At 50.9% G+C, this 60,948-nt stretch overlaps 2 protein-coding genes across 2 annotated transcripts; both read right to left on the bottom strand.

Annotated features, from left to right (window-relative positions):
- Nucleotides 1-226: 226 nt before the first annotated feature.
- DNAJB14 (DnaJ heat shock protein family (Hsp40) member B14) lies at nt 227-36,988 on the bottom strand. The gene is made up of 8 exons (XM_056114124.1): nt 36,844-36,988; nt 20,755-20,926; nt 12,611-12,756; nt 6,578-6,760; nt 5,701-5,795; nt 5,132-5,241; nt 3,598-3,770; nt 227-1,135 (listed from the first exon to the last, which is right to left on the bottom strand). Exons 1-8 carry the CDS (start codon nt 36,974-36,976, stop codon nt 1,011-1,013), a joined length of 1,137 nt encoding a protein of 378 aa, XP_055970099.1. The 5' UTR covers nt 36,977-36,988; the 3' UTR covers nt 227-1,010.
- Nucleotides 36,989-37,579: 591 nt separating this feature from the next.
- LOC130023599 (histone H2A.Z) lies at nt 37,580-38,930 on the bottom strand. The gene is made up of 5 exons (XM_056114162.1): nt 38,774-38,930; nt 38,613-38,690; nt 38,419-38,532; nt 38,221-38,350; nt 37,580-37,974 (listed from the first exon to the last, which is right to left on the bottom strand). The coding sequence occupies exons 1-5, from the start codon at nt 38,774-38,776 to the stop codon at nt 37,913-37,915; spliced, it is 387 nt and encodes a 128-aa protein (XP_055970137.1). The 5' UTR covers nt 38,777-38,930; the 3' UTR covers nt 37,580-37,912.
- Between the last annotated feature and the right edge of the window lie 22,018 nt (nt 38,931-60,948).

The following is a 60,948-nucleotide window of genomic DNA, read 5'->3' as shown; positions in this document are numbered from 1 at the left end:
CGGGGAGGGCCGGGGCAGAAACCACCCCCCACCCCCTGCGCTGCCCCAGGGCTGTGCCCCTCTCTGCTCAGGGGCTGACCTGGGGAGCAGGCTAAAGGCACGAGCTTCGTGGAGGAGCACTTTTCACCGTTTGGTGGAGAAAGCCCATTCACACCGCTGACCTCAGCCTTGACGAAAGCTACACATTTCTGTGGGGAGTGGAGGCAAGGAGACCACGGCAGCCTTCTAAGACAATACACAGTCCATTTGGGGGTCTCTCAGGCCCAGAACTGCACATGACGCTGATGGGATTCAGTGCTGAGGACCCTCAGGTCACTACCAAGACAGCCCTCTCCTCCGGGTCATTCAAGCCAGCACTTCATTTCTCTGCACGGATTAGCAATTCATAAAAACTAAATAAATAGCAAACTGATCGCATACACCAGTTCTTTTATCTCAATATATATTCTGGAATATAATGGCAATATTAAAAATATCGATTCCCTCTAAGTTGATAATGCTACAAGATTTTACACAGTTAAACAGCTTTTGTTTTCCATTTTCTTGTTGGAAAAGGTTCGTGTTTAAACGCCACACACTCAACAGCTGACGAGAAAAAAGCACTTTTGTCATCGTACATTTATTCCATTAATCGAAACTTAAAGCGTCTCCAATCTCTAAACACTAAAAGAATCTAAATTTTAAAAAATGAGAACCTATATGTACACAAAATGATCATTCCGTGAGTATTTACAGGACAGGGGAAGAGATGGAAGGTCCCTACACGGGAACAGCTGCGGGTCCTCGCTGAGGCAGTTTAGACCGTTAATCAGAGAAGCTTTTAGAGTGGAAAGTAATAGCGGAGGCATCACTAAAATATTGATTTCACTTCCAGTTTCTTACTAATTAAAGGAGTCAGTAGGTCAGACACGTCCGAGGCCCGGGGGCCTGCTGGGTGCGGGTGTGCAGAGCTGGTCTCTCCTGCTGGCGCTCGCGATGCGGCTCGACGCGGAGCACGGACGGGCCTGCCCTCAGCCTCCCTTGTAGATGCTGGTCAGCCGCTCTAGCTCCTTGCAGTTCTCCATGCTCAGGGCGTCTGCCTTCCTCCGGAGCCGGTCATCCCGGTACACCTTCGCTGCGTACTGCATGTCCGTTTCTGGGAGAGAGCACAGGCCGCCGAGTCAGGCGTGGCTTGGGTGGCCGGGCGAGTTTAGATCCCCAGGCCACGTGGCACCTGGTCCCCCACCTCCAACAGCGCAGGTGGTGCTGCCCCCGACCCTCCAGAAAAAGCAGCCTGGAGACAAAGTACAGGGGATAAGGGACGACCTTGCATGCACGTGACCCTAGTTCAACTCCTGGCACCACACCGTCTCCCGAGCCAGGTGTGGCCCAAACACCCCCCCGCCCCCACAGCACATACAAATAAATAGAAATTAGGGTGCACTTAGTGGGAGGTACAGAGAGGGAAGAGGGAGCTCCTTTCCAGGAAGGTGTTCCGAGTGCAGGACACCAGTGAGACTCACATGCAGTTTCCCACCCAGGAGAGCTTTAGAACTACCTCAGGCCGTAAGCATGACATCCCCACGTGGAACGAGATGATTCTGTCCTAATCAGCAAGTGAACAACCAGCGGCTAAAGCGACTTTGGGAGCTTCTCCGGCCACAAGCAGTCCAAACCCCAACCGACAGATGTGCTGAGTTTGCTGAGTCTTACTTACGAAGCCCCGTATTTCCAACAGTGCCCTGACCGCTGGACCCTCCCTGCGAGGGATCAATAGCCACAAGCTGTGCTCTAGTGCCCTGTACAACGAAAGTGGCGTCACTTACTCTCACCAGCACCCTGACCTTCGACCCCAAGTCCGGCAACAAGCGCCTTCTTCGATACAACCAGAACATGACTTTCAGAATCCGAAACTCAAACGTGCTGCAACACTATCTCAGAATCCACATGCAAATCCCACCAGCTACTCGTTGTCCTGAGGGGAGAAGGGATCGGACCCTTCCCTCTGGACATCCCCTAGTCCTGGGTAGCCCTTTCCACATGGAGAAACCAGCCGCAGTCACAGTCTGGGCACTCTCAAACACGGAGGTCATGTCTGCCAACCCGTCTTGCACAGGTCAGCAAGCCCACAGCAGAGAAAAGGTCACGTTTCCTCCGGTTCTCCTGAAGGATGAAAGCCAGGAACCATGGCGGATGCCATTAGCATGCAAGCAAAACCGTCCGTGCCTGGTCCCATTTCCACGGCAGGTGCTACTGAGAACGCAGAGAGCGCCTCGGCCCTGGCTAAGCCAGCTCCCTTTGACGTGGAACGGGGCTGTCACCAAGATCAAAAGTGTTGATCTGTGCAAAGCCCGCGACACAAGGACTGAAACCACCAGCATTATAGGAAGGGAAGTTTTCCCTCCTCACCATCCTTCTCATCCTTATGCATGAGGGAACAAATTTACAGGTTAGAGCATCTAGTCTTACATATTCAGCTGAAAACTTCCAAGCAGGGCTTCAATTTTAGTGTTCCATACAGTTCCAAAATGATACACTATGTTATTTGTTAGAGCCAGAAAAAAACAGTAGCCCTGACAATAGCTCACATGTATTAATATAAGTATCAATAGCTCTCAGCAGATTCTGAAGGTCAATTTCTTTAGGAAGCTTCATAAAGTAAGGAGCTGGAAAAGGCCAAACAAATTAAGCGTTCCCAAGGTCTGCTCTACGTACAGAAAAAATAAAGGAAAATGCAGCATCAACAAAACTCATTGTACAGGGGCTGGAGCAATAGCACAGTGGGTAGGGTGTTTGCCTCGCATGCGGTCAACCCGGGTTTGATTCCCAGCATCCCATTTGGTCCCCTGAGCACCGCCAGGACTAATTCCTGAGTGCAGAGCCAAGAGTAACCCCTGTGCATCGCTGGGTGTGACCCCAAAAAAAGCCAAAAAAAAAAAAACCCTCATTGTACATTAAATGCTAAACGTTCAGGCTAAGTTAACAAAGAGTTTCTATAACAGGAAACGTATATGAAAACTGATGACATAGTTTATGTGTTGGGATTTTTTTACTCTATTAGTGGTCCTTAAAATAATGATGCATATTATGACTGACATGATTGTATTGGGGGCTTCAAAGCCAGAGGTGCTCAGGATCTACTCCGAGGTCTGTGCTCAGGGAGCGGAGACCAGTGCCGGGATCAGACCAGACCTCCTCCTTTGAGCCATCTCCACAGCCCCAACTGACAACATCTTAAATACATATTTGCTAATGCTTATCCAAACAAATATGTATCAATAACAATAACACAATACCACTTAAGTCTTTGTTCTATGTCAAATACGGCGTTAGGTCACAAGTATCTTAAAATATACAGTCAAAGTACTGAGTTAAGGTGGCAGGAATTCTAGAATAGTCACTGAAGCAGGGAAATCTGCACCTATCAATTTTGACGCCTTTGTTCTTCTTCTCATTGGTTGGTTTGGTGGGAAGGGGCACACTCAGTGCTTGGGCGAGTGTGGAACCAGGCTCCCCGGGTGCCCACAAGCAAAGCCCCTCCAGCCCTCCACACCTTCTCCCTGGGCCCATTCCAAAAACAGAGTAGCCCTTCGAAGGATGACCACTTGAGAAACTTACTCTGCTGTCTCTCTTTCCAGCAATTATTTCGAATATTGGTCACATAATCTTCTTCCACGTTCTTCTCTATCTTTTGTAATAACACTCCTTTATATTCACTTTTAAAGTCCTTGTTGACATAATAAACAACACCCAAGTTTTCTGTTTGCATTTTAATAGTTTGCCCTGATCCACTGCAAAAAAAAAAAAAAAAGTTTGATGTTATTCTGAACCCATGCTGAAATTGCCTAAAACTACAAGCCATGTCATTGTCACTGTCACTGTCCTCCCATTGTCCATTGATTTGCTTGAGTGGGAACCAGTAATGTCTCCATCGTGAGACTTTGTTGTTACTGTTTCTGGCATATCAAATACGTCACAGGTAGCTTGCCAGGCTTTGCTGTGCGGGTGGAATACTCTCGGTAGCTTGCCAGGCTCTCCAAGAGGAGCGAAGGAATCGAACCCGGGTTGGCTGCGTGCAAGGCAAATGCCCTACCCACTATGCTATTGCTCCATGTCATTATCATATATTCATATGTAATGTTTTTATAAAGATCTATATAGTTTTTATTTTTTATTTATTTACTTATTTATTTTTTGCTTTTTGGGTCACACCAGGCAATGTACAGGGATTACTCCTGGCTCATGCACTTACTCCTGGTGGTGCTCAGGGGACCATATGGGATGCTGGGAATCGAACCTGGGTCAGCCGTGTGCTAGGCAAATGCCCTACCCGCTGTGCTATTGTCCAGCCCCAAGATCTCTCTATTTTTCAATCAATAAAATTTCTATTTGGAAGAAAAGTTAATTATTTCTTATTTTTAGACCAATCTATCTTAAATACTAGAAAATTATTGATTTTTATATTTCCACTGTTTTACACTGAAGTTCTTAGGTCTTGGGGTTTCTGGTTTTTTGGATTTGAGCCACACCGAATGGGGTGCTCAGAGGTCACAGCGGCAAGCTCAGGAGACCCTGTATGGAGCAGGAAGTCACCGGGGTCACGTGCACGTGAGCCCAGTGTAGCTGCTGTGCTTCCTCTCACCCGCCAGCCCTGAATTCTCGAGGTTGGTGCTGTTTTAAATTTCCTTATGTCCTGATCTCTTATATATAAGATATACTGTGGAAAGTACTTCCTATAACCAAAAAAAAAAAAAAAAAGCATTTGCTTTAATCTAAACGATGTTTTATAAAAGAGTGAAGTTACACTGATGAAACAAGTGTGTGTAAAATCCTGCTTATGCTTTTTATCTTTCTTTTTCTTTCCTCCCGCTTTTATCTTTCGAGTGCTCTGTGCCTTCACTGCCGACAAGTACCTCCCGCACTAAATCGCTATCCGATAAAAGGCTGATCGCAGTGAGGCAGACATGAGCGAGCAACTCCAGGCTCAATAAACCGCTCGGGTAATTCCTTTCTGAAAGATTCAGATTTCTGGAGAAGCTGCTCGAATACAAGTTTGGGCATGTATGATTTTAAAAAGCACACACAGTCTTCAAGGGAAAAGCCAGCCAGAAGCAGCAGGGATCACGGCCTGAGGAAGCCACTGGCGACTTACGGTCTGGGGTAGAGGGAGTACGGAGGGTTGGAGACCATCAACTGGCTCAGCAGGGACACGAGGATCAGCACGATGATGGGCATCAACTGGATGAACACAGAGAAGCCCCCCTGGGGAACAAACAGAGGCGCCCGATAGCGAGCCGTGCCAGACATGCCACTGCCTCACCAGCTCTGGGCGGGCAGACGGGCCCGGGCACCTGCTTCCCTGAGGCTGGGCCGGCTGGGAGCGTGGCCGCGCCTCACTTTCCCCTCGGGGACCTGCAGGACAGAGCCTGGCCGAGCACTCGCCGTGGGCCCGCACCCCATCTCTGCTGGCGGCTGCTCCCCAGGCTCCATCCAACGCATCCTGCATTAGCGCCAGTCCCCCAGGTCAACCGAATGTGGGTCCACCCCGCCCCACCCCACCCGGCCTCTGCCCAAGACCCCAGTGTGCCCGGAAAAGGGACTTTCCTCATTCCTGGCGCCACAACCCCTGGCCTCCTTCTCGACCCCCTACTCTGCGTAGCCCCCACACAGCTGGGCGGGGATGGGTGTGAGGGGAGGGGTTCTGAACTCAGTGAGACGTACATCTCCTCTTTCTTCTTCCCGCTCGTGGCCACTGTGTCGGTGCTGATGTTGGTGGCTAAACCCAGCTCGCCCGTTGGAAAACGAGTGTACGCTCCCTGGAAAACCAAAGCAGGGCCAGGTCAGAGGAAGTCACTGTGATGGCCGGGTGTTGCTTCCGAGGGTCCCCGGTGGCCCCCGCCCTCCCTTTGCCATTCACTGCTGCTGCTGTGGCACCAGGGTCCCTCTCCCAGTCTGTGGGGCTCCCGGAACTGCAGCTGGATGGCGCTGGGAACCGCGGCCAGCAGGGCTGCAGGGGCCGTGCGGGCACAGATGGTGCCTGAGCCCAGGACACATGCGTGTGGTGTGTTCCAGGCCGCTGAGCGGCTCCCCGGGTCCCCACCTGGCCTCCTGGTCACTGAAGCAGCCCTTGTCTCTCAGGGTGGCGGGCAGGGCAGGGACAGGGGCCCAGGCTGTATGGAAGAAGCAGAAGCCCTTTCGCTCTGTTCTGTTTCGCTGTGCAGCTCAGGGGCTCTGTGCACTGGGGTCACTTCTGGGGGTGACTCGGGGCCTGTGGCCGCCAAGACCAGTGCCTGGTCAACTGGACGCCCTCCCCGGCCTCTCTCCTATGTGACTGACACACTCAAGGAAGAGGGAGAACCTGGAAGCCTGAGGCCACATCCATCCCTGGCCCCACCCTAGCCTCTGCCAACGGGGCTGGGCCAGCATGATCCCCTCGGGGCAGAGACAGTGGGTGCCCACCTCAGCCAGGGCGGGATGAGCAAGCACAGCGGTCCAGCCACTGGGCAAGGGCAAGGCCAAGTTCGCCACACAAGGGAGGAGAGGAGACCAGGGGCCAGCGGGGGGCTGACCTGGCCATCTGCCTCTCGCCCGTACGTACCCGAGGGGAAGCCGCCCCCGAAGAAGATGTTGAACAGGTCCTCGGGGGTGATGTCGGCCTCGCAGCCTCGGTGGAAGTCGAACCTGCCGTTGCTCTGGCCACAGGCCTGCTCCTCGCCACCCGTGAGGTCATACTGTTTCCGCTTCTCGGGGTTGCTCAGCACAGCATACGCGTTCCCGATCTCTGGAAGGGGAGCGACTCACAGGCTGCGGGCAGGGCCCCGCCAGGCAGTGACCCCCACAAGGCTATCCCCCCGCCAGGCCGCCCCCCCGAAAGGCAGCATTGCGTGGCCGCCCAGCACAGGGCTGCTCGGGGAAGCAGAGGCCGCCTCCCGGGACCCACGGACCCCCGGGTCGCCTGCCCCTGTGCCTCTTCTCAGACAGGCTGGGGAGGAGGGCAGCCCTGCGGTCACGCCCGGAGAGGACCGGCCCCTCACGCACAGCCACGCAGACCCTTGGGGTCACTTCTGCCAGGACTCTGGCCTCTCTGGTGACTGCCGTCCTCCCCTATTACTTGTGGGACTGCCCTGTGCGTGTAGGACAGGTGCCCCCCCACTGCCCCTCTCTGCCCCACAGCGATGGCCGCTCATCCCATTGACCTCACTCTGCCCCCTTTTAGTCCTGGACACGCAGGCGTTGCTCAGGGACCAGCCCTGGAGGTGCCCAGGAGCCACACAGTGGAGAGGCGGCATGGCACGTCTCAGCCCCGACGCTCTCTCCAGCCCTCCACACGTCTAATTATTCTGTTTTTTTTTTTCTTTTACCAACGGGCGAGTGCTCGGGGGCTTCCCCGGAGGTGGTCAGGGGGACCCGTGGAGCTGGGGGTGACCCTGGGGTGACCTGCACGGAGGCCTCAGCTCACCCCTGCGGTTCCCTCTGGCCCTTGAGTTTGGTTTGGGGGTTGGTGTTTTGTTTGGATTCCTTCTTATTCTGCCACTTTCAAAGTATTCTTTTATTTTTTGTTTTGGGTCACACCCGGCGGTGCTCTGGGCTTCCTCCTGGCTCTGCACTCAGAGATCTCTCTTGACGGGATTAGGGGACCACATGGGGTGCCGGGGACCAAACCCGGGTCAGCCATGTGCAAGGTAAGTGACCTACCAACGGTACTGCTGGCCCCTCAAAAAAAAAAAACTGCATTTTTCAAATGTTTAGGGGATCGACTATGGTGCCAGGGACCCAAACCGGCACTGGTCTTCAGTGAAAGTGGCGCTGTGATGTCTATAGGGTCACACCTGCACCATCTCTTTCAAAACTCCCATTTCCCATCTCATGATCCCGTGTCCTAGAAGGGCCTTAGAATCCAGCTGCCAAAATATATTGCTGAGGAAATTTACAAAAGCTGAGCTGTTTGAACTAAAGGCAGGAAGAACCCTGCTCTCTTTCCGACACCTCAAATAATTCATCACCACATAAAGGGAACACGCTTCTTCAACAGAGTCTAAGGCTCCTGCAACTCGGAATTTTTTTTTTTTTTTTTTTTTGCTTTTGGGGTCATACCCAGCAATGTTCAGTTACTCCTGGCTCTGCACTCAGGAATCTCTCCTGGCAATGCTCGGGGGACCATACGGGATGCCGGGGATCGAACCCAAGTTGGCTGCATGCAAGGCAAATGCCCTCCCTGCTGAGCTATCGCCCCAGTTCCAACACGGGATATTTTAAAAATGCAACTGAGGCGCCCGTGAGGTTGCCACAAGCTACTGTGCAAGCAAACAGATGCTCAGTAGGTGTTTGCTTCTGGATGATTCTGAGTCCCACTGAATCAATTACAGCCAGGTAACCACCATGGCTCTCCACCCAGGGCTCCTCCCCGGGGACAGAGCGTACTCAACTGCCCCAGCCTTCCTCGGGTGCCCAGGGGCCCAGGCACAGGGGTGCGGCCGCCTTGTACAATGCTGCCCAGAAATGAAACTGTCTGGGAACACGCCACTGCAGAGGGGAGCTGTCACCTGTCCCACCCACGGTGCCAGCATGAGGACCCAATCGGTCAGGCCCTTCATAACCCGCCACCCTCTGGGCTGTGACGGGCAGAGACTCTGACTATAATGAAGGCTGGCTTTGCATCTAGGGGGTTGTTGTGGCCATAGCCGGCCGTGCTCAGGGGTTACTCCTGGGGGAAGTCAGGGCCTGCTGGGGACAGAAGCTGAGTCGGCCACATGCAAGGCGAGTGCCCTGCCTGCTGTCCATCTCCTGGGCTGGGTCCCTCATGTCCTGGGTTCCATACAGACGAACACGCCATAGCCTTCCTCTGCAGAGCAGCAATCCATCCGTCCCCCTGGCTGTGGCCCCATTTCCCCAAATGACATCTGGATTGTTTCTCATCTGAGGACTATTAGAAATTAAACTGCTGTACATGTTCATGCTCCGGTTTGAAGTATAAACATCGGCTTTCGTCTCTCTACAGTTAACAGCTGGGCTGCAGCTACGCTGCTCCAGAAAGACTTCACGGGTGGAACTGTCTCCGCATCCCAGGAACCATCCAGTGGTGTCAGGTGGCAAGGCGAAGTGAGGCTCTGTTTAGTGGTGGTGTGTAAATCTGTGTTCTTGCTGATCTACTATTCAGCTCTCTGTCTTTTGTTAGAGGAAGGTATGAGTCTTCAACGTTCCAAGCAGAAAGCTGTCTCTTTTCCTAGTGTTTGGAACTCCTATATTTTGCAATCCTGCCTTTGGCATAGGCACGTCCTCTCGTTCTGTCTTTTTGAAATGACTGACCTGTGTGTCATAATCTCTCTGGCTGGAGCCGAGGAGACAAAACAGCAAGCAGGACACTTGCCTTGCATGTGTCAAGCCCGGTTCCCTCTCCAGCACCCTATAAGGGCCCTGAGCCCAGCCAGGAATGATCCCTGAGCACAGAGGCAGAAGCAAGTCCCAAGAACATCTGGGCGTGGCCCCAAACCAAAGCCGAAACTCCGCCATCACCTGGCAACGAAGCCAACTGCATCACTGATGCAGCCATGCGCCCTCACGTGACCCAGGTCTGCAAGTTTCCCTCCATCCCTTACTCCCCGCCCATCTCTCTCTGCACCAGTGAAGTAAGTCTGTGGGTCAGCTGTGATGGGGGCCCAGGGCAAGTCCAGGGTGTGCCCAGATGCTGACCACTGAGCTTCCTCCCTGGCCCTCCATCAATCTTGTTCAGGGTGTTTTGTTGTTATGTTTTATTTTTTGCTTTTCTAAGGGCCACACACTGTGGTGCTGGGACAGGAAGAAGCCGTGCGGTGCCAGGGACAGAACTCGGGGCTTCACACAGGCTGGGCACAAGTCCCAAGGCCGCCGGGCTCTTCCTCAGGACTGTCTGGGCCCATTGTTGACTCTGAGTCACCCACCTCTGCCAGCCGGTCTAAGATACAAGGGGCACAAAGAGCCTCTTTGCTCGTCTGAAAAGCAGCTCAGGGCCGAGCTGCACTGTGGGCCTGGGCACCCAGCTGGCCACATCCTCTGCCCTCTTGTCCACCTCACGCACGCCCCACGCTGGCCATGTCCTCTGCCTTCCTGCCCACCTCATGCACGCCCTGCGCTCTGTCATGTCTGACTCGGGTGTGCGGCCCCTCAGAGCGTGAGGAGTGAGGGAAAGACATTGGCTGTGTCCTCCCGGGTGGAAGGAGACGGACAATCTTGGGGTCTCCCGCACAAATCACAGGCTCACTTTTGCCCTGAGGAGGTGCTTCTCCTTCCCGGCCTCCGAGGCTTGCCGGTTACAAGAGCATAAAGACACTCTTCCTCCTTCTGCTTGTCTTGGGCATCTCTGTTCCATTCGGACCCTGGGAGACCCTGGGAGACCAGCTCACCTCTCCTCAGAGCCTCTGTTTCCCTGTCTGTGCACAGAGGTGACCAGTCTCCCAGCCAGCTAGCAATAATTCTGATGCCTAATTAATGATGCATTTAATGCCTTATACGCAAACTACTGCCCATCAGGCATTGGGAATGACCATCGCCCAGAGTCCTCGGGAAATCTGTTGGTCCTTTGTGAGCCACAAACTACTGGTCTGAATGGGTGTCCTGCCATCCTTGACTTTATTTCCCCACCAGGACAAGTCCAGGGGGTAGAACCAGCTTCTCTGTCCTGAGTAAGTTGCTGGGCAATTAAAAGCATCAAGTGACCAACCCCCAGCAGGCACCGGCTCAGGGGTCCTCACAGACACACAAGCGTGTGAGCCCAGAGACTACACTCCGCCAAAGCTCAGGGTAAGGGCACTGTTCACTAACTGAAAAGCTTGATGTGTTTCAAGACCAGGCGGACGGGGGTGTTCTGGAAGCTCCTACGTCAGACCTGAGGAGGGGGACCCGCCTCATCTCAACATTCCTCTCTGCCAGGGACCCATCCCGGGAGCACACCCAGAGCACTGCCGATTCCAGGCTTGTGAGCTACCCCTGCACCGCCTCCACAAGTCCTCAGGCAGAAAAAAAAAAAGGTTTTAAACATATTCATGTAAACTGCAGGACACATTCAAGACGCAAATCATCCTCTCGCCTGCATGGAGAAACCTCCATCCCTCACTGTGAGGACAGAGGGGTAAACCTCGGGGGTCACTGTGCCTGAGCCCCTCAACCAGAGCCTCCTCCTCCTCCTCTGAAAGCTCACAAAACACACATGACTTCTCTTCTCTCTCATTTAATTCCCTAAACCACTTACGTCCTCCTTTTTAATTCTTGGAGAAAACAAAAAGCACTGATTGTCAATATCTGTAAGAAAAAGGAAAAGAGGCTCAGGAAGACGCCCGTATGTACCTTTTCTACAACAGACAAAACTAGTCTCTGCACAGAAGGAACGGGTTGGTTGGCCGTCCAAATTTAGAAGCTAAGACTAATAATCGGTTCAAAACTAAAGCAGGGTGACCTCAAAGAGAAACATGTGCTGTGTGAGTGGGCCTCCAGCACCCAGGCTGACCTGGCCGGAGGTTCTGACAGCCCCGGGGTGTGCGTCACGGCCCGGGCTCCCCTGGATCCCCCGAGGGAGTGGCCCGTCCACCAAGCCCGGCTCAGGCCCTGCTGACTCAGGGAGTCTCCTGGCTCTGCCACTGGAGCCAGGCCCTCGGAGAGAGGAAACGCCCTGTAAATGTGGAGAGACCTAAATGTCCAGTTTTGCAAAGAAGAAGACCCCAGAGGGACACAGAGAGTACAACCCTTCTTGCCACGCCGTGGGGGTGTCGGCAGGTGGCACGCAGGCTGGGCCAGGCTGACACACGGCAGTTACAGAGCGAGGAAGGGGTGGGCCGACCCTACCCTCCCGAATCACTTGGGAGGTGACAGCAGGTGAGATCTCGCGGCCACACGCTTCTCAGCACTGTCGGCCACTCCCCAAAACTCAGTGTCAGTTCTATCTGCAAGTGTCTGTTCACATGAGCTGGAGGTCATTTGAGAGTCTGGGGATACTCAAACTTTTTTCCACATAAGCTGACAGTAATACTGTTCTGTTCCCAGACCTTCAAAGTCACAACCAAAATCAAACCAAACAGAGAACCCTGTAAGCTTTCCACTTCAATTTAAAAAAAAAAAAAAATTGGTGGGACATGTACTACATTGAGTGCTTTTGGGTAAAGAAGTGCTTCTGATATTAAAAGTCATGCTTTTAATTCAAGGTGATGCTCAGGGCAGGGAGATTTTAAATAAATAAACAAACAAACCCACGAGTTGAAACTACATACAAAATGGCAATAATTGGCCAGAGTTGACAGAAATAGAGCAGAGAGCAACTTCAGGTAATGCCCCAATTCTAAATACATCAGTATCTCAAAATTCCACAAGAATGGTATTTTCTTCTAGATGACGCAGGTGACATGGTGGAGGACAGCCCCATCACCACACCTGGGTGAGGTAGGTGAGAAAGCACGCACGGGGATCGCCCCAACAGTTGCTGGTTCAGAGAAGCCGCTTTGGCTCGTCTCATTATGAGTTAACAGCCGAGTCTTAAGGCCGTAGAGGGCAGTGCTCAGACAGGGCTTGAACACACCAACTCCAGGTAGAACTTAATACTCTAAGACACTGCAAAAAGGCTTCTGGAAAGAGCCTAGTAATATTGCTTTTAAAAAGCGGACTTTACTTTTAAAGGCATCCGTTGCTCCAGGCGCGTGGTTTTTGTCGGGATGAAACTTCAGAGCCAGCTTCCTATACGCTCTCTTCAAGTCCTCCTCGCCGGCATCTTTCGTGACTCCCAGGACTTCGTAGTAATTTCTACATTTGTTTATGCTGTGAACAAGAGAGTGTGTGAGAGTGCAAATTTCACAGAAGAAATTCATGTAATATTTCTAGTTTTTAATACAGCCAGAAACATCTCGATCATTTTCTCGGTACCCAATGACAGTTCTCCCATTCAAGACTCTTCTCTTTGTTCCCTGCTCAGCTGTAAGTTCATCCCTCTGCCCTCTGCCCGGCATGAGGAGAGGTGGCCACAAGACTGTCCCAGGGAAGGACGGCCGGGCCCGGTGTGGAGAAAGGAGGTGGTCACTAAGGCGGCAGGCGGAGGGAGAAGTCACAGGCGGAGGCCCCAGCCAGCACGTGCGGCCAGTTCTTCCCCTTTCCTCCCCCAAGAACAACCAAGAACGAGAGGAGGGTGCTGTGCTGGGCCTCTCTGGGCCTGAGTCTTCTTCGCTCGCCTACAAGCCCAGCTCACTGGCCTGGTCAGAGACAGGTGCTCCCCCGGGAGTGTCCTTTGGGCCTTTGCTCTCCCGCTTCTAGAGTTTCTGGGAGGGCTTTGTGTTCAGAATGGCGGCCCCCTCCCCCACCCGGGACACTAGACAATGTGTGGTCCTTCTTGTAGACCGGGGGCATTCCAGCTGCAGGACAGCAATCCTGGACAGGCGAGGTCCCCGGGGGCAGCTGTCCGGCCTCGAGGGAGCGATCCTCCTGGCCTCATCTCGGGGCGTGCCGGGGAGGATGGCCTCTAGGGCTGGCACAGATTCAAGTGCCCGTGCCCCGAGGACACGTGGGACAGCAGCTCTGAGAGGAAAGCCCGGATAGCACATGCCCACCTCTCCCTCTCCCCACCACGAGCCACGGACAGGGGAGCACGGTTGACCGGTGGCACTAGGTATGACCTACTCAAGGTCATGAGGGGAGGAGGGGCAGGTGACCTGCACGGCCCCACCTACGGCCCTGCCTGCTGAGCTCGGGAGACAGACGCGTCTAACTGCCTGCAAAACCGCCGCACATGGGGCTGTCGGCAGAGTCCGGAATGAGGCAGAGTCTGGAACGAATGACCCTGTGGCCCCTTTCCTAATTTGGTACATGAACGAGGGAAAAGAGAAGAAGGGGTTGGAGCAGGGAAGGCGTTTGCCCGGCACAGAGCCCACCCAGGTTCCATCCCCAGCATCCCACAGGGTCCCCTGAGCACCACCAGGAATGATTCCTGAGTGCGGAACCAGGAGTCAGCCCTGAGCATCGCCGGGTGTGACCCAAAAACAAAAAGAGGAGGAGATATTGTTTAAGATTACAGGCAATTTTGTATGACCACATCAACAAAAATCTGTTACAGTCTTTCTCTGGTAATTAAAGTTAAAATCAGGTTTTTCCTTTTGAGAGACCTGAAAAAATGATGACCACCACCAGCCAATCTGACTTCCTGAGTATGACAAGCTCCATACTGAGTCGACACTGCTCCTTGAGCACAGACCAGGCCAGGTGCTCTGAAGTCCTCAGGTGGGCCCGGAGGAGTTCCTGCGACGCCCCCATCACGGGGAAGTTGAGATGGGGGGACAGTCCCAGAGCACTGCTGCAGGGAGTCCGCTGTCACTCCTCTGATGGGGGCAGCGGGCCTGGAACTGGGTGAGGCAGGACGTGCCGGGTGGAGGGCGCTCCTGCACTATCTTCTGGAGCCACTGAGGACCCTCGGCGCTGCCGCAGAAAGCAGCACAGCCTGTGGGGCATGCAGGAGCAGGACGTGCCCTCATCATCTCTGGCAAGGAGGAACGATTCTGAATTCCAAACCCCGCCTCTTCCTCAAGGACCTCACGCAGGGAAATACAGCATTTTATTATGTGGATCATTTTACACATGTTACTTCATCTAATGTCTTTGCTTTTTAACTAAGGAGGAAAAATCAAGATTCTGAATGGCTAAATAAATTTCCAGAAGTCACATAACCCAGTAAGAGATGGGAACTGAGGTTTATTTCTACAACAAAAAATTTACTGAACATCTACTTTATGCCATATATTGTTTCGGAAACCAGAGGTGAATAAAATAGTCACCGAAGTACAACCCACGCTGAGAATAAATTTGCAGTGGGACAGAAGCGTGCAATGAACAAACACCCAGGGGAAGCATTAAGTACTTCAAATGGAAATAAATGTTTGGATAAAAATAAAAAAGCAGGGGGGCTGGAGAGATAGCACAGCAGGTAGGGCGTTTGCCTTGCACGCGGCTGACCCAGGTTTGATTCCCAGCATCCCATATGGTCCCCTGAGCACCGCCAGGAGTAATTCCTGAGTGCAGAGCCAGGAGTAACCCCTGTGCATAGCCAGGTGTGATCCCAAAAGCAAAAAAAAAAAATTAAAAAATTAAAAATTAAAAAAATTAAAAAGCAAAGGAGAACAGAGGGTGGAAGTGGACTGCAGTGTGCACGGGTGACAGGAAAACTCAGGAAAGAAGAGACAAACGTTCCTGTCAAAACCCTGCTGTGTCAGAACCAGAAAAAAAGAGAAGGGTTCCCTTTAGACTCGGCCACTTCCTTCCTTTCTTTTTCTTTACTTGGTTTTGGGGTTATGCCCAGCTGTGCAGGGCTCAGTCCTGGTGGTGCTCAGGGGACCATACGGCGCGGGGTCGGGGGTGGAACCAGGCCTGGCTTTGTGCAAGGCAAGGGCGTACCCACTGCGCTATCTCCAGGCGCACTTCCTTCTCTCTGCCCTTCAGGCTAGTGTCTTCACGAATCACTCCCCTCCCGGACGGCGCCCAGTGCTTAGCTCCCACAACCTAACTTCATTTCTTCCTTTTCTCAAAATCTTCGATTCCAAGGGTCAAGGCTTGCTGGTTCTCTGAAATAAGTCACAGCCACAGGTGGCGCAGGACCCCAGGCTGGCACTCCTGCCACCAGGTGTGCATCCCACAGCTGCTGACAGACCCGAGACCCCGGGGGCTCCAACTAGGGCTGCAATCCTGTGCTGTCACCATGTGTGCTGAGTGACAGATGGACAGACAGACAAGCAAAGGTGGCTAGACGGATGTGGAATGGGTTGTCGGTGGATGGTATACAGAGGAGGACTGGCTGATGGATAAGTAATTGGATGGATGGTTGGATCAAGGGGTAGATAGGTGGGTCAATTAATGGACTGATGGATAAAGGGTGGAAGGATGGATGATAAATAAATATATGGATGGGGGCTGAATAAATGGATGGTTGGGCAGATGGGTGGGTGGAGGGTGGATGATTGGATGGAGAGATTTGAGAAAATCTAGTAAAAGTTGAGGCAGGGAGAGTGAGAATCTGAAAGTCGTTTCCATACCAAAGACAGTGCTAGAATGGGAATGTAGCTGGCACCACATCAGCTGAGGAATGCAGAACAGACGTGGGAGAATGCAGCTACGATGGGCTTCATCCGACTGCAAGAGAGCAAAGCAGCAGCTCTCCACACACGACTCCGATCTGATCGCACAAGACGCTGCATCAGGCAGCAGCAGAGGCCCTGAGATTGTTCTGGAGCTCTTTCCCGAGCCCAGGAAGCAGCAGATCAGGGCGGCTCAGGAGAGGAGGCCAAGAGTGTGGGGAGACTAGACTGGGATCTGGGATCCTCCGGAGTGAGCTCTAGAGCTGACGTGCCACAGAAAGAAAAGAGGAGGAAGAGCAACTTCTGCACTAATTCACTGCTGTGAAAGCTCTACAAGACTCTTCACCAACTCTAAAGAAGTTTGTGGAGCAGCCGGCAGGAAGAGTGACCCCTGCAGCAGGCTGGCCAGGCAGACCACATCCTTCAACGAGCTTCAGAGGGACTCGATCTCCCAATGTTGTAGGCCACACCCAGCACCACTCAGGTGCTTGGGGACAGCTCCCGGGGGCGCCAGGCCACCACAGGGGTTTCTGCACACAGAGCATGTGCTCCGCCCATGGAGCTGCCTCTGCGGTCAACTGCACCACATGCAAAACTGTACATTTATTTCGGCCTGGGGGCCACAGCCGTTGTTCCCAGGACTGCCCCTGCCCCTGCAGTTAGGGCTCACACCAGCGGGGCTCAGGGGCCGTGCTCGGGGCTGGGGATGGTGTCTGGGTCAGCCACGTCCAGGCGAGCCCCTGACCGCTGTCCTGAGGCTCTGCCCCGTGCTGGGCCTCCTCATGCTGACGTCTACTCTCTGCTCTCAGCCGCCGCCACATCCCTGAGATTCATACCTTCTCCCTCCTTGACAAAGACTTCAAAAGAAAAGAAATGACAAGCTGTAAGAATTCCCGGTCCGCAGGGAATTCTGTGCAGAAGGTCCAGCCACAGCAGGGCAGCCGGGCCTCTTGAGGCGGGTCAGAAGCCAGAGGACCCACCACTTCCTTTTTCTTACATTGCAGTTGGCCACAAAAAGAGACTCCAGATTTCAACTGATGCTTAGGTAAAAACTTATTTAATTGTCTGAATTTGACAAAGTAACTTTTTCACTAAAAGGACCATGGCTTAAATCGAATCCTATGTTCAAACCCTCATAAGTCAAATTATTTATTGAGCTATGCAGAATTGCCTAAAATTTAATGGCAGTTCAGTTAGTGACTTCATACCAATCTTTTAAATAAAAGAGTTTTCCAGGGCTGGAGCAATAGCACAGCAGGTAGGGCATTTGCCTTGCACATGGCCAACCTGCGTTCGAGTCCCGGGATCCAATATGGTCCCCCAAGCACCGCCAAGAGTAATTCCTGAGTGCAGAGCCAGGAGTAACTCAGTGCATCATCGGGTGTGACCCAAAAATTAAAAAAAAAAAAAAGTTTTCCAATGGGATAGTGGGGCCAAAGAGATCGTACAGTGGGTAGGGCACTTGCCTTACACATACAGGCTCAATTCCTGGCACATATGGTCCCGAGTACCTCCAAGAATGATCCTGAACACAGAGCCACAAGTAAGCCTGAGCAGTACTGGGTATGGCCTAAAAACCATAAATAAATAAGTAAATGCAATTAAAAAAAAAATGAGATAGGACTGGGAATAAGCCCAGCACTGCGTGATCCTCTGAGCACCTCTGGGAGTAGTCCCCAAGGGTACAGCCCCAAGACAACAAGCACATGAGTAATAATTTCACTGAAATACCAGGGCCGGGGCTTGGCTGCACGTGGGAGACCAGGTCCCATCCCCAGCACCACACGGTCCCTTCCCCGAACCCCAGCACCTTAAGGGGGACCAGGAGTGGCCTGGGCACCATCAGGTGTGGCCCCCAAACAAACAAAAGCAACGACAAAGTCCAGCCAACAAAAAGGACACTGAACACCACTTAGAAACCCAAGTTTGATGCCTTCTTGTTAATGGTTTTCCCATAAATTCTGCGTGAAGGAGCACAGGTGTGAGCGCACGCTTACGCAACGCTCACTGCAGGATTGCACGCTGCTCCCCGCAGGGTGCTGGCTGGCATCTGAGCGAGCGACAGGCCAGCCCAGCTCCCTGCAACAGGTCCCGCTGGGCGGGCCCGGGGAAAACAGAGCACGCAGGTCCCCGCCACACCCGGCAGCACCCAGGAGGCCAGCAGCCTGTGAGCCTTGTGCAGAGACAGGGCCAGGCTGTACATCACCCAGGAGTTCTGTCCAGGCCTCTCCATCCACCTGGTCCCTGGAAGCGGGCGCTACCTTTACTCAGCTTCAAAGTCATAGTGAAAAGACTCAAGAATCAGCCTTCCAGGGCTGGGGCAATAGCACAGCGGGTAAGGCATTTGCCTTGCACGCGGCGGACCCGGGTTCAATTCCTAGCATCCCATATGATGCTGAGTGATTCCTGAGTGCAAAAGGGTTGAGCGATAGCACAGCAGGGAGGGTGCTCCCGGCATCCCATATGGTCCTCTGAGCACTGCCAGGAGTAATTCCTGAGTGCGGAGCCAGGAGTAACCCCAGTGATGCTCAGATGTGACCCCCAAAAAAGAAAAAGAATCAGCCTTCCAGCACAAGTGACCACCCAGCAAGGGGCCGGGCTCAGGCTGGCAGGAACTCGGAGCCACCAGCATGCACCAGCCCAGACTCGGAATCCACCAGCATGCGCCAGCCCGCAGCCTCCTGGGCAAATACAGCCTGCTCTCACCCCCCCAACCCCCAGCTCCCAGTCTCCTCAGTGCTCCTGGACCCCAGGAGTAACCTCTGACTCCTGGAGAACAGGGCCACACATGGTCGCCCTCCGCATGCTGCTGCCCCCTCAAACCCATTCGCAGGGGGTCCCCTCCTCCTCCTCCCATCCCGGGCTCCTGACCTGGACACAGAAGCAAAGCAGCAAAGTGGCCACTGCCCTTCCACATGCCTGGGTGGCAGTCGACTGCTCACTGGGCCACAGGAGTGAAATACGGACAAATGATCAGCAAAACAACCAGATCTGGGGAGTTCTATTCACCAAGACTCTCCACTGATTTCCTGGAGATGTTTTCAAAAGTGACAGGAGATTCCATGGACTTTGTTCTGTTGGGGGCTGCCCGGTGGGTGCGGGGGGTCACCCCAGAGTCCTGACTGTGGGGTGACACCCGGGCCCCTGCTCGAGCCCAGCACCTCCCTGGCAGGCGCTCGGAACCTTTGCTTAGTTCAGTTCGTTGGGGGCCGCGCCTCGCAGTGCTGGGGGGCGATCCCCGGGGGCTGAGAGGACCCTGCAGTGTGGGGGTGCACGGGGCCTACTGAACCACCTTGACGGCCCGTTTCATTTTGGGTTTTGGGGTGCTGGGAACAAACCCAGCCTCACCCATGCAATGGGGCTTTCGAGCACCCTCAGTCCCACCTCGGCGCAAACGGGGGGAGCCGAGCATGTGTGTCTGTGGGCCGTCTCCCAGCACCCCTGGGTCCCTCTGTACAGCCAGGAGTGACCCCAACCACATCACACATGGCCAGATCAAATAAAAACAGAGCAAACTTATTTTGGAATAGATGTGGCTTCGTGGAAGGCAACTAAGCCCCGTGTCCTCTGAGCCCTTTCTTCCAGGAATTCGGAGGCGACGTCTCAACGACACAAGTGCTCAGCACGCTCGGTGTTCCCAGCGCCCGGCACAGCTACTCACGGGCCCCCGAGAGCAGGGTCTTCCTCCTCCTGCCTGACACCCACACGAAGCTTTAGCATTTACACAGAACAAGGCAAAAGCAAAACATAAACACACAGATGCTGAACTTACAATGATCACAAATCACAATAAAAGAGGGAGAAAAAAACAGCAAGAGCGGAGGGGAGAGGAGGTCGGGGCTGAGGGAGGCAGTGCGAAGGGCGGGGAGGGGCGAGGGGGACCCCCAACTCCGACCTGCCCCCTCCCCGGCCAGCTCACGCCCACACTCCCGAGAGCACATGCAGCAGCCCGGGCCTTAGGGGAGCCATGCGGACCAGAACCTTCCCATCACCTCATGGGAAAGCCAGAGCCAACGCCTGCCCCCGAGCATTCAGCCCTCCCAGACTCCCCGCTGCAGGCGAGCTCTCAGCCCTCCCAGACTCTCCCCAGATTCCCCCTGCATGCGGGCAGGGAGTGAGCGGCACTACAGGGCAAGGAGCGTCTTCCGGGGGAGACACTGCGAGTCTGCATTTACATTAGAGCTTGAAAGGTTAGAAATAGAAAAAACTAACCATCCTTCAAGCAGAAAACTGAAGCCGCTGTTGTTTTTCACTCTCCGTACTCTGCTCCCACCATTCTGCTCTCACACATATAGAAGAACCAAAATTTTTCTCCAAAATATTTTCTCTGCAAATTTTTCTCAAAAAAAAAAATTTCGGGGCCGGAGCGATAGCACAGCGGGGTGGGCGTTTGCCTTGCATGCAGCCAACCTGGGTTCAATCCCAAGCATCCCATATGGTCCCCCGAGCACCGCCAGGAGTAATTCCTGAGTACAGAGCCAGGAGCAACCCCTTGAGCATTGCTGGGTGTGATCCCAAAAGTAAAAAAAAGAAAAGAAAATTTCTTAGAAGCCCCCCTGTGGCTGAGAGTCACCGTGAAAAACGGCCACTCTCAAAGACTGGCATTTTGCAGAACGATTTTCCAGACACAAAGCAGAGGAGATCCCACGTTCGACTCCTGGCCATCAGCAGCCAGACCCCTGCTCTCCTCTTGCCCGGTTCCTACCTGAGAACCCCGTCGACCTGGTCTTTGGTGTAGCCTTTCCCGCCTTCTGCCCCGCTGGGGCCACTGTCCTCGGCACCCCTGGGCCTGCTGGGGTCTCCGCTGCCTGCTGGTCTCCGGCAATGAGGGCCGCTTCCCGCCGTGCTTCCATTTTTCATAATTATGTCCAAGAGCGCTGCAGAGCAACATAGAAAACAGATTATGAGTGGATACAGAGAGGCACAGGCGTGACTGCAGGAGCGGAGACCACCGAGGCACGGGGACAGCAGGAGACCGGCTGCTCGGGGCAGCCTCCCCGGGCTCTGGCATCATGGGAAAGCTGCGGAACCTCGAGGAAACCAGGATGCTTTCTGGTAGGCGATGCGACATGTGAAGAAAGGTACAGAGGTCAAAGATCCCATTCCTCCCTTGGTCACAGCGACGACAGCTCAAAGCCACGGGAACATCCTTCGAAACGCCGAGACAGGAACTCTGAACCTGCCCTGCCCTGACAGACCTGCCAGGAAGTACATGAGGTCAAAATCACTTCGGACGGAACCCAGAACATTCACCCCGAAGACTCTGCTGGCAGACACCATATCACGGTTTCCGAAGGGAAATGCTCCCAGACAGATGAGACGCAGCAGGGAGAGAAACAACAGTCTCAGCGTCCCTGGAAGCCTCTAAACACAATGGTGGGAGGGCAGAAGGGGCTCAGTGGGGAGAGCTGTAAGCATGGGTGGGGAGTTCAGGCCCTTAGTGTGAGACCCCGGGGCTGTGGGCAGGCCCAGGACCACATATGTGCTTCCCAGGAAGCACAAAGCACAACCACTGAAGAAGCAAACACCACCGCCAGAGAGCTCCCCATGAGCACTGTGTGCATCACCACTAGAGAGCCTCTCTGAGAGCACTGTGTGCATCACCGCTAGAAAGCGCCCCATCAGCACGTGTGCAGGTGCCTTCCTGGCCAGCACTCAGTCGAGTGTGTTCACAGCCCCCAGCACGAACAGAACGGGGAGGGATCTGTATGAAACGGGGCCCAAGCAACCTAGAGACGAAGAGAGCAGCGGTCTTCCTCGAGGAGTTTGAAATGGCCAATGATGGGGAAACCAATGGAGCTAAGAGAGCTGTGTCCTCTCTGCTCGTTTATGTTTGAAAACTCCACAGGAAGTTAAAATTGAACAGAAATGGGCTGGAGAGATAGCACAGCGGGTAGGGCATTTGCCGTGCACGCGGCCAACCCGAGTTCGATCCCCAGCATCCTATATGGTCCCCCCGAGTACCGCCAGGAGTAACTCCTTAGTGCAGAGCCAGGAGTAACCCCTGTGCATCACCGGGTGTGACCCCAAAAAAAAGCAAAAAAAAAGAAAGAAAGAAAATTGAACAGAAGTAAGGGTGCCGGGGTGGAGGGGGGAAATCATCAAAGCAGGAGAGTTTAAGACAGTTCATTCAACAATCAACATGAGCTTTTTTTAAAGCCCAGCTCAGGGCCGGAGTGGTAATACTGCAGGTGAGATGCTCGCCTGCCCGGGGCTGACCTGGGTTCAGCCCTTTAGTCCCCCAAGCCCACCAGGATGATATCCCTGAATGCAGAGCTACGAGGACCCCCCCAAACCACTAGATATGGCCCCAAAACAAAACAAACAAACAAAGTACAAATTTTCTGGATATCTAATTCACCAAGCGTGATCTAAGAGACACGTTGTCCAATAATTGGCAGTCATTCTTCACAGGCTTGCAAGGCAGGAAAACGGACTAACTTAGCATTAGACCATACTTTGTCCCCTCCAGGTCCCTAAGAATCAGCCTGATATACCCCACAGCTATGAGCACAATGCATTCGAGAGATCACTGTGGGTGAGAAGTCAAAGGGCTGGGCGCACACACTGCACAGGGAGGCCGCATCCCCCAGCACCGCGTGGTCCCCACCCACCATCAGGAAAGTCGATGACAAGCATGACTCGGAAAGTCACCCACGGCTTGGGAAGGGGAGATCTGAAAGGCCAGCAGGCAGAGCAAGAGAGCGGAAGAGACACGCGCACACGACGCCTTGGAACTCCTGGGTGAGAACAGGTCTGGACCTTCACCTCACCCACACGTGAACATCAGCGCACACCCACATGTTAAGGGATGAAACTACGACATTCTTGGAAGAAATCAGAGATGAGAATCTCTCTGATCTGGAAGTGGAGCGCTATTGGCTACAACGACAAAAAAACACGTGGCAGAGAACAAGCAGAGGAAGTAGAATGGGGAAGCGAGAACTCAGGCCAGAGAATGCCGGAGGGAAGGCACCCACTAGCTCACGGCGACCCTGGGCCATCCCTGGCATCACAAGGGGTTCCCTGGCTCCATCAGGGTCACTCGACAGCCCAGAGTCGAAAGCACTACCCTAAATGTTGCCAGGGGGGCCCAAGACCCCAAACCAAGGAAAACTTGTTTTTAAAACCTGACCCTTTGGGGCTGGAGCGATAGCACAGCAGGTAAGGTGTTGGCCTTGCACGTGGCCAACCTGGGTTCGATTCCCAGCATCCCATATGGTCCCCTGAGCACTGCCAGGAGTAATTCCTGAGTGCAGAACCAGGAGTAACCCCTGAGCATTGCAGGGTGTGACCCCCCCCAAAGAAAAAAAAAACTGACCCTTTAACACACTGACACTGGTACCTAGCTTGGTTCCTGCCACCCGGGGACTCCCCCCAGTGTTCTGCTTCGGCAAATGGTGCCAAACTGAAGCGTGATATAAAATTCTGCCAATAACACCCATTTCTGTTGGGTCAGTCTGCCAGCGAGACATCCGGAGTGTGCCGCGGGTGGTGGGACGCACACCGTCCACTGGGACCTCTACATGGGAGCCAGAGTGACGTGCTCTGACAACAACTGCGAAGAAAATTAAAGATGATCCGCAGAATTGAGAAAATATTTGTAAGTCACAGATGTGAAAGAAACATGCATAACAAATTCTTACAACTGCATCTTTTTTTTTTTTTTTTGCTTTTTGGGTCACACCTGGTGATGCACAGGGGTTACTCCTGGTTCATGCACTCAGGAATTCCTCCTGGTGGTGCTTAGGGGACTATATGGGATGCTGAGAATCGAAGTCAAGTAAGCCGTGTGCAAGGCAAACGCTCTGCCCGCTGTGCTTTGGCTCCAGCCCCCATCATTTTTGTAAAAGCTCAAGTTTTTGAAGTGGGGAAAGTTGTTAGGAGCGTGGTTCAGAGCTAGAGCTTATATATCACATGTGCAAGGCTCTGGGTTCAGCTTCCGACACCCCCACCCCCAAACGGGCAATGGCTTTAAATAGACACCACAAATTAAGAGCACAAAGGAGCAACAGGACCCTGGAGATGCTCAAACTCATAAAGTCTCACTTCCCAGCCGTGGGAAAACTCAACCAAAGACAGAGAGGCGGGTGAGAGTGGAGGGTATGGAGCAACTCGAACCCCAAACCCCCACGGCCAGAATTTCACATGGGGTATGACTGCTGAGGAACCCTCAGCGGGGACTAGAGGCCTAAACACACAGCTCCCGTCTGCCCCAGTCATTCCATCTGGGTGTAGAGACACGGGAAGTGCAAATGTACATCTACACAAAAACCGTTCTTACAGATCTTCCCAACAACACTGTAGCAGAGAATAAGCTGGACCCAGGGAAAGCCCGAGCACCAGCAGGTGGACACAGAAGCTACCCACAGAGGCAACCAGGGGACAATCACGACACGTGCCACACTAAGGGTGGACCTTAGCAGCACCAAGACGGAAAAGTCCAGTCCCAAAAGTCCATGAGAGTATGACAGTTTGCGACACGAAGCAGATGGCCAAGGGGGGCCAGAGAGAGACCCGGGAGCCTGGCTGAGGCACCAGCCTGCAGCGCTGGTCAGGGAGCCCGAGACAGCGGCACCCAGGATGCCCAAGTCCCGTCAGGCAGCACCGGGACCACTGGCACCAGAGCAGACATGCCCAGCCCCCAACACTCCGTGACCCCAGACCCCGGGACTCATCTGAGAAGGCAGGAAAGTGGGGCCACGTGGCAGTGCGCGGTGGTGAACAGCTGCTCCACGTGAAAAACTCTCCGAGAGACTCGGGAGACAGCGGCGGAAGAGGCGCTTCACTTCTCATGTCCCTCATGAAATCCCCGCGGTCAGAGACAAAGGCCCAACCCTGAGGCCGGAAACCCAGACCCGCCAGGGTTGACCACTCTCACACGCGTGCTCACGACGCGGCATCCACACACCACTGCAAGAATTCCAGTCATTGAGAGAGATTATTGTTATGGGGTTTTGTGTCATCTTTCTGTAAGGGTCTGTTGTGCTTGTAGGGTTTGCCTTGTCTTATAGTAGCCCCTTCAGCCCTTCTTTTAGCTTTGGTTTTGAGTCTATGAAGTTCCTGAGCTGCTGTTTACCCAAAAAATAGTGTGCCGTTCCTTCGAGTTTGAGTGAGAGTTTAGCCAGATATTCTTGGTGAAGCATTCATTTCAGTGGGTTTTTTCACTATATCCCACCATTGCCTTCGGGCTTGGAGGGTTTCCCCTGATAGGTCTGCTGTGAATCTAAGGGGTGTTCCTTTGTATGTGATTTCCTTCTTTGACCTTGCTGCTTGCAGTATTGTGTCTCAATCCGCAACATCGATCATTCTAACTACGATGTGCCTTGGAGTGTTTTTGTTAGGGTCTCTTTTAGCTGGCACCCTTCGGGCTCCTTGAATCTGAATGGCTGCATTGTCGAGCTCTGGGAATTTTTCAGCAATGATTTGTTTACTGTGGCTTTTTCATTGGGATTGTTTCCCTGAGCTTCTGGTACTCCAATGATTCTAATGTTGTTCCTCTTGGAATCATCTCCTAGGACTCTAATGCGCTCTAGAGCTATTTTGAGGTCTCTTGCCTTTGTTTGTTGTTGCCTGTTGGCTTGGTGCAGCTGATCTTCCAGCTCACTGATTCTGTCTTCAGCTGTGGTCATTCTACTATTGAGGGCAAAGACTGAGTTTTTTATTTCATCTACGGAATCTTTTATTTGTAACATTTCTGTGCATAGCTTTCCAATTTCTTCTCTCATTTCTTCCTGAATTTTCTCGATTGTCCGATCCATTGTTTCTTTCATGTCCTCCTTCAATTTACTGGATATCTGTCTCACTGTTTCAATGAGTTCATTGAACATCTTCATTAGCTCAGATAGAAAAGGGAACACCAAATAAAGGGTGTTGGGAGGATCCGCCCAGGATGGGAGATGTATGCTGAAAGTAGACTATAGACCGAACATGACTGCCACTCAATTCCTCTTTTGCAAACCACAGCACCCAAAAGGAGAGAGAGAACAAGAGGGAATGCCCTGCCACAGATGCAGGGTGGGATTGGGAGGATGGGGAATGGGAGGGATACTGGGATTAGTAGTGGTAGAGAATGGGCACTGGTGGAGGGATGGGTACTGGATCATTGTATAACTGAAACCCAAGCACAAAAATTTGTAAGTCTACAACTGTACCTCATAGTGTTTCACTAATAAAAATTAAAAAAAAAAAAAAGTCCAGTCAAAGAGCAAATCCTCAGGGAAAGCAAAAGGTGAGCCTGGAAACGACTTATGGCAGGAAGTAAGGAAGCCTGAAGAGGGACGGGTGTGCCGAAGGGCACCAGCAGCTCGCAGAGTTCCAGATGATGCAAGATGAGGCCACCTGGCCGTCAGGAGAAACAACATAGGGCCTGACCCACACCCACAGCTGGGCTGACACAGAGCCGCGCCAGGCAACCGTCAGCCTCTGCTGGGGAAGAATATGGACGGACGCGGTGAGGCGCGGGTGCGAGTCCAGTGACATGTCTCCAGGTGCTTCCCACACAGAATTCACTCATGACAAAGGGGGAAGAATGGAGAAACCCAGCCATCAACATCAAAGCCACATGGTCCAACGGGCAGAAATGCATCCGGTCCCTGCAGTAGGTTACTGGCCCTGGGCCACCCCAGGTGGGAATAGGTTTCATGCCTTGGCCTGTTTCCCCTGGCGGCTCAATGGCTGCCATCCTCCAGAGGTCATTGGACAGCCAGGTTTGGGCCTGCAATGACGAGACAGGCAGGGCCTCACGGGATGGGGGTAGAACCGGCCCTTTCCTCCCACCCCAATGAGACACCGAGTCTCCACCCACAAACGGACTCTCTGGTTCCTGATCATGCTGCTTAAAGGCCATGATCCCAGAGACTCAGGAACAAATCTAGGAACTTAACAGGTTTTGGCAGAAATCCCTCTAGATTTAAATGTTAAAATTTCAGAATTCCAAAATCGTGCGGCCACTATTGCGGCCGCACAACATCATAATGTTATTCATAACCAGCAATAGAAAACAAATTGTCTATGGTTGCCTTTTCAGCAGATGAGTGTTGGGGTAAAATCCCAAATAATAATGGTGGGTCTGATGTCAAAATACTGACTGTAATCAAAGTAGAGAGAAAGTAATGTGGTAATTATCTGCCCCACAGGTAGGGGGAGGGTGTGGGATGGGGGTATACTGGGGTTTTTGGTGGTGGAAAATGGGCACTGGTGAAGGGACAGGTGTTTCATTGTTGTATGACTGAGACTAACTCGAAATCTTTGTGACTGCTCTCACAGTGAGTCAATAAATAAATTTATAAAAAAGGAAAAAAACTTATAAATTTCACATAAGAAAAAAAATTACTCAATATTCTTGATATATTTAACCCTAGCCAGCAAGGTGTCTGCCTAACCCACCATAAGCAGCAAAGGCAGACTGCACTTCCTAAGAAGGCTTTGAGGGTTGGCTGTTCATGTTGATAGTTTGTTTCTTCTTGATTCAGGGGTAGAAGGATGTGTGATTCTAAGAATTTGCCTATTTCTACTAGATAGATCAATTTGTTGCTTTATTTCTCCTACTGAGTGTATTTCAACTGTAACTTTCATTGTTCCCTTCCTTCTAAATGCTTTTGGTTTCATTAGTTCTTTATCTAGTTCCTTTGGATACAGAGTAGGTTTAGGTTATTTATCAAGCATTCAAAGATTTAATACCTACCTGTCAAACTTTAAAACAATTGAAGAGAGAATGCTTCTAAACATACCTTATAACTTCGATATTATCTTAATGCCAAGAACAAAGACATTAAACAAAAGGAAAAAACTCTACATCAAAATTTCTGATAAAGAGGGATGTAAAAATTCCCAATAAAATCAGTCAACTGTGGGCCACAGAGATAGTACAGTAGTCAGGACATTTGCCTTATGTGCAGCCAACCTGGGTTTGATAGCTAGCACCCCATACGGTCCCCTGAGCCTGCCAGGAGTGTTTCCTGGGTGCAGAGTCAGGAGTAACCCCTGAGCATCACCAGATGGGGGCCAACCACCTCACCACCAAAAAAAAAAAAAAACCCTCAGCCAGCTGAGATCAATATACATAAAAGGGTCATACACCATTCTCAATAGGGTCTAACCAGAAAGATGATGGTTCAACATGCAAAAAAAAAAAAAAGATGAAAACCATACGATAGTTTCAGTAAATGCAGAACAACAGACAAGATCCAATATCCGTTTCCAACTTGAGCTGACTGGGTATGTGTGTGGCCCCGCTAGCTGCCCGGGGAAGGATTGGGCTCCCTGAGCATTCCTGGGAAAAGACAAAGTCAAGAAGTAAAGAGAAATCCGTAATAAATGGGCACAGAAGGAAAGTGCACCAACATCACGAAGGCCACATATGACAAACCAACTGCTAATGTCATCAGATGCAATGGTGAAAAAAAGAAGATTTTTCCATCTGAGATATGGAATATGAGAGGGTGCCCACTCTCCAACCATTCCTTACAGAGTACTAGAAATCTCAGCAAGAGCAATGAGGAAGAAAAGGGGGGAGGGGGGAGAGAGGCAACTAAATTAGAAGTGAAGAAAGGGGACTGCAACTATTTGTCTGCTGCAAAAGATGCATAGGAAACCTTAAAGACTAAAAAAGACACAGAGAGAGAGAGAGAGAGAGAGAGAGAGAGAGAGAGAGAAAGAGAGGTGGCAGGCTACAAAAAAATCAATATCAAAAAAATCTATTGTTTCTAGACCACTGTATCACTGTCATCCTGTCGCTCACCGATTTCCTCGAGCAGGCACCAGTAACGTCTCCATTCGTCCTAGCCCCTGAGATTTTCAAGTGCCACATTGGAGGCTCTTTCAGGGTCAGGGGAATGAGACCCATCATTGTTACTGGGTTTTGGCATATCGAATATGCCACGGGGAGCTTCCCAGGCTCTGCCGTGCGGGGCAGGATACTCTGGGTAGCTTGCCGGGTTCTCTGAGAGCGAGAATTAGACAATAAGAGGCCGCATTCTTGGCTGCGCACTTCCGGGAGCTTGGTTTGATAGTCTCTGGGTCTTGGCAGTTGATGGGATTACATGGAGCCGGGGGCAGTTAGTGGGTGTAACGCCTAGCTACTGGAAGATGGGGGATCTGGGTGGAGGAGGCCCAGTCCCAATCTGAGCAGTCTTGTTTCTTGATACAAAATATTAATTTGAAGAAAATATTAATTGAAGAAAAAGAAATTATGAAAACAACCCTACTTACAGTCTTGTCAAAAAGAATAAGATAGCTAGGAATAAATTTAACATGATCAATGAAAGATTCAAAAAATAAAAACTTTTAAGACATTGTTGAAATGAAAACACAAAACAATAGATATTCTGTGCCCACCACCAGGAAGAATTGATATTACTCTAAAGGTGTTTTATTTAAAGCAATACATAGATTCAGTGCAATCCTTATCAAAACCCAAAGGCATTTTTCACAGAAATGGAACAAAAAAATACTGGAATTTGGGCCAGAGCGATAGCACAGCGGGTAGGGCATTTGCCTTGCACGCAGTCAACCCAGGTTCAATTCCCAGCACCCCAAGCACCACCAGGAGTGATCCCTGAGTGCAGAGCCAGGTGTTACCCAAAAAACAAACAAACAAAAAATATTGGAATTTGTATCAAACCACAAAAGACCATGAATAGAAAAAATAACCCTGAGGAGAGCAGAAAGGAGGCATCATGCTTCCTGCCCTCAGACAACACCTAAAGCACCACAACAGCATGTCCTGAGAACACAGACGGAAACAGGTCAATAAAACAGAACAGCAGGTCATACATGGGCCACAAGCTGCTGGCAGGCACCAAGCACATGTGACAGAAGAGAGGCCCCCTGTGAAGCGGCAGTGAAAAACCAACTGACACACGCAAAGGCCAGGGAGGGTCACAGGCAGACCAGCACCACTGGGCATGGCCCAATGACAAAAAGCAAATGATGACAACAAAACTAACTTCACACACAAAAAATGCATTCCAAAAGCACTAAAGAAGGGGCAAGAGATTTCACACAGCAGACTCAGGTTCAACCCCCAGCACCCGCTACGGTACCCCAAATCGCACCAGGAGTGAGCCCTGAGCACAAAGAAATAAGCCCTGAGCACCACTGCTGTGGCCCCCAAAACAACAAGGGGGGGTTGTGCGGGAAGAAGCTTGATGTGAGTTAAGTTCTGAGTGTAGGACCTGAAACAACACAATACATCCACTACAACATGCCACACGCCCCTCGCTGCCAATCAGCTTCAGAAATGCACTTGGACTCACTCCACCGGCAAGAGAAATACTGTCACTGTCACTGTCCTCCCGTTGTTCATCGATTTGCTCGGGCGCGCCCAGTAACATTGTGAGACTTGTGACTGTGTTTGGCATATCGAATACGTCACGGGGAGCTTACCAGGCTTTGCGTGCGGGCGAGATACTCTCGGTAGCTTGCGGGGCTCTCTGAGAGGGGCGGAGGAATCGAACCCAGCCCTGCCAGGCCAGCCACATGCAAGACAAATGCCCTACCTGCTGTGCTATCGCTCCAGCCCAAGAGAAATACAAACAAGAGGAAATGACCGGGACCAAACCAAACTAAGGAGGTGCTGTAGTGAGGAAAATGAGGCCCAAAGCAGGATGTGGAGCCAGGGAGAACGCAGAGGGCAAGACGCTGCTAGCCCCAGCACCAAGAGGATCACACCAGGACAGAGCTAGGAGTGACCCCTGCCACTGCCAGGTGTGCCCACCCTGCCCCAGCCCACTCAGCTGGAGCAGACACTAGCAAGTCATACCATACATCCAACAAGTGATTAAAATCCCAGATATAAAAGCCCTACTGCTCAACAATTTAGCAAATTTCTAAATGCGCAGAGGATCTGTATAGATAATTTCCAAAGATGAGATGCAGGGCAAACAGGCACCTGAAACTGTTCAACAGTTCTTACATCAGGGAAATGTAGACCCAAACCAGAGCGAGCCAACAGCAAGCTGTCTACTGGAACTTCTTAGGATGCTCCCAGTCAGACCACAAGAAACCAGGGCTGGGGCAGGCTCGGTCCCCGGGCTCGGTGTCCAGCATGGCGTGAAGCTGGACCTGTGGGTGGGGTGGGAGCTGCTAAGGCCCCTGCAGCAAGCAGCAAGGAGGCACTGCAGGAAGGTGCAGGGCTGGACGGGGCCGCCCAGTGCCAAGCAGACGCTCCAGCCCGTGGCGCGCTCTCGTCATGAACTCTGTCCCGTCTGCAACCACCTGGATGTGATCATAAGTGAAATAAGGGAATGGAAGGCGGGCATCAGGACGAAGCAAACAAAGTTAAACATACCTTGGATTATGGATCCCACCAGAGGCCCAAAGGAGACCAGTGAGGTGAAGCGGCCGAGGGGTCGGATTGATGGTGGTGGGCAGAAACCAACCTGTTGGAGATGCGCAGGGCGGGTGTACCCTGAAGGGTGACCTGGGCTCCTGACACTTTCTAATGGAAACCACGGTGACCCCCATGACACAGGGAGCCGGTAAGGACCCAGGGAGAACATCTCGGGGTGGAGTACAGACCTGCAGGCCCAGGGCCCAGAGATCAGGCCCTGCACGGCCCGTGTGGCCTATTTCCAGAGACCCTTGGGATGCAGGAACATTGCCCTGTGCCGTGGGAGCAGGAGAATGACTAAGAGGAAAACGGTTCCTGCTGGCAAAGGCATTTTGGGTTTAGGAGAGGAACAGCCAAGCCCATGGACAACGGGCAGAGGGCTAGGTCCAAAGGCAGATGAAGCCCAACTTACAGCAACGAATCTGCGTCCAATAAAGTAACAAGAAAGAGGGGCTGGAGAGATAGCACAGTGGGTAGGGTGTTTGCCTTGCACGCAGCTGACCTGGGTTCGATTCCCAGCATCCCATATGGTCCCCTGAGCACTGCCAGGAATGACTTCTGAGTGCAAAGCCAGGAGTAACCTCTGCGCATCGCTGGGTGTGACCCAAAAAAGGAAAAAAAAAAAGTAAAAAGACAGGAGAGACACCATTCATCGACTCGAGGCACCACTCCAAAACCTCTGCACAGTCCTCAGGCAGTAATTAAGGTCCTCATGCTAATCCCACAATGACAACTACAGATGCAAACACTAGGGTCCGGTAGAGGAGGCTGACATCTACCCACGTGCGTTCAAGGAGGGTCCCACCACCTGCATATTGGACCCCTGCTCCAGATACAGTGCCGGGCAGATACTGCAAGCTGCGCCAATCTCTGCAGAAGAAATAAATGCCCATTTCATAGATGAGGGAGGAAACGGAGGTTCAGAAAACCATTTATGCCTGCAAAGTCACTCAACTATTATCAATTAAGGTTCAGAACCCAAGTGGGAGTTCTATCTTCAACCATCACACCTGGTACAGCTTGGCTGGCAGCTGGAATTTGTAAATCATTTTATACTTGGTGCTACCAACGCCCTTCATTTGAATATGCAATTTCAAATCTGTCACTAAATCTAAACTTAGTGAAAAGGGAGAGAGAAGGAAGCTGTCTTGAAAGAAATAGGTTGGACAAGGGTACTGGAGCAATAGCTCAGCAGGTAGGGTGTTTGCCTCGCACACGGCCGACCCAGGTTCGATAACCAGTATCCCATATGGTCCCCAGAGCACCGCCAGGGGTAATTCCTGAATGCGGAGTCAGGAGTAACCCCTGTGCATCGCCAGGTGTGACCCAAAAAAGAAAAAAAATACAAAAAAGGTTGGATAATACTCCAGGTATGAAACAACAGTTTAAAAAGCTTTGTTTTGGTTTTAAGTGAGACCAAAGGGGGCAAGTCTTTGAATTTATTCTATTTAAAATAATACGGGGGGTGGGGGGGGGAAGAGGGAAGTGCTTATGGCTCAGTCCTGACTTTGTCCTCAGGGATCACTCCTGGCGGGACCTGGGGGACCATATGAGGTGCCTGGGACCACCCTGTCTGCTTTACTATCTCTCCAACCTTTAGGATGACATTCTTAAACAGGAAGTGTACTTTTCTTAGGACCAGAAAAATAGTCTACCAGGTAGGGCATTTATCTTGCATGTGCCCGACCCAGGTTTTATTCCCGGCACCCCAAGTGGTCCCCTGAGCCCCACCAGGAGTGACCCCTGAGTCCAGAGCCAAGAGTAAACCCTGAATGCCATGAGGTGGGACCCAGGAAAAAAACAACAACAAAAATGAGCATACTTTTCCTGGGGAAAAACAAAAACTATAGTTCAGCCTCTGCTCCAACTTACTAAATACTGGAAGTCCTAAAGTAGGGAAAATCAAAAATAGATCAGTAACTCAACAAATACATATTTTAAGAAATAAAAAAAACTTCCTTCTGTCTGCTCACATTGACTCTACAATATTCTTATTTGCTATGTAGCAGCTCCTCATATATAGTAATAACCCATTCAAACCTCAATCAGAACATGAGAAGATTTGAAAGCTATGAAAGCAATTCACTTAGAAGTCCACTGCAATCAAGTATAAAATAGCATTTCTCAACTAAAAACACAGAGCAAAGATGTACCAGACCCATTTGGAGATCAAAAAAAAAATTCACCAATTTTTAAGTGTTTTATCAATTAGCTATCTAGCCTGGGAGAACAAAAGATAAAAAGAGCATGCATTCTAGAGCTTGGTCCCATATTTTCCATTTACTGTTGAGGAAAGTGTGTAATGTTTCCGTGTAATGTTTCCTTTTGCCTATCCAAGTATGAAAACACTTCCACAGCAAACATCCCATCCAAACTCCCAATTCTAAGGGCGTCATGGGCGTCTAGAACAGAGGAACATCAGAGATCAAACTCTGTGCAGCTTTTTGTTATTTGGGGGCCATACTGGGCAGTGTTCTGGGATCACTCCAGGCTCTGTGCTCAGGGATCACTCCTGGAGGGGCTCAGGGGAACCATATGTGGTCCCAGGGATAGCACCCAGGACAGCCACATGCCAGGCAAGTGCTATACTATCTCTCCAACACCCAGATAAAAATTTGAAATTTCATCTTAAGCAGTACCTTCAACTTCCTTCCACACTAACTACTTTCTGAAGAACTTACACAAACATTCTCTATTCTCTCTTGAATTCCTAAATTACTCACACACACATCTTCGGAGGACACTGTATACACCATGCTTTTCTGAGGCCTGGAGACAGTGCAGTGGTTAGAGGAGGGGTTCCAGGCACCACCTGGGCCCCAACCCCCCAAGGGTGACCCAGAAAATCCTGGAACAACACCGCACCCTCAGGCGCTGGCACTGAAGCTCGGCCCAGGCGGCCCAAACTGCCTGTTGGGAGATAAAGTCCAAGAAAACAGGGCCAAAGAGAGAGAGAGAGCACTAGGGAAGCAGGGGCCTTGCACTCAGCCATGCCCTGTTCAAGCCCTCGCACCCCCAGGACTGACCCCCAAGCACGGAGGCCGGAGCAAGCCCTGAGCACCACCGTGCTTGGCTCAAAAACCCCACCAACCAATAAAAAGTCTTTCTGACTACACCATAGCTATATCCTAAAACTAGTTGTTAATTCCACGAAGTCTTACAATGTAGCATTTTAGATCATATTTCACTGAACTTTTTTAATATTCCTACATTCATGTACTTGTGAGCAAGGGTTGTCCTGTGTTCTTCTACCTTACAGAAGCTTCAGTAGACGGAATCAGATGTTTGTAACAGGCTTTAAAATGCTCACGCGGGGGCAGAGTGAGAATACAACAGGTAGGGCATTTGCCTTGCACGCAGCCAACCCAGGTTCAATTCCCAGCATCCCATATGGTTCCCCAAGCACTGCCAGGAGTAATTCCTGAGTGCAGAACCAGGAGTAACCTCTGGGCATCATTGGATGTGGCACAAAAAAAAAAAAAAAACAAAAAGAAAATGCTCAGAGCCTCATACTGTAAAGTAGCACAAAGGGTAAAATGATACGGTAATGTGGTACCAACTTAAAATGGAACCAAAGCATCTGAGTGCTACTATGAAAAGCTTTCCATACATTAATGCATTCAATACAGCATGGAGATTTAAAATACCTCTAGATTTGGGATGTCATTCAGAGGGAACGTACGGGGTTCACTTGTACGTGGTCCTACATTCAATTTCCCATACTATCCCTCTCCTTCGCCCCCCAAATTAAACTTGTGGCAATGATTCCTTGACGATGATAGCAAAAGCACAGGCAATCAAAGCAAAAATCGACAATGGAATTACATCAAATTTAACTGCATCAAAGGACACAATCAATAGAGTGAAGAACAATTTACAGAATGGGAGAGGAAAAGCATAAATCATATTACTAGTAAGAGTACCCAAATGTTCAAAACCCATAAAGAAAAAAGTTCAAGAACTTCACAGATAACCTGGTATGATAAAAGGTAGAGTACTTGAATAAGATATTTCTCCTGAGACCATATACAAAGGGACAATAAGTAGATAAGAAAGTGTCAAACTTAGCTAATTATTTTAAAAATGCAAATCAAATGTACAATAAGATACAGTTGTTGGGAAAGAAAATGATAAAGGAAAGAACTGCTGATGGAGATGTGGAAAAACCCATTCTTGTGTGCTGTGAGTGGGAACCTTAAGTGGTGCATCTGGCAGGGGAAACAATACGACAGTTACTCAAAAGTGAAAACAGTAAGATCCAACAATCCCATTTCTGGGTCTCTACCATCATCTTGAAAACATATTAGAGCAATGCTAGCCAAGATAGCCAAGGTAGGGGAACCATCTAAATGTCCACAGACAGGTGAATGGATAATACAAATGTGGGCAGAACACTCGGAGAATAGTATGCAGCCCTCAAAAAAGGAAATCCTACCATACCCTACAAAATATGATGCGCTTCACTGGGCTAAGTAAAATGAGAAAGTTACCAGAAAACACAGTCTTGATTCTGTTTGCCGGAAGGTACCTAAGACAGCAGCCAACACTTGAACCAAAAGCTGGGGCGGTTGAAGGTGTGTCTAGTACAGAATTTCAGTTTCTTCAGATGGAAAACTCTGCACATCTATCACACAGCACTGCCCCAGACAGGTGGACGTCATCGGGTGGTTTCTCCCACTGCCCTCTTCTGTCTCAGAACGATGCATTCAATGGGAGGCCCGAGGGTTCCGACAGGGAAGGGAGCACGAGAGAACAGAGGGAAGCAGGGCAAGGAGCCCCCTCCCGCGCCCGCTCCCTTCCCTTGGAGCTGCCCAAGCCTCGACTGGACACCGCGTCCCAGGCAGCGGGACAGGTGCGGGCGCTCGGCCCCCTGTCTGCCCATCCTCCCCGCGGCCCGGGGCGCGTTTCCATCCCCCGCGGCCTGTCCCCCGCGGGCCCACCCGAGCTCACGACCCTGAGGGCCGGGGCAGCTTCTATGTTCGGAGCAAGGGGCGCTCGGGGCCCAGCCGGGCTTCAGTGGGCGCCGCGACCTCGCTGGGCCGGCCCCGGGGGAGCACCGGGCAGAGGCTGGGCAGAGTCCGGGGAGCACGGGGCAGGGGCTGGGCAGGCCCCGGGAAGGGCACCGCGCAGGGGCTGGGCAGAACCCGAGGAGCACGGGGCAGGGGCTGGACAGGCCCCGGGGAGCACCGGGCAGCACCGGGCAGGGACTGGGCAGGCCCAGGCGGAGGGAGGACAATGTCCTGCGGAGGCCGGCGCGACCCGGGACACTCGGGGCCGGGCAAGCGCGGGCGGCAGGTGGGCAGGGGGCGCGCGGATGCGCTCTCGGGGGTCCCGGCGGGCCGGGCTGCACGGCTGGAGGCCGGGGTGCCCTCCGGGTCCGGTGTCCCTCCCGGGGCCGGTGTCCCTCCCGGGCTCTGGGCGTCCCTCCCGGGGACCGGCTGTCCCCCCCGGCGGGCTCACCGCGGGCGGCGGGCAGCGGGTAGAGCTTCTGGGCCTTGAGCAGGAAGCGCTGGGCCCGCTCACGGTCGCCGGCGTCCAGGGCCTGGCGCGCGATGCGCACACAGCGCTCCGCCTCGTCCCGGTTCCCCTCCATGGCCTGCGCGTCCCCGAGCGCGGCGGGCGGAAGCGGCGCGGGGCGGGGCGGGGCGGGGCGGGACGGGCGGGCGGGCGGGGCCGCTGCTCGGCGGCGCGGGCCGGAGCCCGCGGGACCCTCCCCGGACCCTGCCGGGACCCTCCCTCAAGCCCTCCCCGACCCGCCCCAGACCCACCCCCGGGCCCTCCCCCTCGGCGGCGGCTGCGGCCCCCGGGGCGCCCCCGCCTAACCGCGGGCCCGAGCCGCCCGCCGGACCGACCCCGCGGGCTCCCCGGTGCCCTCAGAGCGCCCCGCTGACTCGGGGCGCTGACGCAGCGCGCGCGCGCGCGTGCGTGCTTGCGGCGCTGCCCATCGCGCCGCCCGGCCGGCCCTGCGGAGCTCTGCGGCCCGCGGTCCCGCTCGGCCCCGAGGCCGAGCCGCAAGCGCCGCAGCGCGCGGAGCGGTTAAGCCTGGGTGGTGCCACGTGACCGCCGGTCCCGGGGAGACGCGACCCCCCGCGGGCGGGGGGAGACCGGCCACTGAAGGGAAGCCCCTCGAACCCCGGACAAAGACGGACGCCAGCGGTTTGGGATATGACCTTTATTGAGCTCGTCCACCGGAGCGGAAGGAACGTCTGTACAAAACCAAATGCTTGTTACTCTAACTTCTGCATCACAATTAAAACCGACAGTTCTCTAAAAACGGGGAACTCGACCCAAGCCCACTACTCCGGAATCGATAGCTTCTCTGAAGCCACAGTAACACTTAAATATGGTTAAGACTCGAATGCAGAAATTTGGTGGGTTGGGGCGCTAACTGGACTCCCAACTTGCTCAAGGAGAATTACAAAAAGGCAAAATCGTGTTTTTTTCACAGAGATACAGTCCACTGGGATCACCGACACTGGACAGCTGTTCGAGTACTTAGAGTCCTGAGAGAGCGCGGGCCCGGCGGCCTCTACACCGTCTTCTGTTGTCCCTTCTTCCCGATCAGGGACTTGTGGATGTGCGGGATGACACCTGCGGGGGCGACACGGTTAGCAAGCGCGGGCGGCGGGACCCTGCAGCCCCGCTCGGGCGCGCGCGGAGAGCCAAGCGGGCACCGCACCCCGACCCGGGCGCGCGCGGAGAGCCAAGCGGGCACTGCACCCCCACCCGGGCGCGCGAGAGCCGAGCGGGCACTGCACCCCCACCCGGGCGCGCGAGAGCCGAGCGGGCACTGCACCCCCGCGCGGGCTCGCGCCGCGCCGCGCCGCGCCGACGTACCGCCGCCCGCGATCGTCGCCTTGATGAGCGAGTCCAGCTCCTCGTCGCCGCGGATGGCCAGCTGCAGGTGGCGCGGCGTGATGCGCTTCACCTTGAGGTCCTTGGAGGCGTTTCCCGCCAGCTCCAGTACCTGCGGGCACGCGGCGTCACGGCGGCGCGCGCGGCCCCCGCCCCCCGCCCGCCCGCGCGCGCGCTCACCTCGGCCGTGAGGTACTCCAGGATGGCCGCGCTGTACACGGCGGCCGTGGCGCCCACGCGCCCGTGGCTCGTGGTCCGCGACTTGAGGTGCCGGTGGATGCGGCCGACGGGGAACTGCGCGGAAGGAGACGTCGGCGGCGCCCCTCCCCCTCCCCGCCGCCGCCCGCCCGCCCGCCGCCCGCCGCCCCACTGACCTGCAGGCCGGCGCGCTGCGAGCGCGACACCGCCTTTGTCTTGGCCTTGCCCGAGTCCTTGCCTGCCTTGCCGCCGGCCTGCGGGGGTCGCGCCGTGAGCCGGACGCCCCCGCCCGCGCGCCCCCGCCGCCCGCCGCGCGCCCGCCCGCCCGCCCGCTCACCATCTCGCTCCCGCGCAGTCACGCTCGGCTCGGTAACGGCTGCGGGACGCAACGACGCGGCCGCCCACTCGCCGCCGCCGCGATTCAAACTGCGCCGGCTCCCGCCTTCCCCGCGCCCTTTATAGCGCGGCCCGCGCCCGCATCCGGGCACCCGCGCCGCCCGCCCGCCAATGGCCGCCGCCCGCGCCCGCGCCGCGTCCGGGCCGCGCCGCCAATGGGCGGGCGGGACCGCGCCGCGCCGGCCAATGGGCGGGCCGGATGCGCGCCGCGGGGGCGGGCCCTGCGCGCGCCGCGCCGCCATTGGCGCGCCCGCGGGGCGGGGGCGGGGGTGGGAACGCGGCGGGGAAGGGCACGGCGGCGGGAGGCCGGCGCGGCGCGCGCGCGCGGCGGCGGGGGCGCGCGGCCCGGCGGGTCACGTGCCGGGGGCGGGGCCCGGCGGCGGGGCGGGGCGGGGCGGAGCGGGGCGGCGGGCCGCCTGCGCGAGGTCGGCGAGCTCGCGAGAGCTGCGCCCGGCCCGGCCGCCCCCCGCCGCCGCCGCGCGCCCCCTCCGGCCCCGCGCGCGCCCGCGAGCGCGGCACCGCCGCCACCCCGGCCGGCCGCGGCGGGCTCCTCCCGGCGACCCCGGCCCCTCCCGCGGGGGTCGCGAGACGGCGGCGCCTCAGTCCGAACGACGGTCGCCCGGGCCCGCGCGCCGGCGCGAGACAAAGGGCCTGGCCGAGCCTGAGGGGACGCTCGGTCCCCCGCCCGCCCGCCCGCGGTCACTCGCCTCCTAACGCCGGTCCCGGGGCCCTCCGAGGAGAGACCGGCCTGCGCCCTCGCATCCCGGCCTGAGGAAACCCGGTCACAGCGAAGCCTCAGCTGACGGCCAACCCCTCCCCCACGCGACGGTCACCCCCGGGCTGATGACCGACGCCGCCCCTCAGCGCCCCGCGCCCGCCGCCCCGGGCTGGGAAAACCCGGTCACAGCGAGGCCTCAGAGCAGACTCCCACCCCACCCTACCCCCCCCCCCCCCCCCCCGCCATGGTCGCCCCCGGGCTGCTGACCAGACGCCGCCCCTCAGCGCCCCCGCCCACCTCCCCGCGCGACTGGACGGCGGCAGGAGTTGGGGCGGACGAGTCTCGGGTTCGCCCGCGCGTCGGGGGCCCCCCGCGGCTTCTCTGTGGAAGCCGAGCAGCGCCCGGTTCCCGTGTCTCCACCTGTGTTGCGCACGCGAGGGACGTGGGGTGAAGTTTCTTTCATTCTTGGGCCGTTTTTTTGTCCAGTGCACTGACTCTGACACGGTAACCTGAGGTCCGCCCAGAGAGTGCCCAGTCAGATCACCCAACTCCCCAACCCAAATCGGACGGGTTGGGCTGAGTTTCCTACCTGAAGAGGAGCAGGCGGCTTCCTTTGCCTTCCGTAGTAGTAATTGAGTGAAGATTGCCCACTCGTTGCTGTTCTGGAAAGGTTGTGGCACAAATAGGTTGATACTGTTGTCATGGCTCTCCTTTTCGTTCAGTGCTGTAGCAAACGACTTGACAAATGCTCGTGTCACTGTTTAAAAAAAATATATGAAAGAAACGACCCGACTGTCATTGACTCTCCTTAACAGACTTTTCCTAACTCAGGCCAAATTTTTGACCAGTCAAAACCTAGCTGCACTATGCTAAGTCTGAACACCAGCATTGTGTCAGCTACTGTTGTTCTTGTGTGTTGAGAATTTGAGTCAGTCTCATCCTTGGGAATCTTAAATTCCTCAAACGTGTCTGTCTTGCTTCTAACTCCTGTTCTTAAGCGAAGAGTTATTTGAATCAACGTGGATACTGGAAGAATTTTTCTCAGGGAACTCTACCTTAGGACTCCGGTTCTCTCTGAGATGCCCCCTCCCTTCCCCCCCCCCCCCAAGCTCAAGCTTCTAAGGGACTGCTTGAGCTCTCCATGGCACCAGGGGTGAGAACACACTCAGCTGTGCACCCAAAATGGGTCTAACCCAAGACATTGTTTCTTCACTTACTCAGTGCAACACAACACCAGAGAGACCAATCTCATAGAATAGTGAAAGTATCTGATGAATATATGGAGGGACGTTTTAATATACGCAGAAAAGCTATTCTTCCCTTCAAATTCACATTGTTATTGAGAAGCTTATCTGTTTAACTCAGTTGTTGATGAAACCCAGGTCATGGATTTGAGCTCCAAACTGTCCACTTCTGTGCATCCCATGATCACATGCTTAATTCACAGATATAGAAAGTAGATAACAACAAGATCAGCTGAATCTTCTCTAACCAGATCCACTGCTATTTTAGGACAAACAGGTCAAAGATTGTGGAACACAATTATCTCTTGTAAATATTGCAATATTTTTTCTACACTTAAACCTTAAAAATTCGCTGTTACTATAGAAATACTCATATTTCTACTTGTATTATCCTAATCGTCCCAATGAATTATTACTGAACTCTGATTTGCTGGAAGAAGGAAGGACTCTGTTGATGTTGTTTTCCCAAATAAGGTTTCACTTCCCTATATTAGTATTTCACAACTCTTTACCTCTCCAGCTTAATTATAAATACACACGAAAAGTCCTATCCCTCCCATAGGTTCCTAACATAGCTTGATGATTGTTCCATCTTCTTTGTCTGGAATATACTGACTGAAATGGGATGCCATATCACCTCCTAACAAATGGCATCTAATCCCGCCTAATCCCAGGTTGGTGCTGCCTGCTGGTAAATTTGAACCTACTCCTTAGGTTGTATCACTATAAGCAGGCACATGCTCAAAGCAGAAGCAGTTAAGAGATTGAATTTGGGATACTTAGGGTGTAAATCCTTTCCTCCTTCCAATTGAGAGGATTAGAACAAGAGGGAGTTGCCCCCATCACACCTTGGTTCGGGACTTTGGACCACATCCAGCATTGATGGGGGGTGGGGCGCTGTGTCAGGCCAGTCCCTTGAGGCTGCTCCCAGTGGTGCAGGGAGGAGGGTCTGACAAGGCCTCCTGCCTCCAGCAAGCAGCGCACTCTAGCCCTTTGAGCTCTCTTCCCTGCATGGAGATTTAAAACCACAAAACTATTACTAAAGCTCTTTTAACAGTTGCTCTTTTATTTTTGCGAGGGGTGGGGGAGGGCACACCAGTGCTCCAAGCTTACTCCTGGCTCTATTTCTGGGATCATTCCTGATGGGATTCAGGGAACCAAATGAGGTGTGGGGGATCAAACCTGGGTAAGCAGTGTGTACGGCAAGTGCCCTCTCTACACTCTGGCCCCGAGAGCTGTTTCAAACCTTTACCAAAGTGTCTGTGCACCACCAGTTTAAAGGTCAGCGCAACTTGTGGCTGCAGTGTGTTGTAGAGTTTATGTTTTGTTTTGCTTTGATGCTAGAAATAGAACCCAGGACTTCAAACATGGCAAAGCATGCTGTGTTCCACCAAGGTCTACATTCCCCACCTAAAGAATTTATGTTTGAACAGATAAGGGCAGAGTTCAGTGAAGAGCAGGCTGGACCGAGGAAATCGCAGTTGGAAGATAAAGTGGCAGAGGTTCCTGGGTACAACCCTGTGTGTCTGTGTCCCCATTTCCTTCTGTAAGGGAACTTCCTATTTTTTGTGGGATCCTCAGTTAATCAGAGCTTAAGTTCATTAGACATGGGCATAAGCAGCAGAAGTAGGTCCAACATCTGGGCCTTCTTTATTTTATTTTATTTCCCGCACGGCAAAGCCTGGCTACCCGTGACGTATTCTATATGCCAAACACAGTAACAAGTCTCACAATGTTTCTGGACCCGCTCGAGCAAATCGATGAACAACGGGAGGACCGTGACTGTTATTTTATTTATTGTTTGTTTGGAAGCCACACCTGATGGTGCTCAGGTCTTACTCCTGATTTTGCGCTTAGGAATTACTCCTGGTGGTGCTCAGGGGACCATATGGGATGCTGGAGGTCCAACTTGGGTTACTTTGTGCAAAGCAAATGCCCTACCCGCTGTACTATCTCTCTGGCATCTCTCTGGCCCCTGAGGGCTCCTTTTAGAAGGGGAAGCCCTTCTCTTTTCTTTGCTGGGATGAAGATGTTTGTAAAGTCATTTTGGACCATGATATGAACTGGGATGGTAGGGCACACGTGAAGAAATAATGAATGAAAGAGGAATAAGAGTTTTGGGTACTAATGAACTATCAAGCTTGCCCTGGAATTCTCTTGGATTCACTTTTATTTAGGATGCTCTGTCACTCAAGACAGCTATTAAGCATTACAATAAGTCAGCACACCAAATATTTGTGAGAGTACAGCAGTCTTTCCCCAGAGGGACTGGGAAGTCCCTAAATATTTTAGAGAAGGGAAGAATGCAATGTTCCTCTATATTGGGATGTGAGTCCAGCACGTGCAAGGCAAATCATGGAAGGGAAATTTCCTGTGAGAAGGTTGATGAAGGTGATGCACATCCTTAGTGCTGGACCACAGCGTAATGATGGAACAAAGAGGGTCTAACTCAGCTCTTAGAAAGGGGTGAGGTGCCTATGGGAAAGGGAAGCAGACATCTAAGAAGTGGGGTTTCAGATAGCTGGTCTGGGCAACCAAGTATCGTCTAAATGCTAGGGTGATAGATGCAGATGGACAGAGGAGAAAAAGTAGGTAATCCGGAAATGCCTTTGAAAATACCTGCTTTAAGTTGACATCAGGAAATCCTAATGGAATTTAAGTATGCTGGCAATAAGGGCAAGAGCTTGTGAAATAATCGTTTTTCAAATCTAGATCCCAAAGTATTTCTGACAAGCAGGTTGAGGGTATCAGAACTGTTAAGAGATGAAACTGCATCTTATTAAAATTCTTTATAGTTTATTTGAGAAAAAAATTCAGATGGAGAAGCACCAAACTAGAAGGGTGAAGACCACACCTTTTAGAAAAGGCAAAACAAGGAAATTAGTCTTTAGTCGTTAAAGCTTTCTAATTGGCTGTCCCTGGGTTTTGAGTTCATAACTTTAAGACATCTATAGGCTCAGATTTTAGGGCACTGTGGCATGAGAGCCCTCAATCTAATAGCTTCCTTTTCAAGGAATTTTTAAGTTGACAGTACGAAGGGAAGCGTGAAGCGTTGTGAGTTGAAGAACAGCAAAGGAGACTGAGAGAAGCACCAAGTGGTGTCTCCGACCACAAGGGGAACAGCCACTCACCACAGCCTCCATTGGCCCGTTCCTCTGGAGCTGTCGATTCAGATACCTGGTCCCCACGACTGCTTTCGTACCCAGAAGAAGCCAATGCAGATAACAGAGACACGGACGACCTCCTTTTCTCTCCAAAATGCGTGTTTCATCAAGATTAGTCTTGAGGCTCATGCCTTCTACCTAGGGTGTCTCTAGCTTTGTGTCATGATCATTGATCACCCTTTAAGTCCTGACTCCTCTCTACCAAGTACAATGCTGTAGATCCTGTGGCTAGATGTGCTTTATCTGAGCTCTTTGGTTTTGTTTGTTTGTTTTTGGTTTTTTTTTTTTTTGGTCTCGACCAGGGATGCTCAGGGATTACTCCTGGCTCTGCACTCAGGAATCACTCCTGGTGGTGCTCAGGGGACCATATGGGATGCCGGGAATCCAGCCCGGGTTGGCTGCATGCAGAACAAACGCCCTGCCCACTGTACTATCACTCCAGCCCCTTCATCTGAACTCTTGGCTGTTCTGTAAATCTCTTGTGCCCAGAGGTAGGCGGGAATGGTAGTTGGCTGTATATTACAGCTAACGAAAGTGGCTGGCATCTTCATGCTGAAGAGAGGGTGCTCGTGAAAGACTGAACTTTCACATTTCCTCAGACTCAGTGCCAGGGCAGAGTGTGGTCATTGTGCTCTGGGAAAACTACTTGGCTCAGAAAGAGTCAATGATTTTCCAAGCCTTCAGCCTTTCCCAAGGGTGGTTGGGGTGGAGGTGTTGCTCGGAATGCTTAGCACAGAATGGCCTGCACAGCTAACAATCTGTCTCAGAAGCATACTCTAAAGAGCTTCCCCCTTCAGCTCTCAGGAATTCCTCTTCATACTTAACACTGCCAGGATCCAGGGAGATGTAAAAGAGCACACTTTGGCTTCCAGGAGCAGATAAATGATTTAGAGATAATGATTAAGGATATCTGAGGTGTGGTATTAGGCAAAACCAACGGCTGTGAAATACTTCGTAATTCATTTTGACATTTCAATGACATTTTATCAGTTTTCAATGGAATATGACTGAGAGGTCTGTTTCACCCAAAAAGTGCCAGAAGTAGACATAGGAATGACTCATCTCCTCTTAAAAATGAGAAATAGACAGAGAGGGACCTAGTGTCCCTTCATGCCCTTTCCACAAAACTTCCTAAAGAGGACTTCAGGAGTGTCCACACATAAGTACTGGGGTATCCTGTCAAGTTTCTTTTTCCACTTTAAAACATCAGTATCATTCTTTCTAGGTGAATACTGTTTTTATTGTTTTTCAGTATCCTGGTGTTTCATGAAATCATCCATTTCTCCCACTCAGGCTTCGCTCCTGCTCAGATTCTCAGCAGGAAGCGGTCTGAGCCTCTTCCTCTGCCAGTGCTTGAGTAGCAGCTCCAGGCAGAAGCTGTCCAGGTCATTCATCAACTTCACAGGACGTGGAAATTTACATGCTGGCTCTTTGTTTAGATTTTTATTTCCTGTTTTAAAATTAAAACACTGTTCTTGTTTTAATTCTAAAAAATGGAGTCAGTCACTTTTTCTCCAAACTAAGCTAACAACTCAGGAACTTGACAAAATCTGTACTGAGAGGGAGAGCTTGGCAAATCAGTGTCATTGTATATTATTCTTATAACGTGCAAATGGTTGTTTCACATCCCTGATTTTGTAACATAGTAAAGCCTTACTAAATGAACTAACATTGTGAATTCCAGAGCACTTGAAGATAGTCTTCAAGTAAACAGTGATAAGTGTCTATGCAATAATACAGCTATAAATATACAACAATTCATAATACTTAAAATATAAATATACTTATATAAAGCCCCATCTGGCTAATAAGCAGTACTGCCAAGAAAAGGTGCTAGAATTATTAATTATATTGTCCTCCCATTGTTCATCGATTTGCTCGAGCGGGCCCAGTAACATCTCCATTGGAGACTTTGTTGTTACTCTGTTTGGCATATCAAATACATCACGGGTAGCTTGCCAGACTCTGCCATGCAGGCGAGATACTCTGGGTAGCTTGCTGGGGTCTCCGAGAGGGGCGGAGGAATTGAACTCGGGTCGGCCATGTTGGCTGCGTGCAAGGCAAATGCCCTACCACTGTGCTATCGCTCCAGCCCATTAATTATATTATGTTACAATAATTATTTTTATATGAATCAAAGCCCCAGCACTTTAAAATATCTTTAGAATATTCTTACATTTTTCTTTATTAATTTGGTTTATTAACATTAATTTTGAATAATATATAGTGCTACACACTACAACATTGATGAGCAATACGATCGAATGACTCAGCACCTCCATGATTGTGCGAGGAATGCCAAGAGAGAGATAACCACAAAAAACCGCCTTTCTTCGAACACTCTTGAACTTATTCGCCAACGTGGCTTGGCACATGCCTCAGGCAACAACAAGCGAACATCCGAGCTGGCAAAACAATGCAGAGAAGCCATCAAGGATGACCTCAAAAACAGGAGAGCAGCAGTGCTGGTAGATGCAGCAGAAGCTGGGAAAAGCATTCATAATGCCCGCCTGTCCTTCACCAACTACAAGAGCATGATGACTGCCCTCCGACATCATGATGGATCTATCACATCTTCCAGAAGGGCAATGGAGAAGATTATTCATGACTTCTACTCAGATCTCTTTAATAGCCACATCCACTTGCCCACATACCACATTCCACATGATGGATATGTCGTTCCCAATGTTCTCCCTTCCGAAATCCAACATGCCATCCCGTCGGTAAAGAAACAAAGAGCACCTGGCCCAGACAAAAATCAGACCTGAACACCTGAAGAACTTACCATCAGTACTCATCAATACACTGGCTCGGCTCTTCACACGCTACCTGTCTGAATGCAAGTTTCCATCCCAATGGAAAACCAGCAGGACTGTACTACTATACAAGAAGGGAGACATCCACGACATTGGCAACTATCGCCCAATCTGCCTATTGTCTGTCATCTACAAACTGTTCACTCAAGTCATCCTGAATAGGATTAGCAGAACACTAGATGAAGGACAACCATGTGAACAAGCCGGATTCCGAAAAGAATTCAGTACCATCGACCATATCCACACGATTACTAAGCTCCTTGAGGTTTCTCGGGAGTTCAAGATGCCGCTCTGTCTAACGTTCATTGATTTAAAGAAGGCCTTTGATTCTGTTGAGACGGAAGCGGTCATGGAAACCCTAGCCAATCAGGGCGTACAAACTCAATACATCAGGATCCTTCGTGAGCTCTATTGCGGATTCACTACCAAAATCTCACCATTCTACAAAGAAGTAATCATCCATATCAAGAGAGGGGTTCGGCAGGGTGATACCATTTCACCAAAACTCTTCAGTGCCACCCTCAAGAACATCATGCTATGACTGGAATGGGAAAGCATGGGAGTGAAGAGAGATGGTCGGCAACTACACCACCTCTGCTTTGCTGATGACATCGTTCTAATAACACCAAACATCAGTCAAGCGGCACAAATACTGAACAACTTTGACCGTGAATGTGGAAAGGTCGGACTACAGCTCAGTCTTACGAAGACAATGTTTATGAGAAACAGCCTTGTTCCTGACGCTCCATTCGCTCTCAACGGAAGCACCATCTCCGAATGCAACAGTTATATATACCTAGGTCGAGAAATCAACATGATGAATGACCTGGCACCTGAGTTGCGCAGGAGGAAGAGAGCGGCTTCGAATGCCTTCAAGAGCATTGAAGAAATAACTAAAAGGACAAAGAACCTCCAGCTACGAGCACATCTCTTTGATTCCACTGTTCTTCCTGCATTAACATATGCCTCAGAGACCTGGACCCTACGAAAATAGGATGAGAATGCTATTCGGGTCTCTCAAAGAGGAATCGAAAGAGCTATGCTTGGAATATCACGATTCACTCAAATGAGAGATAGAATCTGGAGTTCTGATCTTCGTCAATGCTCAAGAATCAGGGACGCTGTCTCATTTGCCAAGACATCAAAAATCAGATGGGCTAGACACGTAATGAGGTTTACAGACAACCGCTGGACTAGAGCCGTTACTGATTGGATTCCATGGGACATCAAAAGATCACGTGGATGCCCACCTACAAGATGGTCAGACTTCTTCGTCAAGACTCTGAATGATCGGTTTGAGGCTCTGCATGTTCCTAGAATGAACAGATACCATTGGGCTACGCTAGCACGCAACCGGGATGAATGGAGACGTTACTGGCACCCGCTCGAGTAAATCAATGAATAACGGGGATCAAGTGATTAAGTGATTAAGTGATTAATATATAGTGCAAATTATAATGGCATATTGAAAATTCCGGCTCCATAAGATCTGAAATATTGAGACTCTACTCTTGATTCGCTGGACGCAATCTGATTGGCCCACCTTGGTTTGCTGTGGGCAATCTGATTGGCTCATAGACTAAGGGACATGTTTGAAACTGCATCACATTTGTGTGGGGAGAGTGGGCAAACCTGGCTGGTTTGTGGGGGAGGCTGGGCTTCCCCCTGGTTCGGAGATCACTCCTACCTAGCTGGGGGAATCATTCAAGCTGGGTATTAAACCAGGGTCAGGTGTGAGCAAGGCAAGCACCCTAATCTCTGTGCAATCACTCTCACATTTTTATTGTGCTTACTTATTTTGGAAGTAGCTGTCACTGGCTCCTGCTTCCCAAGGACACAGAGGACACAGGCCTTTTCACTTACAGGAGCTTCTTTAGCTTCTAGATCTGTGTATTAACACCAAATAGACTGGAGAACATGCAGCAGGTAGTCGGATCCCTGGGGGGGGGGGGGGGGGGGGAGGAGAGGTGGGGGTAAGGAAGATGTTCCAGATTAGTAGATTTTTGCTTTTATTATTAGGAGAGTATAATTCAAATAAGCACACTAAAATGTCTATTTAAAAATATCACAGGATCTGAAGAGATAGTAGAGTGGGTAGGGAACTTGCCTTACATGCAGGCAACCCAAGGTTTGGTCATGGCACATATGATTCATATGAGCCCTGAGCCCTGCCAGGAATGATCCCTGAGCACAGTGCCAGGAGTAAACCTGAGCACCGCCCACTGTCTCCTAACAACAACAACAAGAACAAATATGAAGGAAATGGTAATTTCATAAAGCAGACACTGCCTACTTCATGGTTCTGTGCATTGTCTCGAATACACAGGTGTTTTGTGGGTTTGTCCAGCACCTCTTTCCATCATGTGTAGGCAGATTAGTTCTGAGAAGTGACAGGCAGCTTTAACTGTGACTTGGCAATTTATTGTCTTTGTTTGCAGTCCGTATTCTGAATTCTTATCCCTGATGCAGCATCTCTTGAAACTGTTGAAGGCACTTAGACATCCTGCTTTAAAGAAGATCATTCCTCCAACTGTCAGTTGTGAAGAGAACACGAGAGCTTTCCCCATAATCTTTTCTGAGTTATGCAGCACAAAAGAACGTGGGTACCTCTCTAAAGTCAAGAATGACTTAAACTCCGCAGAGTTCATTGGCAGCAACAGCATCAAAATCCTTCTTTTGGGGCGAGATCTGCTCAGTTACCTTGGTTTTCCACTGTGCAGCAAAGTCTTATGTCGCTCAGTGCTGTCAGGTCTAATCCAGTCAAAAGGGATCTCATCCCTTCTGAGATGACAGACAAAATCTGGCCTTCCCCACACCTGGGAACCTCCCCACCTTCAGAGGGCTCCCCTCTTCCCATTGTTCCTCCTTATTTTTGATCCAGATGGCTCTTTCCCATTAAAAAGTCTCTAGAAGTTTACTCACTTATGAAAAGGTTAAATTTTTACATGCATCAACATCAGAAAGATGAAAAAAACTATATAGTAAAATTTTCCCACCCTGGTACCCAGAAACACGTGTCTCCCTGATGGCCTTGCCCCTGGTTTTTGCTGGCATTGCCTCTGTTCTCTTTGCCTTCGATTCTTCACTGAGTAGCTAATAAGCTCTCTTCTTCTTGAGCTTTGTCCATGCCATCGTCTCTAAAACTGATTCCTTATTCCATTTATAGAGCATATTTTTTTGGTTATTATTGTGGGGTCACATGAAACACCCATACCTTCACCAGTGCCCATTCTCCACCCCCAAAAAACCCAGTATCCTCCCATCCCACACCCTCCCCCTACCTGTGGGGCAGACGATTTCCACATTACTCTCTCTCTACTTTGATTACATTCAATATTTTGACACCAGACCCACCACTATTATTTGGGATTTTACCCCAACACTCAGATCTTTTGAAAAGGCAACAGTAGACAATTTGTTTTCTATTGCTGATTATGAATAACATATGATGTCACGTGGCTGCAGTAGGGGCCACATGATTTTGAAATTCCAAAATTTTAACAATTAAATCTAGAGGGATTTCTGCTAAAACCTGCTGGGTTCTGAGATTTGTTCCTGAGTCTCTTGGATCATGGCCGTTAAACAGCTTGATCAGGAGCCAGAAAGGCCGTTCGTGGGCGGTGACTCGGGGTCTTGTTGGGATGGGGAGGAAAGGGCCGGCTCCAACCCACCCGTCAGTCTCATCACTGTGGGCCCAAACCTGACTGTCCAATGGCCTCTGGCGGATGGCAGCCACCAAGCCGCCAAGGGGGAGCAGTCAGAGGAACAGCACCTTTTCCCCCCTGGGTTGGCCCGGCAACAGTAACTTACTGCGCAGTCCAGACACATTTCTGCCAAAAGCCACTGGGTTTCAAGATTTGTTTCCGAGTCTCTGGGATCATGGCCATTAAACAGCTTGATCAGGAGCCAGAGAGGCTGTTTGTTGGTGGCGACTCGGGGTCTCATTGGGACAGGGAGAAAAGGGTCGGCTCCACCCCCATTGCATGAGGCTTCACGTGTCTCGTCACTGTGGGCCCAAACCTGACTGTCCAGTGGCCTCTGGAGAATGGCGGCCACTGGGCTGCCAGGGGGGAACAGGCCAAGGCACGAAACCTATTTCCTCCTGTGGTTTCCCAGCACCTGTAGCCTCCTGCTGGGACTGGACATATTTCTGCCAAAAGCTGTTGGGTTTCGAGATTTGTTTCTGAGTCTCTGGGATCATGGCCATTAAGCAGTTCAATCAGGAACTAGAGAGGCCAGGCCTCTAACCATATAGCTGAGCTGGAAGTGGTTTGTGGGTGTGTCTCCCACATACCTAACTTTTGGCCGTTTACTTTCTTGCTAAACTTTGCCCCAAGTTTTTGGGGTCTGGCCAAAGGCACAGCAGCAATTTTGGGGTATCTGGAAGTCTGAAGGCGCCATCAGGCTGCTGAAGCACTTGCCTCACAGGTACAGATTGACCTGCTGGTGGCACCAAAAGCAGTTCTGCCTGATAGGGTGAGGGGTTCCCTAGAGGCACTGTCTTATTCCCAGCAGGGAGCCTGGGGGGTGGTGCTCCTTGACAACCAAGACCCAAACTCTCTATCTTTTATCGATTGGAACTCTCTTGAGTGAAACAGGGAAAGAGCTGCTGGAAAGAACTGCTCTATTTCTGAGAGCCTGATGAGCGTCGGCTGGAACCGGAAGCAGGAAGCAGCAGAGAAGCAGGGACCAGAGCCCAAGCTTCAGCTTGGAAGCACCATCCTTTAATCAGATTTTTTAAACTCCCCTCAGCAGCTTGCTTTTCCTTAAAAAAAAAAAAAATAAAATGATGCGCACACTACATTTTCTGCATGAACAGAATTGATCATTTTGTGTTTCTGGAATTAAACAATCAGGACGAGACACACAGGTACACAGGACCTTAAAAAGAAAACTGCATGGGACCCCTTTCTCCATGCCACTTGTCCTGTTCTGTCAGAGCTGTGGTAAGAGCACTGCAGGCTGGGCACCTCCGGTGCAAAAACAGCATCTCTCAGGCCTCAGATACCAAGCTGAGATAGCAGCTGGGCTGGAGGAAGACTACGCCAACACACTCTTCTCTCGGTAGACTCTCACCTTTCTTCTCAACGCATCTGTGTCTGAATTCTCCCATTTTTTCAGTATACTATTTTGTGCTCAAGCCCATCCAAATGACCTTTTAACTTGCTTGTTCTGAAAGCCGGGGCTTCAACCTGGAATTTGAGAGGGACATCATCAACCCAGCATGAGCCTCGAGACTGATCTGAATGAGACATGCATTTTGGAGAGAAAAGGAGGTCATCTGTGTCTCTGCTGGCTGCGTTGGCTCCTTCTGGCTATGAAGGCAGCAGCGGGGACCAGGTGTCTGAGCTGACAGCATCCCGAGGGGCTGGTCTGGCATTGCTGAAGAAAACCTTGTACATCATCTCAGTGACCAATAAGTCAGCTTGGGCAGGAAAGACGTATTTTGGATTGTTAAAAAATCCAATTCTATAAAGGAACAGAATGGAAGACACCCAAGGATAGTAGAGATAAGGACCAGGAGGATTGCTCCACGGCTTGGAAGCCGGCCTCTCATGCTGGGGGAAAGGCAGCTCAGATAGAGAAGGGACCACCAAGTAAAGGGTGCTAGGAAGGCCTGCTCGGGATGGGAGATGCGTGCCAAAAGTAGACTATAGACTGAACATGATGGCCACTCAATACCTCTATTGCAAAACACAACACCCAAAAGGAGAGAGAGAGAGAGAGCAAAAGGGAATGCCCTGCCACAGAGGCGGGGTGGGGTGGGGTGGGGGGATGGGGTGGGGGTGGTGGGAGGGATACTGGGAACATTGGTGGTGGAGAGATGGGTACTTGAACATTGTTTGACTGAAACGCAAGCACAAAAGTGTAAGTCTGTAACTGTACCTCACAGTGATCCATTTCCCCTCCCGTTGATCATCGATTTGCTGGAGCGGGCCCAGTAACGTCTCCATTGGAGACTTTGTTGTTACTGTGTTTGGCATATCAAATACGTCACGGGGAGCTTGCCAGGCTCTGCTGTGCGGGCGAGATACTCTCGGTAGCTTGCCGGGCTCTCCGAGAGGGGCAAAGGAATCGAACTCGGGTCGGCCATGTTGGCTGCGTGCAAGGAAAACGCCCTACCGCTGTGCTATCGCTCCGGGTGACCCATTTAAAAATAAAAAATTAAATATTAAAAAAATCCAATTCTCTAAGTCTTTAGACACTAAAATATATTCCGGAAACAGTCAAATAATAGTACAGTAGAATTTTTAATACTAAGTTTACCAAAATTTTCTTAGAACCCATGAATTTATACAGTTAAATGGGGCAGGTATGATTAAATATAAACAAATATGAACACTCCATGGCAAAGAGCTACTTCTTTTTTTTTTATATTTATTTATTTTTTAATAGTGAGGCACCATGAGGTACAGTTGTAGACTTACACATTTTTGTACTTGGGTTTCGATTATACAATGATCAAACACCCATCCCTCCACCAGTGCGCATTTCCCACCACCTCGGATCCCAGCATCCCCTCCCCCCCCAGCCCCTATCCCACCCTGCCTCTGTGGCAGGGCATTTCCCTCTCTCTCCTTTTGAGTGCCATGGTCTGCAAAAGAGGCATTGAGTGGCAATCATGCTTGGTCGACAGTCTACCCTCAGCATGAAGAGCTACTTCTTAAAGAAGTTGCAGGGGTGGTAACTTTTCATGAAATTTTAATTCATCTGCCTTTTCTACTGCAGAAATTATTTTCCAAAAAATAATGTAGCCCATATAAATCTCTACAAAATCCATAGTGTTTTAATAACACTCTGTGAGCAAAATGTCTGGTTACTTTTAATAACACAAGACTAATGGGGAAATCTGCTGTCTTAATCACCTCAGATATAGGGACATATTTTCTAAGATGTCAAATGAGCAGAATAAGCAAATCTGTCAATTTTATTCAATATTAAAATTTTAAATTATAGTCTTAAGGTTTTTAAAATCAATTGATATTTCCTTCAAAATTAGCCTTTTTGGGGGTCCATACCACATGTCATCTTAGAGTTTGAAAAATCACAGGCAAACTTCACACCTCCACCAGACTACCCCTACACTCTCCACCACTCTGTGCGAGGTCCCGGAGAGGATGCGTCTAGCTGTATGCGGCCCTGCAAGCACCCCTGGGGGACATTTGCATGTGACAGAGCAAAGCGACCGCATGATGGCAGCAGATTAAAGAATAAGGAATTGCTGACTTGGCGTCAACCTTCTCATTTTTAAGAGTGTCCGTGAGTGCAGGGGTAAAAGTCCGATCTCCCTGCTGACCCCGGACCGGCCAGTTCTGACACCGCCGCCGGGAACCCGCAGGAGATGCTGCCCCGGCGGCCCGCGACCCCGACCCCCATGCCAGGAGTGACCCCAGCACTGCCGGGGCCCCACAGACTAACAGAGACCTGCAACCTGAACCCTCCAGTTGGACCTGCCCTGCGGCTCACACGACCAGCCAAACGGTGCCTGGGAGCAAAGGGGCTGTCGGTGCGCCGTGCAAGGGGTCACCCATGCGAGCGCCGTGCAAGGGGGTCACCAATGAGAGCGCCGTGCAAGGGGTCACCTATGAAGGGCGCCGTGCAGAGGGTCACCTACGCGGAGCACCGTGCAAGGGGGTCAGTGACCTACACGTGCACCGTGCAAAAGGGTCACCTATGCGCTCGGGGTCACCAACGCGGAACGCCGTTTAAGGGGGTCAGCTATGCAGAGCGCCGTGCAAGGGGGCACCCATGGTGGGCGCCGTGCAAGGAGTCCCCTATGCTCGGGGGTCAGCTACGCGAAGCGCCCGGTTTAACGTCCACGCAGTGACGCAGGGGATTCAGTGGCGCTGCTGGTTTAGGCAACAGAAAACCCAGTTACACTCATGGAGGCGTTCTGGGGTCGCATCGATCACCCATGCAGTGACGGATCCAAAAGCGCCCGCTGCGATGGGCGCGCGACCGCGGGTTCCTCCGCGAGCACACACGCCTCTCAGCCCCGGGGGCTGGCCGCGCGGGACAGGCTTCCTGCGGGAGAAGACCCGGCGGGCTGACCGGCCTCGCTCCTGGACCTTAGCGGACCCGCCTGTCCGGTAACACCCGCGGCGTTTGGGATCCAGGAGCTGCTCCAGGAAGGAGCGAATTCCTCGAGATTGCTGCCTAAATCCTAGGGCCGCTCCCATTGGTGGAGTGCTGGTGACTGACACGGTTCCGAACCAATCAGAGTCCCGGAGGGACGGCGCGCTCGGATTGGCCTGGCCGCCAGCCCGGCCCGCCCACACCCGTTAGGCCGCAGGATTAAACTGCCTGGGGAGAAACCCCAATCCTGGACCGGGAAAAAAACAAAAACAGAAAAATGGTCAGGCTTGTCATCTTTGTTGTAAAGCGGCTGCAGCGTTTTGGAAATAGTATATATGTTCCTTATGAGAACTTTTTAAATTATTGCTATTTTACAGTTAAGGGGCTGGAGCGATAGCACAGCGGGTAGGGCGTTCCCGGCCGACCCGAGTTCGATTCCTCCGCCCCTCTCGGAGAGCCAGGCCAGCTACCGAGAGTATCCGATATGCCAGACACAGTAACAACAAAGTCTCCAATGGAGACGTTACTGGGCCCGCTCGAGCAAATCGACATCAACGGGAGGGCCTTTACCTTTTACCTTTACCTTACAGTTAAGGGCAAATAGGACCACAGAAATCAAAGTGCTTATTGGGGGGGGGGGGGGGGGTTGGCGGGAATGCGGGCACTGGTGGGGACAAGTGGCTGGGCTGGTGCCCCCCACCAACCTACCCGGGGCGCAGGTTCCTGCCGTTTCCAGGACTCATGCAGATGCCTTTCCCAGGCATGGTTTTGTCTTTATACATATATATATATATATATATATTTTTTTTTTTTAATAGTGAGACATCATGAGGTACAGTTGCAGACTTACACATTTTTGTGCTTGGGTTTCAATTATACAATGATCAACTACCCATCCCTCCACCAGTGCCCATTTCCCACCACCATGGATCCCAGTATCCCTCCCACCCCCCTTCCCACCCTGCCTCTGTGGCAGGGCATTCCCTTTTGTTCTCTCTCTCTTATTGGGTGTTGTGGTTTGCAAAAGAGGCAATGGATGACAATCATGTTTAGTGTATAGTCTACTTTCTGCATGCTTCTCTCATCCTGGGAGGATCCTCCCCACACCTTTATTTGGTGTTCCCTTCTCTATCTGAGCTCCCTTTTCCCCTAATATGTGTGGTTGGCCTCCAAGCCATGGAGTAAAATTCCTGGTACTAATCTCGGCCATTCTTGGGTGTTAGTCTCTTATTTTGTTACTTTATGTTCCCCAGATGAATGCAATCTTTCTATGTCTATCCTTTTCTTTCTGAGTCATTTCGCTTAACATGATACTTTCCATGTAGTACCACTTGTATGTAAATTTTGTGACTTGTCTTTTCTAACAACTACATAGTACTCCATTATGTAAATGGAGTTTCTTTTACAAAGTTTCTTTAACCAGTCATCTGTTCTTGGGCACTCAGGTTTTTTCCAGATTCTGGTTATTGTAAAGAGTGCTGCAATGAACAGACAATTGCAGATGTCACTTTGACTATACTTTTTTGCCTCTCTGAGATATATTCCCAGGAGTGGTATTGCTGGATCAAATGCCGTTTTGTCTTTGATTCTGATTTTGTTAACAGACTCTGGTGATTTTTATGCCCGAGATGTTTAGGAATTTTTGGCTTAACGCATTTTATTGTATGTAGCCAGAGAGTTTGTATAGGAAAGAAGTTGGAGACCCATCAATTCTCTGTTCCTCCTTCAGATTTTTTGCCTCTCATTCTGGCCACCCTTCCTTTTTTTTTTTCTTTTTGGGTCACACCTGGTGATGCACAGGGGTTACTCCTGGCTTTGCACTACAGGAGTTACTCCTGACGGCGCTCGGGGGACCATATGGGATGCTGGGAATCGAACCCGGGTCGGCCACGTGCAAGGCAAATGCCTTACCCGCTGTGCTATCTCTCCAGCCCAGGCCACTCTTCCTTTTATGTGCTTTTCTCTTCCAAGTTAGATCATCATAAATTAGAAAGACTAACAATTTCCAAGTCAGTCAGTTAATAAGGGTAATCGTCTATGTAGTGAATACCTTAAAGCAAAAATTTAGGATTGGAACAGCCTTTAGTTAAACTGCTCTTATGCTCTGATAAGAAAACTGATTCCCTGAAAGTCCTGATCAGGCAGAAAAGAAAATCAGAGGCATTCAAACTTGAAAAGAAGTTAAACTGTAACTATTTTCAAGTGACATGATGATTTGCAATAGAAGACCTAGAGCCTCCATTAGGGAAAAAGAAATCCCATAGAATTAATAAACCAATACAGCAAAGTAGCAGGCTACAAAGTCAATACACAAAAATCAGTTGCGTTTCTATATGAATAAGAAGAGAAAAAAAAATTTAAAGATAAACCCACTTAAAAGTGTCCCCAAAACACCAAATATTTAGGAATCAATAAACAATGTGAGAGACTTACACATTAAAAAAATGTGTCACTAAGGAAAAAAAATAGAAGCAAACTCTAGGAAATGAAAAAATACTTCCTGGTCATGGATTAGAGGAACATGTCCAAATGACCATCAGACTCAAAGCATTACATAGATTTAGTGCAATCACCATCAAAATGCTGACACCACTCTTCAAGGACTTAGAAGAGAAGAAGTCTTGCAGTTTGCTGCCTCTGAGATGTGATGTTCAGTGAAATAACTCGGAAGGGAAAGAGCAAATATCGGATAATCTCACTCAGTTATAGTATATAGAGAACTAAAACAGGGAATGGTCAGAATCAAAAGATGATGAACCATTGGCCCTGAGATGTAACTCAGATCACCAGGCTATGGAAGGTGTGGATGGAGCGTGGAGAAAGGTCAGCTAGGATAACAGAAGGACAGGGCTGGGGGCAGTGGCCCTTTCTTGGTGGTGAGTGCAGTAAGTTTGTACATCAGTACCATGAACCTTAACTCGCTCGTAAGCAAGCTACCTAAACGATAATTATAAAATAATTTTTAAATATTTGAAAAGCTGACTCCAGTGGTTCAGTTATGGGTAACCAACAGATTCCTGCTTCGATCATACAGAAAGGAAAAGTGCAGAACGTTCTCATTGGCTAGACCCCATTTGCGTGATGGGACATTAAGGTAAGTGGCTTCCTTAGCGGGGCAATTAGTCTGAACAGCTCTTTTGAAGTCATTCATCGTTAAATGACCATCTCATTTGGGGAAGTAATCATAAAGTCAGTCATAGATGCAGAAATCATAGACGCAGAAATTAGCTTTAATTACATTTAATAGTGCATGTACTAAAGCGTGAACTCCACATCGGGACCTATGGCCTAGAATGGAACAAACAGGGTGAGAGACTGTCTGAGTTCATCATGTCGACCAAGACCATCCATGGTAGCTCACAGTTCCAGAAGGCCGAATCTAAATGTTGGACATGGGAGTCTCCCGGTGGATGGTTCCACAACGAAATTGACCACATCATATTCAATCAACGATTTTGCCTGACTGATGTTGCTGTTATCCCAAAATTCCAAATGGGATTGGACCACTGTCTCCTTCGTGCAAAATTCCACTTCACAGAGCGGGGAGAAAGGAATACAAAGTTTAAGAAAAAACTCCCAGAACGACCACCAACTGGGAGCTCTTTGGCTCTGTTGCAGCAACATGGGAAGATGCCGTCATTGACAACATTGACGAGGAATATGATTGACTGGTTCAGCACCTCCATGATTGTGCGAGGAACGTCAAGAGAGAGATAACCACAAAAAAACGCCTGTCTTCAAAAACTCTTGAGCTTATTCGCCAATGTGGCTTGGCGCATGCCTCAGGCAACCACAAGCTAATGTCAGAACTTGCAAAACAGTGCAGAGAAGTGATAGAGGAAGACCTCAAAGAGACAAGAGCAGCAGTGCTGGTAGATGCGGCAGAAGCTGGGAAAAGCATTCACAACGCCTGCCTGTCCTTCACCAACTACAAGACCAAGATGACTGCCCTCCAATGTCCTGATGGATCTATCACATCTTCCAGAAGGGCAATGGAGAAGATTATTCATGAATTCTACTCAGATCTCTTTAATAGCCACATCCACTTGCCCACATACTAAATTCCGCAGGATGGATATGTCATTCCCAACGTTCTCCCTTCCAAAATCCAACATGCCATCTTGTTGTTAAAGAAACAAAGAGCACCTGGCTCAGACAAGGTCAGACCTGAACACCTGAAGAACCTACCGTCAGTACTCATCAATACACTGGCTCAGCTCTTCACATGCTGTCTGTCTGAATGCAAGGTTCAGTCCCAATGGAAAACCAGCAAGACTGTACTACTATACAAGAAGGGAGACATCCATGACATTGGCAACTATCACCCAATCTGCCTATTGTCTGTCATCTACATGCTGTTCACTCGAGTTATCCTGAATAGGATTGGCAGAACACTAGATGAAGGAAAATCATGCAAGCAAGCCAGGTTCCTAAAAGGATTCAGCACCATATCCACACAATAACCAAGCTCATTGAGGTTTCTCGGGAGTTCAAGATGCCGCTCTGTCTAATGTTCATTGATTTAAAGAAGGCCTTTGATTCTGTTGAGACGGAAGCAGACATCGGAGCCCTAGCCAAACAGCGCATTCAAACTCAATACATCAGGATCCTCCATGAGCTGTATTACGAATTCACTACCAGGATCTCACCATTCTACAAAGAAGTGATGATCGATGTCAAGAGAAGGGTTTGACAGAGTGATACTATTTCACTGAAACTCTTCAGTGCCACCCTCAAGAACATCATGCGACCATTGGAATGGGAAGGAATGGGAGTGAAGATAGGCGGTCGGCAACTACACCATCTCTGCTTTGCTGATGACATCGTTCTAATAACACCAAACATTAGCCAAGTGGCACAAACGCTGACCGACTTCGTGAGTGTGGAAAGGTCGGATTACAGCTGAATCTCACAAAGACAATGTTCATGAGAAACAGTCTTGTTCCTGACGTTCCATTCACTCTCAATGGAATGGCCATCTCCGAATGCAACAGTTATGTGTACCTAGGTCGAGAAGTCAACATGACGAATGATCTGGCACCTGAGTTGCGCAGGAGGAAAAGAATGGCTTGAAACGCCTTCAAGAGCGATGAAGAAATAGCTAAGAGGACGAAGAACCTCCAGTTCTGAGCACATCTCTTTGATTCCACTGTTCTTCCTGCATTAACATACGCCTCAGAGACTTGGGTCCTACGAAAACAGGATGAGAACACTATTTGGGTCTCTCAAAGAGGAATCAAAAGAGCTATGCTTGGAGTATCACGCTTCACTCAAATGAGAGAAAGAATCCGGAGTTCCAATCTCCGTCAACAATCAAGAATCAGGGATGCTGTCTCATTTGCCAAGGCATCGAAAATCAGATGGGCTGGATGGACATGTAATGAGATTTAGAGACGAACGCTGGACTAGAGCCATTACCGACTGGATTCCACAGGACGTCAAAAGATCGCGTGGACGCCCACCTACGGGATGGTCAGACTTATTCGTGAAGACCCTAAACAATCAGTTTGAGGCTCTTCATGTTCCTAGAATGAACAGATGCCATTGAGCTACACTAGCACGCAACAGGGATGAATGGAGATATTACTGGCGCCCTCTTGAGTAAATCGATAAGTAACAGGATATCAAGGGATCAAGTGATCAAGTACTAAAGCATAGAAAGGTTTTTGTATACTTGTTTTCCCTGTATTTGTATTTCTCACTTATCCCCACAATGCTAGGACAGTCCAGTTTATAAAAGAGGAAACAGAATTAATGTAGATTAATTAATTTAGATTAATTTACCTTATCTCAGTATTTCATGGAGCCTCACATACAAAAGAATCACAATGAGAGTTTTATTTGTGGTGTCTTGCAACACATTTTATTGTGTATAGTCTGTATGTTTTTATTAATTTTATTTTAAAATTAAAATTATTTTAAAAATGAATTTAGGAATCCAAGGTGCATTTTGGGATCAAAGGATTGTGGTTTTATTTATTTATTTTAATTTAAGATTTTAATAGTGACATGTGCTGATGTGTATTATTTAGAATTTATTTAGTTATTATAGCAATCTTTTTTTAAAAAAATTTTTATTAGTGAAATACCATGAGGTA

The sequence above is a fragment of the Sorex fumeus genome, unplaced genomic scaffold (genome assembly GCF_029834395.1).
Source record: "Sorex fumeus unplaced genomic scaffold, SorFum_2.1 ptg000024l, whole genome shotgun sequence".
NCBI classification, from domain to species: domain Eukaryota; kingdom Metazoa; phylum Chordata; class Mammalia; order Eulipotyphla; family Soricidae; genus Sorex; species Sorex fumeus.
This window is presented reverse-complemented; position numbering and strand designations above follow the sequence as displayed.

Bases quoted from the DNA above. Each gene is read 5' to 3' on its own strand.
- DNAJB14 (XM_056114124.1), bottom strand. From the start codon at position 36,976: ATGGAGGGGAACCGGGACGAGGCGGAGCGCTGTGTGCGCATCGCGCGC. The intron at 12,757-20,754 runs GTAGGAACCGGG...TCTTGTTCACAG, and splicing joins CAGGTCGACGGGGTTCTCAG to CATAAACAAATGTAGAAATT. The intron at 6,761-12,610 runs GTAAAGTCCGCT...CTCCCCTTCCAG, and splicing joins AGCAACGGATGCCTTTAAAA to AGATCGGGAACGCGTATGCT.
- LOC130023599 (XM_056114162.1), bottom strand. The intron at 38,533-38,612 runs GTCAGTGGGGCG...CCTTCCGCGCAG, and splicing joins CGCAGCGCGCCGGCCTGCAG to TTCCCCGTCGGCCGCATCCA. The intron at 37,975-38,220 runs GTACGTCGGCGC...TCGCCCCCGCAG, and splicing joins GGCGACGATCGCGGGCGGCG to GTGTCATCCCGCACATCCAC.